This window comes from Trichosurus vulpecula, chromosome 1 (assembly GCF_011100635.1).
Source record: "Trichosurus vulpecula isolate mTriVul1 chromosome 1, mTriVul1.pri, whole genome shotgun sequence".
Lineage (NCBI taxonomy): Eukaryota > Metazoa > Chordata > Mammalia > Diprotodontia > Phalangeridae > Trichosurus > Trichosurus vulpecula.
The window spans coordinates 16,435,401-16,495,963 of NC_050573.1; the positions used below are offsets into that span (position 1 = coordinate 16,435,401).

General features: G+C 46.5%; 2 protein-coding genes across 2 annotated transcripts; one reads left to right on the forward strand and one right to left on the reverse strand.

The window, feature by feature from the left end:
• Positions 1 to 27,432: 27,432 nt before the first annotated feature.
• On the forward strand, positions 27,433 to 32,693 carry XBP1 (X-box binding protein 1). Its single transcript, XM_036738232.1, is given in 6 exon segments — positions 27,433 to 27,778; positions 29,337 to 29,433; positions 30,658 to 30,786; positions 31,073 to 31,108; positions 31,111 to 31,218; positions 31,629 to 32,693. Coding segments are annotated over 6 exon segments (1,161 nt in total). The 5' UTR covers positions 27,433 to 27,533; the 3' UTR covers positions 32,175 to 32,693.
• Positions 32,694 to 38,743: 6,050 nt separating this feature from the next.
• CCDC117 (coiled-coil domain containing 117) lies at positions 38,744 to 54,743 on the reverse strand. The gene is made up of 5 exons (XM_036742169.1): positions 54,285 to 54,743; positions 50,020 to 50,070; positions 47,013 to 47,237; positions 46,196 to 46,333; positions 38,744 to 41,414 (listed from the first exon to the last, which is right to left on the reverse strand). The coding sequence occupies exons 1-5, from the start codon at positions 54,452 to 54,454 to the stop codon at positions 41,168 to 41,170; spliced, it is 831 nt and encodes a 276-aa protein (XP_036598064.1). The 5' UTR covers positions 54,455 to 54,743; the 3' UTR covers positions 38,744 to 41,167.
• Between the last annotated feature and the right edge of the window lie 5,820 nt (positions 54,744 to 60,563).

Below are 60,563 nucleotides of genomic sequence, written 5' to 3' on the forward strand. Positions count from 1 at the left end.
GGGCAGGGAAGAGTTGCCTCACTATTGGTGTGAAATAAATGGGATAGGCAAAAATGACAGAATCTATAGATCAGTCAGGTAGCATTTAATAATGGCCTGCTATGTGCCCGGCAATGTGCCAGGTCCTAGGGATGTAAAGGAACGTGTGCGTGTACATATACACACACACATATATACATAACCATACATGTATGCACACATACAAATACATACGTATATATGACAAAAAGGAGAAGAGAGAGAAAGAGGAGGGAGGGAGAGAGAAAGAGGGAGGGGGCTAGTATATACATCCCCAGGGTGGGGAGGGCACAAGCATCTGGGGAAAGACCAAGAAAGACTTCGTGGTGAGCTGCATCTCTTAAAGGTCTTGGACTATGTTGCAGTAAAAGGACCATAATTCACAAGCGTGAGCTATAGATCCTGAATCCATTAATCAATTAATTGACTTGTGTTGCTATGTTGCCTGTTTCCTATTTCCCTCCTCTTCCCCCTCTCAGAGAGCTATCTCATATAACAAAGAATGTATTTTAAATGGAAAAGAGGAAGAAATGAAAAAAATGTTTAGCAAAACCAATCAATACATGGAAAAACCCTGACAATCTAGGCAGTGTTCCACGCTCAGGAACCTCTCACCTCTGCAGAGGAGTCAGGGGAGGGGTCTTCCTCACGTCTCTTCTTTGGGGCCATGTTCGTTCTTGGTAATTTTGTAACATTCTCTTCCAATTGTTTGTTGTTGTTTCTGTTAACATTGTTAACGTGTCCGATGTCACTGTATACATTGTTTTCTTGGCTCTGGCAACCCTCTGTATAAGATCACAGAAGTCTTTCCATGCTTTTCTATAGTCAACATATTTGTCATTTCCTATAACATAGTAATGGGGCAGCTGGGTGGCTCCATAGTGCAAAGAGTGCTGGACCTAGAGTCAGACAGACATCTTCCTGAGTTCAAATCTGGTCTCAGACACTTACTGTGTGACCCTGAGCAAGTCACCTCAATCTGTTTGCCTCAGTTTCCTCATTTGTAAAATGGGCTGGAGAAGGAAATGACAAACACTCCAGTGTCTCTGCCAAGAAAACCCCAAATGGGGTCAGGGAGAGTTGGACACGACTGAAACAACTATAACATAGTAATAAATATTCCATGACATTCACATGCCACAGTTCAGCCCTTCTTCAGTTGATAGGCATCTACTTTGTTTCCAATTCTTTTAAAACAAACTTTGTTGTTATTGCAAGCCATGGCACGAAGAGATTGATAATAATGATAGCTACCGTTTATATAGCACTTCACTGGGTGTCAGGCACTGTGCTAAGTCCTTTATAGATGTTATCTCTTTTTATCCTTACAACAAGCCTATGAGGTAGGTACTGTTATCATCTCCTTTTTACAGATGAGGAAACTGAGGCAAACGGAGATTTTTTTTTTAAGTGACTTGCTCAGGGTCACACAGCTCATAAGTGTCTGAGACTGGGTTTGAAGTCAGGTCTGACTCCAGGCCCAGCACTTCATCTACTCTGCCACCTAGACACCACATTTGCAACAATAGCATTTACTCTGTCAACAGAGGGAGCTTGGAATACAAAAGATTTCCTATTGATACACATACAAACATACCACTGAGATATACGTGTGTATGTGTATACATATATATATATACATACATACATACATATATCTGCACATACATACACACGGATATGTATATATGGATATTATTACATATACCGATTTCCTATTGATCTATGTGGGTCTATATATTATTATATATGTATGTGATATATACACACATGAATATATATACATATATGCCATATACAAATATATCTATCTATCTCAGGAAATCAGTAAATATACTATATGTGTATGTATGCACACATAGATCGATAAGAAATCAGCATCACATGTGTGTGTGCATACATAGTGTAGGAAGCAGCCAAAATGGAAGGCACTTAGTTCAGTCTACCACAAGCATCCTTGGAGGCTGGGCAGAGGCTTACCAATCTGTCACTGGCCTCAGCGGAGCAGAGCAAGGCAAATCTGTTTTGTCCCACGGCTGCATAGCTGGGGAACAAGGGAAGCGTAAGAACCATGGTTGGGGGCGTGGCTTTGTTTCACACTGAAATTGAGGCTAAGTTTGTAGATGGAGTCACTCACATCAGGACAGGGAAGGTACAGAACCTCCCTTTCTCTTTGCTTCCACAGCTGTTACTGATGATCCCAAGGGCCTTTCCCTCCCAGGGACTCCAAAGAAGCACGGTAACACGGCCCCCAGGCCGAGGGATCATTGGATTTGAGGAGGAAGGAACTTTAATGGCTAAGGGTGTATCTGGTACAATGGAAAGACCATTGGCCCAGGTGTCAGAAGATGTATCAGGTTCAAACCTTGGTCCTTCTCAGTTCTAACCTTTTTTGACCTCTCCGATGGTCTTTTCTCACGCCCCTTTTTCCCCAATTTATCTGCTGCATTTGCCACTGTTAGAAAACTACCTGGGGTGGGGGGTGGGGGGCAGCTAGGTGGAGCAGTGAGTACAGCACCAGCCCTGGAGTCAGGAGGACCTGAGTTCAAATCCAGCCTCAGACATTTGACATACTAGCTATATGACATTGGGCAAGTCACTTAACCCCAATTGCCCTGCCTTCCCCCCTCGAAAGAAAAAAATAGAAAACTACCTGGGAAAACTCTATCCATTAGCTCTCAGCATTGGGAAGTCCTTTATTCGTGGAGAGCTCAGTCTACCACAAGCTTTAAATTTATCAATTTATCTGCTGCATTTGCCACTGTGGACCACCCTCTCATCCTGACTACTCTCTCCTCTCTGGGTTTTCATGACACTCCTCTCTCCTAGTTCTCTAACCTGTCTGACCACTCCTTCTAAGTCTATTTTGCTGGTTCATCATCATATCCTTGCCCTAACCTCGAGGGTTCCCAAGGCTCCACCCTGGGCCCTTTTCTCTTCTCCCTGTTTACTTTCTCTAGGTAACCTCATCAACAACATGGTTTTAACTGTCACCTATATGCAGATGACTCCCAGATCTGTATATGGTACGTTGTGTTGTGCTGCATTGTGTTGTGTTGTATATCCCCAATCTCTCACCTGAACTTCACTCCTGAATCACCAGTAGCCTGAATGTCTTGGAAACATCTTAAACATAATCTCTCTAAAGCTGAACACATTATTTCCACCCCTCCCCAACCCTCCCTTCTTCCAAGCTTTCCAAATGCTGTAGAAGGCACCTACCATCCTCCCAATGTTCCACACTTGCACCTCAGGATTATTCTCGATTTCTCCCTCTTCCTCCTCCCACACATCCAGTCACTTGCAAATCTTGCTCTCTCTGCCTTTGTAACAGCTTTCACAATGCACTCCTGTGCCCACTCTCCACTAAGTCACTGCCTTGATTCAGATGCTCCTCACCTCTCACCTAGATTATTTTAACAGCTTCCTAATTGATCTCTCAGTCTCAAGTCTCTCCCCACTCCAGTCCAGCCCACACACTGTTGCCAAACTCAACTTACATACAAATCTGACACTGTGACTCTCCCACTCAATCAATTGTCATGGCTTCTTATTGCCTTTAGCATGAAATAATAAATTCTTCTGCTTAGCTTTCAAAGGCTTACACATCCTGGCTCCAACCTAGCTTTCCAGCCTTACTGGACATTATTCCCCTTCCTGCGATCTGTGATCCAGCCAAACTGTCCTTCTCTCTGTCTCTCACATTAGACACCCTATCTCCCATCTCTGAGCCTTTGCACTGGCCATCGCCAAGGCCTGGCATGCCCTCCCTCCTTATGATTGCTCTGGAGAGTGTCCCTCTTCCTTTAAGATGCTCGAGCACCATCTTCTACTAGAAGCCTTCCTTGACGGCAGCCCCCGTCCCCCCATTAATGCCTTCCCACCCAAACTACCCAGGATTTAATTATTTTTAGTTCACTATTTCAAGTCCTAGCTCAAATCCCACCTTCTCTAGAAGTCTTTCCTGACCCCCTCCCCCACTTCATTCTAATCCCTTCCTTCGATTGATTATCTCTGATGGATCCTGTCCATAGCTTGTTCGTACCTGGTTGTCTGCACACTGTTTCTCCCATTAGATGGAGCTTCTGGAGAGGAAGGACTGGCTTTTGCCTTATTTTATTTCCCCAGGATTTAGCACAGTGCCGGGCTGGCATATAGCAGGTGCTTAACAAATATTTACTGATTATTTATATTTATTCACTTTGGATTTATGCTGAACATGTATATGTATGTATGTACGTATGTATGTATGTACGTGGTAGCTAGGTGGTACAGTGAAAGGAGCACCAGGCTTAGAGTCAGGAAGAACTGAGTTCAAATCCAACCTCAGACACTTCCTAGCTGTGTGACCCTGGGCAAATCACTTCACCCTGTTTGCCTCAGTTTCCTCACCTATAGAATGAGCTGGAGAAGGAAATGGTGAACCACTCCAGTATCTCTGCTGAGAAAACCCCAATTTGGGTCATGGAGAGTTGGACACTACTGAACAACTGCTCAATGATCGAACAACAAACGTACCAGGCCCCGCACTGTATGCTAAGAAAGCCCTGCCCCCCCAACCCCTGCCCAGAAGAAGGTGCAGTCTAATGGGAAAACATCACATAAACAACGACGAACAAGCAAGATGTCAACAGGCTAATTGGAAGTAATCAGAGGAAGGAAGATACGAGCATGGAGGGTGATTGGAAACGGCTGCTTGTAGAAGATGGAATGTTTTTAAGATGACGATTCCATGATTCTGTGATCTAGGGACGCCCAGCCCCTCCCCTGAACTCTGGCCACCTTCCTACCAGGCCACAGTGAATAACCCACACACCACACACTCACATTTCCCACCCACTGGCTCTGGAAACGGTAGACCAAGCTACATGGAAAAGACATGGCAGCCAATTTCCCTGTGACTCTGAGACACTCCATCACTGTGACTTCCCACTCAAAACACCCTCCCTAGACACTGCTCCCCTCTATGTGGTGTCCAATATAATTTAATGTCCTTGAAGGGAGAGACTCTCACTTTTTGTGTCCTATTGTGTGCCTGGCACATAGTAAGGTCTTAAAAAATGCCTTTTTGCTCTTTCATTCATGGTGGGCTTCAAGAAGAGGCTGGCTAACCACCGGTCAGAGAGGCTGCAGAGGGACCTCCTATGCAGATATGGGTTAGCCTAGATAGTCCCCAAGGTCCTTCCTGCTCTGAAATCCTGCAATTAGCAAGCATTTATTGAATGTGCAAAGCATAATAATCATCAGGAAGGATTCAGCTTGGGACCACTTAGGGTATTAATTTATTGTAAAGGCTGTGGCTATGGTTACAGGTCCCTAAACGCCCTCCCAATAATGAATAGTCAGATGCAAACCATCAGGAGCAGAATTTCCCATGGTGCCCTAAGGTTGCTGTAATTGCATTCCTGCTTCCAGCTGCTATAACTGTGCTTGTTTGCTGGCCCCGCTGTCCTTCCCCCAAGGACACGGCTCTTTATATGAGGCGGTAATAGGTTCCAAGTACTGGGCGTCCTAAATGTCACTGCACACACTGTCCCCACACACTGAGGGGGCTGTCTGTGGACTATGCTTTTATTACCCATCTTCACAGATGAAGGGCCTCCCAAAGCTAGCATGCTGGGTTTCCATGGCAACGTGCCTGAGAAAGCCTTTTGTGTAATAAAGCTAGGGCTAAAATGGATAACCTTGGATCTGGAGGTTGGTGCTGTCATTCCATCATTTCTCTGTAGTGTCCAACTCTTTCTGGCCACCTTTGGGGTGGGAGGAGTACTTGGCAAGGATACTGGAGTTGTTTGCCATTTTCTTCTCCAGCTCATTTTACAGATGAAGAAACTGAGGCAAACAGGGTGAAGTGACTTGACCAGGGTTACACAGCTAGTAAGTGTCTGAGGCCAGATTTGAACTCAAGAAGAAGAGTCTTCCCTACTCCAAGCTGGCACTCTATTCACTGTGCCACCTAGCTGCCCAGGATTTGAAGGTAGATCTTAATAAATATTTGTTAACCCAACAAACATTCATTAAACACTACATGGCTCCAATGCCTGTGCTAAGTGCCAAAATGTGCTTAAATATTTTAATGGGTCTGTGACCTCATAGGCTTGGTGCAGATCACTACCCATTCTGTGACCATTGTCCCTAACCTCTCAAAAGTCCATCACATCACAGGATGTCCACCCAGGGTGCCAGTGGGAGGCCTTCCTTGAGTTCTCTTGAAGTCTTGAGGGAGTCAATGAAGCACTCTGACTGTCTCTCTTTATCTGTTTTTTTTTTTTTTCAGGGAGGAAGGCAGGGCAATTGGGCTTAAGTGATTTGCCCAAGGTCACACAGCTAAGAAGAGTGTCAAGTGTCTGAGGCCGGATTTGAACTCAGGTCCTCCTGTCTCCAGGGCTGGTGCTCTACTCACTGGGCCACCTAGCTGTCCCTGTCTCTCTTTGCCACATAGCCAGACCATCTTCTCTTCTCATTATATATTTCCTGATGACATGGTTGATCCTGTTCTTCAAAGTTTCTGTTTGGTTATAATGGACTATAGGATCCTAGATCTAGAACAGGAAAGAAGCTCAAAGGCTATCTAGGCCAACCCCTTCATTTTATAGAGGGGGAAACTGAAGCCCAGAGAAATTAAGTGACTTGCCCAAGGTCACACAGGAAGTAAATAGCAGAGCTGGGATTTGAACCCAGATCTTTTGACTCCAAACCCCATCCTCTTTATATAGTACATAGTACATGAGGCTATAAAGAGAAATCATAACAATCTCTTGTCATCAAGGACTTTACATTCTACTCTAATGGAGTCTAACAGAGTCAAGTAACTAGTAACAGTAGTCAAAAGTAACAGAGTCAAAGGAGAGAAGGGAAAATTTGAAGCAGAAGGGAAGGATCAAGGAAGGCTTCACAGGGGAGGTGGCCCTGGAGCTGAGCCTTGAACAAGAGAAGGGCAGGTGTGGGAGCACATGACTATCATTCCTGCTATGAGGGGTGGCCGTGGCTGGTCAAGTGCTTGAGTTCAGGAGTTCTGAGCTAGCATGAGGTTGAAGCCCATGATGTGTCCACACCAAGGCTGGCACAAGTACAGCGATCCCATGGGAATGGAGGGGAGGGCTACTACAGAAACGGAGGAGATCAAAGCCTAGGTGCTGATCATCGTCCACAGGGTCAGGCCCATCGGTAGCTGTTGTATTTCCAGTGTAGGGAAAATAGGGAGAGCCAGACTCAAAAAAAAAGGGAGGTGGGGGATAGGAGAAGGTTTCTGAAAGGCAGAGGTGGGGGCGGGGAAGTATCTGTAAGAAAAGGGGGAAGAGAATAAGCATTTATATAGCACCTACTATGTGCTAGGCACTGTGCTAAGCATTTTACAAGTATTGTCTAATTTGATCCTCACAATAATCCTGTGAGGTAGGCACTTTTATTGTCCCCACTTTACAGTTAAGGAAACTGAGGCAACCAGAGGTGAAGTTACTTGCTCAGGGTCACACGAAGAGTAAATGTTTGAGGCTGGATTTGAACTCAGGTCTTCCTGACCCCAGGCCCAGCACTCTACCCACTGTACTGCCAACTGTTGGTTCAGTGCTAGAAGGGTTAGAAGTCCTATGTGGCTAGGGTTTAGAGTGCTTAAAGAGGAATAACTTGAAAATGAGGCTGAAAGGGAAGCTTGGAGCTTGATTGTGTGGAGAGCCTGTGAGTTCAATGGCATGGAGAACTTCTGGTGTGGAAATTCACCCCCTGGTAATTTGGTGGAGTGGAAAGGGTGATGGATTCTGAGTTATCAGAGAACCTGAGTGCAAAAATCCTGCTCCTGCAACTCACTGACAGCACAATTCTGGGCAAGGCCCCTGAGCCTCCACTTCCTCTTCTATAAAATGAAGGGGCTGGACTTGATGCCTTGAAGGCTCCTTCCATCCCTAAAACTCTGGTCCTAACTTATTTCTCCTCTCTGGTTAAGTGTAACTTCTGTCTTTCTAATCCCAGAGTCTAGAATAATGCCTGGCATATACCGGATGCTTACTAAATGCTTGATTAATTGACATGGGAAGTAGTGAGGAAGAGGAAAGGAATTAAAGGCCTCAGGTCATGATGAGTATTTTTGGAAATACACAACAGGTCCTAAAAGGATCTAAGCGCCATCTCTGGACTCCTTCCCTAACTCCTACCTGCATTGCAGGCCAGATCCCCAGAGGATGACTGACTAGCTCTTCCCATCAGGGCTGGATGGGTCACCCTGAGAGACTGGGGTTCATAGAACTATTGTTCAAAAGCCCCCATCTGGTGTGCTCTTCATTATTAATCAAGCAGTAGAGCTCTATTATCTTTTAGAAAAGGGTTTGCTGAGAAAGTATACCAAGATCAAAGTTACAAAACAATTACCTACCCACCCACCTAGGGCCACACTCTCTCATTATACACTCAAGTTCCCTCAGGAGATAGTGGGCTGAAACTTATAGTATGAGGGCATATGTGTGCAGAACAAATGGGGTCAACAGGTGCCTCCTCGCTCCTGATCCCAAAGATCTTTCCTCCCTTTGTGACGTCCTCATGAAAAACTTTGTGAAGTTATGGATAAATCTTTACTGGGCTTGGTGGATTACTTCCCTTCCTCATAATGATATTCACGGAAGCTGCTGCTTTCCTTAGGAGACATCCTCTCACATTGGAGATTGGAAAATCACCCGTACAGAACCACAACAAAAGTCCACAGCAGGTCCAAAAGGACATAACCAATACTGCAAGTCTAACATAGTAGAGAATGTGGCTTGTTTCCCTATGGCACGAAGTCGTGTTAAATAAGCAACCAGGGTTATATTTTAATCATAAGCTCACAGGGATGAGAGAATCCTAGATCTAGAGCTGGATAGGACCTCTAGGGCAACCCCTGGACTTTACAGATGAGGAAACTGAGGCCCAAACAGGTGGAGTGACTTGTCCCAGGTCATGTTAGTTGTAAGTGGCTGAGCCCAGATTTTACCTCAGATCCTCTACCTCCAAAGCCAGCACCCTCATTAGTCAACAATCAACAACCAACCAACAATTATTAAACACCAACTATATGCCAGGCTTGGTGCTGGCACTGAGAAAGAAAAAGAAACCTAAATAGTCCTTGCCCTCAAGGAGCTTACAATCAATCATCTTACATAGGGGTAAACTGAGGCCCAGAAACATGATGAGACTTTCCCAAAATCACACTGCTAGTAAGTAGCAAAGCAAAGATTTGAACCCTGGTCCTCTGATGCCAAATCCAGCATTGCTTCTCCCTGGCACTCAATCAGTCAACTAGCATTAATTAAGAACTTACTGTGTTATATTCTAGGCACCATTCTAGACACTGAAGATGAAAAGACAAAGATGGAGATTATCTCTCTTCTCAAAGGCCTCACATTCTAGGTATTTCCCCCCATACCTGCCAATCCCCCAAATCTTTGTATATGAACCACAGCTTCAGCCAAGTCTCTTGCCCCATATGATGGGGTAATGTGAACTCTGTCCTTGGAACCATCCATGGGTCGTGGGTTTGTGTACATAGCAAATATTTGTAGTCCTCTTCTAGGATTATGCCAGGTTACCTGAGGAGTATAGATCATTGGGAGATGACCAGTTCATCAATCCATTAATATTTTGATGTCAGAGGGACTGCCAGAATGGCCTATCACACCTGGAACCCTACCTAGAATTCTGCCTTGTGTCTTGCAAATTTCCCTATGGGATTACAGGTCTATAGTTGAAACAGACCTTAGATATCATTTAGTCCAACCACTTCATTTTACAGATGGGGAAATTAAGACCCAGGGAGCTTTCCTGAAGTCATACAGGTAGTAACCATTAGAGGTGGGATTTCAGACCAGATCCTTGCACCCCAGACCCAGTGTTCTTTCTACTGTGACATGCTGAATCCCTGTTTGTAGCAAGATGCCATGTAGCAAGAGGAAAGTATAACTGATGAACTGTCCTGTCACCCATTGGTATCAGTGCCAAATAATCTTGGCTCTTGATACCAATGGAAGACAAGGACAATTCAGGCACTTATTAGCTGTGTGACCCTGGGCAAGTCACTTCACCCTGTTTGCCTCAGTTTCCTTATCTGTAAAATGAGCTTGAGAAGGAAATGGAGAAATGACTCCAGTATCTTTGCCAAGAAAACCCCAAATGGGGTCACAGAGAGTCAGACATGACCGAAACAACAGAACAGCAACAGCTGAGAGAACTAAAATAACACCAAGAACTTGTTGGGTGGAAAGATCTAAGGGAAGACTTGGACAGGAGTTGAACAGGTTTGGTAGGCACAGACGGGCTGCTGTCTGTTTGGTAGAGTAGCCCTATCTCTGAGATCCCAAAGTCACTGAAGTCTTCAAGTAACCCAATGAGGGTCTGGAAACCTTACCAAACTGAGCATCTACTTCCACACAATTCAGAGAAGCCTGCTGGCCATTCCCTAGACATTTCATCTCCTGTCTCCCACCTTTGCAAAGGCTCTTCTTCCATGCCTGAGATATTCTCCTTTCTGCCCCTCCCTACCCCCTTGAACTCTGTGAGCTCAGCTCATGGACCAACAATCTGGCTAGCAGCTACTGTGGTTATGTAAAACCAGCAACAACCAGCACACAGAACGATGCAAGCCCAGGTCCTTTTGATCTGCTTTACTAAGGAAAGCAACGTTAAGAGGTCAACAATCTTACTTTAATCCAACATACAAATATCATTCACTTAGTTCGGGGGAAAAAGCCAGCACCCTGAACTTCAGGGCAAAAACAAGCAAATTACAAACATCGACAGACAGACCTTGTCTGATTCAAGTCTCAATTCATGGTTACCAGAGAAGCATCAACATAATATATAACATAATAACAATGGCTGGCCTAGAGTCACGCATCACTCTTGCTGCACCTCAGAGCTCCAAAAAAAGAAAGCCGTCCTCTGGTTTTATATATCTTATTCAGGGTCGAAGGTGAGTCACACATGCGACTCGCCCACGTGACCTAAGATCGTCACGAAAATGCGACTTAAGCCCACATGGTCTAAAAGCCTCTGATGTCACAAACATGTCACTCAAACCCATGTAAACTAGGCTTTCCCTTGAGGCAAGGACTCCTAATTTAATCAAGGAAACCAAGACCAAACTCTTCAAGGGCACTTGGTTCAATAAGTGCTAAGAGCCCATCTTGATCGCCAATACAACCACCTGCCATAGGATACCTCCCCTGACTTACTAGTGCCTCCTCCCTCCTCATCTATCTGTGTTTAATTTTCTAGGCACAGGTTGTGTCCCCTCCCCCATTGGAATGGAAGCTCCTTGAGGGTAGGAATGGTCTTTTGCCTTTATTTGTACCCCCAGAACCTAATACAATGCCTGACCCATTTGTTGCTGACTAGTTGTTTCAGTGGTGTCTTACTCTTTGTGCCACCATTTGGGGTTTCCTTAGCAAAGATACTGGAGTGGTTTTGCCATTTCCTTCTCTAGCTCATTTCACAGGTGAGGAAACTGAAGGAAACAGAGTGAAGTGACTTGCCCAGGGTCACACAGCTAGGAAGTGTCTGAGGCCAGATTTGAACTCAGGAAGATGAGTCTTTCTGACTCCAGGCCCAGTCCACTGAACCACCTAGTTGCGCCTATGTGCCCCTACTATGCCTGTCCCATAGTAAGCACTTAATAAAGGCTTGAGGACTGACTGGTACATGAATATAATGGACTATTCCTGCATCATAAAAAATGGTGAATTAGAAGCTTGGGGAAATGTCTGTGAATAGATGCAGAGTGAATTAAGCAGAAACAAACACAATTCATATAATGATCACAATGTGAATAGATAATACTTAAGCAAGACAACTCAACTGATGCCATGAAGTGACAACAACCAAGCTTGGTCCCTGAGAAGACATAGGAGAAGGCATCTCCCCAGAATCTTTGCAGAGGTGGGGGACAATGGATGTGAATCATTAAATATAATGCCAGACTTTGGGGGGGATATGTTGGTTAGTTTTACTGAATTGTTTTATTTTTCCTTCTTTTTTTATTTTTTATTATAAGGGATGTCTCACTGGATAGAAGAAGGGGGAGGGATACATTGGGGAATATCAGTGATGTTAAAGAAAAGCTCTCAATAACATGTATTTTTAAAAATGAAAATAATTTTTAAAAGAAGGATATAGTGAGATACTACCAATAAGATTAATCATTCACATTTCTGCAGCATGGTGAGAATTACAAAGCTCTTTTCCCATAACATTGCTGTGAACTATGTTAATGCAAGGTTCTCATTCCCATTTTGCAGATAAGAAAACGAGGCTCAGAGATGCTCGCACAGCTAAGGAGTATCAGAGCTGGAATTCAAACTAAGTGCCAGGCCTTGGGAAAGGCTCTGATGATACAAAGACAAAAATGGAACAGCCCATCCTACAAGAGATTATATTTTGGGGGCAGCTGGGTGGTGCAGTGAGTAGAGCACCAGCCTTGGGGTCAGAAGGACCTGAGTTCAGATCCGGCCTCAGATACTTGACACACTTACTAGCTGTGTGACCTTGGGCAAGTTACTTAACCCCAATTACCCTGCCTTCCCCCCCTCAAAAAAAAATAAGAGATTATATTTTTGCATGCTTTTCTGTATCAGAGATAGAGGGGATAGAATTTGTAATGGCGGGAGCCCCTCCCCTTCCAATCTGTCAGTATTCTTTCCATCGTCATCCACCCAAGGCAGGTTTGGTTCCCATTCTGTCCAGGTGGCCGTTTGGAACAAAGCAAATACAGGATGTTTATGGAAGAACGATCGTGAGAAGCCGGGAGGTCTGGCTCCTTGCCCTGTTCCCTAGCAGTTCCAGACTTAACGGGAAACTCAAGGAAAGTCCTAACCGGAGAGGGCCCCCAGATGGTCCCCAGCCAGCCCACATCACCGCCTCCAACTGTCGTGGGATGCTGAGGGGTCAGTTTTCAGAAACCTCTTGTACAAGCCGGGTCAGGCAAAAAGAAAGAACAAACAAACCAAAAACTCGGTGTAGATTCTGGAGGAGGAGGTACCAGACTGGGGAAGGGGCACACTAGCCAGGAGGGAGTTAAGCTCCAAGCTACAGGTCATCGGGGTGGGGGTGGGGGCACCTGAGCAGGAGAAATGAAGGAAAGAGAAGAGGGCCCTGCTGACAAGAGATAGCAAAGGACAAAAGTCAGCCCCGCTCCTTTGCAACCTTAGGGGCCGCCCCAGACGCCACAGGATGGAAACAAACACGGTCCTGCCAAATCCCCCATCCCCCCAGGGCTGATGAGTGGGGCCAGCAGCCAGGAGCAGCCATCCTCCGGAAAGCAAGCTCAGCGCTGCCTCCCCTCCTCCTTCTGAAGCGGATAGATTTAAATGCACAAAGCGGTGGGCCCTGATGAGATGTCACTGGGCTGGGGCTCTTGGCCGGAACGAATCCCAGGAGATCCCTGTATCTGAACAAACCCACAAGCCACCGGAGGTGGGGCGGCGCGGGGCGGACAGCTCCGAGCCTGCCAGGGAAACCGAGAAGGGCGAGGGAGGGCCCAGATAATTTCCAAGCTAATCTTCTCTTGCTGTCCCGCCCTCCTCCACGCCCTGATCGCACCTCCTCTCTGCGCCCCTGATCGGAGGAGCGAGAGATTTCTTAGTGTCTGAGCGCACAGTCAGGACTCCAGGCTCCGGAGTCTAGAAACACTCATCCCCACCCCTGCCTCTTGAAGGAACAGCCTTCAAAATCCCCAGCGTTTCCTCACACACCAACCATCAGCCCACTTACAAAATCCATCCTGAAAGAAAGCCCTGTCTAAGGAAAATGACTTGGTCTATTTAGGCAGCCAGTGAATGGAGCCCCGAATTTGGCATCAGGAAAGACTTGAGTTCGAATCCAGCCTCAGACACCTACTAGCTGTGTGACCCTGGGCAAGTCATTTAATAAATAATCTGTCTGGCTCAGTTTCCTCATCTGTAAAATCAGGGGGTTGGACTAGATGATGTCTAAGGTTCTTTCTAGATCTAAGTCTGTGATCCATAGATCAAATTGTGACCTCAAGTAATTTTTAAGAAAATTAATTTAATTTAAATTAAAAATTTAATTTAAAATTAATTTAATTTTCTCACCTCAAGGGCATCTTCCAGCTCTAACTCATCTGGTATACAGAATAGAGCTAGACGCATGATGGGTGCTATTCCTTTCAAAATGATTTAAATAAGTCAGCCTTCCAACTCTATATGTTTTGGTCCTGTCCTCAACACCTAAGTAAATGGTGCTAAGTTGCTTAATTGACTGATCTGAGTATTAAAGATCATTTTAGAATAATAGATTTAAGACTGGAAAGGACTTGAGAGGCCATCTAATACCCCGTCCCCCATCTTTATGGATGAGAAACTGAGGCCCAGAGAAATTAAGGGTCCAAGGTTACACAGGTAGTAAATGTCAGAGGTGGGATTTAAACCCAGCTCCTCTGACTCCAGTTCTTACACTGTCTCCTTGTCCTTCATTTCCAGAGGACAAACAGCAAAAGTTTAGAAATAGAACGTTGGCGTATGGCCTGTGAGATTCCATTTCGGTGAGTTGAATGAGACTCGGGACACCGCCCTTGGCTCCTCACTCTCCCCAGGACATTTTCAGAGCCTCCAATTCAGGGCTTCCCCTGAGAACCATGTGGATAAACAGTTTACTTTTTGAGTTTTAAAAAAATACTTGAACAGACTTGTGACCTCATGGTTGTGAGTATTCCTTCCCTCACATAGATTTGTAAGCCTTCTATACTTTCTCTACAAGTACATAGGGTGCTGAAGTTGGACTCTGGAAGACCTGGGTTCAGATCCTCCCTATGACACTTACCAGCTGTGTGACTTTCGGCAAGTCAGTCACTTTACCTTTGTCTATCTCGGTTTTCCCATCTGTAGAATGGGGCCAATAGCATAGTGTATAAAACACTCTACAAGCCTTAAAAGCTACATTGGAGTTAGATTTAAGTTTAGTTTTAGTTTTAAGTTAAGTTTAGTTTTAGAAAGGCTGTCTAGTTCAACCTCCTCATTTTACAGAGAAGGGAAACCGAGGATTAGTAGGGATTGTGGGATCATAAAGCTAGAGCTAGAAAAGACTTTCAAGGTCATCTAGTCCAACCACCTCTTTTTACAGATAAGGAAACTGAGACCCAGGGAGTCCAAATTACTTGCCTAAGGCCATGCAAAAAGAAGAAGAAGAAGAAGAAGAAGAAGAGAAGAAGAAGAAGAAGAAGAAGAAGAAGAAGAAGAAGAAGAAGAAGAAGAAGAAGAAGAAGAAGAAGAAGGAAAAGGATGAGAGAGGCAGGATTTGAACCCATGTTCTCTAACTCCAGAACCAGGGCTCTCTCCACTGCACTGTATTATCTTAATAAATGTTAGCTATTCTTAGTCTTCCCATTCTGGGTGATTGCTGTTACTGTCTTTCAAAAATAATAAATAAATAAACCCTTCCTAGAGGCTCTGCCCAACAAGCCAAGTTCAAGGCTTTGGCCCTTTTTGCATTTCGGGGGTAGGTCTCAATGGAGCCTTCCGGTCGTCCATATGTTATCACGCTCTACACAACAGGCCCCTTGCTTTGTCGTACATTCATATGATGACCCAGATTCCTGGCTAGGTCTTTTGACTCTTCTTCATGAGAGCAAGTGACCATTGGGAATGTGCTGTAGGCTATGAGTCATTTGTGTCTTACCCATTTCTTTTGTGACAGGGAAAACAAATAGCTGTCCTATACTTGATTATCCTTGATAGACAGGGTGTCCCAAAAGCCTTAGTGCTATTTTAAGCTATTGCTTAAAAACTTTTGGGACACCCTGTCTGGATGCTAGCCTACTATAGAGGGGCTGGCTCACTGTGTTGGTAAGCAAAATGGGCTCCTTAGCACTTAGTTCAACCAAGCTCCCTGAAGAGTTTGGCCTTTGTTTCCTTTGATTAATTCAGTGTCTTTCACTGAGCCTTACTAGGTGCTAAGCCCCAGGCCCAAACCCCTATTAGGTGTAAAACCTTAGTGGGTGTGGATTGGCAACTAAGGTGGGGCCCAAGGTGGGGCTATCTCCAGGGAGGGCCTAGTTTACACATCTGGAACAGCAGAGGCTCTTAGACCGTGTGGGTTTAAGTCGCCTCTTTGTGATGATTCTAGGTCACGTGGGTGAGTCGAATGTGTGACTCACCCCTGATGCTGAAAAAGATATAAAACCAGGGGTTGGCCTCCTCTTCCTTGGAGCTCTTCCCCGCAGCAGTGGTGGCTCGAGTGACTCTGGGCCAGCCCTTTTTCTGAGCTCCCAGCTGAGCCTAGATGTTGGTAACTATGAATCTGTATTTGGTCTGTCCGTTGATGTTTGTAATTTGTTTGTAATTTGCTCTGAAGTTCAGTGTGCTGGTCTCTTTCCCGGAACTGAGTGAATGACATTTGTATGCTGAATTAAAGTAAGCTTGTCAACACCTTCACCTTGCTTTCCTTAGTTAAGCAGATCAAAAGAACCTGTGCTCTTGGCAGCTTTCTGGGTGCTGGCTGTGGGTGGATCTTACACCCCCACAGAAGCTGTTAGCCGGATTGTGGAAACACTCACTTATGTCCACCAGGGTTCCTCACTCTTCCATAGCCTGATACCAGGCATTTCTACTGGCTGTCCTCCATTCCTGGAATTCTCTCCTCTTCATCTCCATCCCCTGGTTTCTTTGGCTTTCAAGTCTCAGCTAAAATCCCACCTGCTACAGAAAGCCTCTCCTGGTCCTGCTTAATGTTAATGCCTTTCCTGAGTGATTATCTCTAGTTTATCTTGTATATCTCATTTGTACTTAGATGTTTGCATGTTATCTCCTCTGTTAGACTGTGAGTTTCTTGAAAAGAGATACCTGGGGTTTTGGTTTTTGGTTTTTGCCTTTCATTGTATCCCCAGAACTTAGCACAATGCCTTGCCTAGGGTAGGTCATTAACAAATGCTTGTTGGCTTGACTCAGGGGCTAAGACCAGGCATTTATCAGAGCCCAGGGAGGTCCCAGGAGCAGAATCCAAAGTTCCATGGTGTGGGGGGGGGAAGGGGAGTTGAGGAGAATGAGAATGATAGTGAGGTTTGGAATGCAGATGGCATAGTTTGGACTGACCTGGAAAGGATTTGGAGACCAGATTCTAGACAGGAGAAGTTGAAAAGTATCTCATCAGAGTCCAGGGACCTAGGGCCTGAGTCCAGGTTCAGGTGGGAGGAAGATGAGGAAAATGACTGGAATTAAAAATGAGTATTGCATGGAAGTCATTGGAAAAGCACGTAGTGGGCAAGATCAGGCTGCAATGCACAACTGACATCAGGACTTTCCAAGAATCTAATCCAATAAAAATGTATCAAGGGCCTATGTGCCAGGCACTGTGCTAACCACTGGGGATACCATTAATAAAAATAAAGCAGTACCTACCCTCAAGGGGCTTAAAATCTAATGGGGGAGACAACACACAAAAGGAAGCAGGAAGAAGGGAACTGGAGACCAGGCTATAGTCTGCCAGGGGGCATCTTGTTCCACAGAGCTATCCTATACTTGATAGACAGGCTGTCTATAGGCAGGGCAGCAGATGCAGAGGAAAGTGAGCTGGGTTTAGTTTCTGCCCTCTATAAAGGAAGGTATTGGGAAGAGTTTGGTAGTCAGCCCTCCAATCAGATGGAAGAGAAACCTGAGGGAAGCGGAGTCAGTCAAGGCTTGAGTGAATCGCATGGTGGTGATGATGATAGAGTTGGCCCCTTGGCAAGAGCAAGAGGTGACAGCCTATGTGCCCCACTGGTATGCTCTTCATGTCAGGAGAAAGCAAGGAAGGCCCCTAGCACATTGGGTGGGTGGGTCCTTGGGTGAATGCCCTGGGAGGAAAAAGACAAGAATTGTACAACAAGTGTGGATAGGTTGTGTGGAAGTGCATTAAAAAAATCTCCTTTTTAGCTCAACAGAAACTATTTCTCTAGTCTAAAAAGCCTTTCCAGGCTTTCCTCTGAAAATATGTAAAAGGTGGTAAAGCACAGAAAGAAAATCCCAGGAAACAGATCAAGGGTGGAAACCAAGCTTAATTCTTATCTAGTTAAGATCAGGTCCTGATCCCCAGCCCCAGATGGGACTGAGCTGTGACCCACCTAAGGGCGACATTCCCTTTTCACTTCAGAAGGGATTAAGATATTGATCTAGGGAAGGAGTTCTGGATGACTCCAGAAGAATCTTGGCAGCAGCTGAGTGGTGGCTATTATTTGAGAGTTAACCCCAAACTATAACATATTATCTAGATTCCTGTAAATGTTGCTTCAGACTGTCTTGGGCTGGGGAAATGCCTGAGAGCTTGGGAGAATTATGCCATTGTGAACATTTCTCTCTTCAGGCCAGAAACGCCACTTGGATTTAGAAAAGTGATGTTAAATCAGTAACAATTATTTCTGGCAGATGTGCCTAAAGTGGGGAGGTGTAATAACAATAATAACATGTACATAGCACCTACTGTGTGCCAGACACTGTGCTAACTGCTTTGCAAGTGTTAGCTAATTTTCTCTTCACAACAGCCTGCAAAGTAGCTGCCGTTATTATCCCCATATTACAGTTGGGGAAACTGAGGCAAACAGATGAAGTGATTTGCCCAGGGTCACACAGCTAGTGTCTGAAGCTGAATTTGAACTCAGGTCTTCCTGACTCCAGGCTTTGTACCCTGCAGTATGAATATTTTTTCTTTGCTGGTTGCAATCTGAATAGTGGGATGGAACATCCTCCTGGGCAAGATCACAGATCCACTCGCCCCTCTAAGTGTCCGATTTTACATTTATTTATTTTTCTCAAATTTCACCTCATGAGATTTTCCTTGACTTTCCAGTATGACAATTTCATTTTGCATGCAGAGCTGCCATGGACACATTAGCTATCCCTCCAGGCTTTTGTAGGCTGGTAAATGTGATTTGCATGCCAATGATATCTTTAACCATGACCAGCCTCCAGGGCACTTCCCTGGAGACCTCCTTCCAAGTCCTCATGCATGACATGTGACCACTCTTTGGCTCTGGCCATTCACCCAGTTTCCCATCCACCTAACCCTACCATCATTTAGCCCAGGGCTTGGCAGGGGCCCTAGTTTGCCAACCCTGGATCCAAATCTCTCAATATTTCCTACAAGACTAATATTAGGAATTTTGTCAAATACTTCACCAAAAATATAGACTATAACTATAGCTGTCCCCTAGTCTAGTAACAATGGCAAAAAAAAAAGAAGTGGGGGGAAATGAAGTTAGCTTGTTCTTAATAAAACCATCCTGACTCTTTGTGATCAGCGCTTCTTTTCTTGTAGGTGTTTCAAGAATTTCATCCGTCCAGTTGGGCATGTGCAACACTGACCTGTTTCTGACTGACCACTTGTGGCTGACTTAGTGTCAAGGGGCTGACCACTTGCAGAGGATGAGGAAGCCCCCTTATTGGCTGATGAGCAGGAATAGCTGTTGACTCAGTAGATATATAAAAGGGAAGGGCACCACCCTCAATGACATTCTTGATCCCTCTCTCCTCCTTGATACTCTCTTCTTTCTTTGTTTCTGTGATACTCCATCCCTCTTCTGGTTCTCCTCTTCCCTCTCTTACCGCTCCTTCTCTGACTCCTTTACTGGATCCTCCTCCAGATCACACCCTCTCACTATCCCTCTGGGTTCTGTCCTGGGACCTCTTCTCTTCTCCATCTCTGCCTTCTGGCTTTCCTGGCTTCCTTTAAGTTCCAACTAAAATCTCATCTTCTATGAGAAGCCTTTCCCAACTCCTCTTAATTCTAGTACCTTTCCTCTTAATTATTCCCTATTTATCCTGTACATAGCTTGTTTGTACATATTTGTTTGCTTGTTGTCTCCCCCATTAGATTGAGAACAGGGACTGTCTTTTACATCTTTTTGTACCCCTAGTGCTTAGCACAGTGCCTGACACATAGTAGGTGCTTAACAAATATTTATTGACTGACGGACTGATCTCTTCTCTGCCAGCTGAGGGTCTTGTCAGGTCTATTTTGAGTCATTTCCTATAATGGGTGGGGGAGGGTGGCTTTCTCCACCCACCATCCTGGCTCCCACTGAGCCACCAGTCGTCCTGACCTATGTCTTGCCACTGGACTGTGGAGGAGACAGTGAGGCTGGTGACTGCACAGTTCTGCCTCACTTAAATCCAATTCACTTGCAAGTCAAGACATCACCCTTCTGATGTCATTGGTCCTCTTCAAGAACAAAGGACAAATGACACCTTGGCTTCCATGCGGCCATAAGTGTGCGGTAGGCACATTTACTGCCTAGGCAAGCCTGAACCTTAACTTCAGGCCACCTCCTTTGTGTTTGTGCTTTTCTGATCTTAGATGGGTGAGTTTGGATTCTGAGATTGACTTGTCCAAGCTTTGAGGTGACCTTAAGAGTTTGAGAGATCTAAAAGCCCTGAGTCCCTTTGGTTGGACCTGACTGGTAGCCTGAGGAGAAGTCCTCAGAAGCTATTCCAGCACTTGGGGGAAAAAGTTCTACCAGCAAGAGGGTTCAAACTTGGTCAGTTTTGCCAGAAGGTGTGTATCAGAACCTATTTAGACAGTGCAGAAGCAAGGTGAAATGTAACCATTCCTCTTCAAGAATCCCCAAAACTGCCTTATCTTCATTTAAGGTTTAATTACAAATTTTCCAGGAGAGAGTAACCATAGTTATAAATTAAAATACTGCATACTATTTTGAGTTATATTAATGTCCACTGTGAATACGTACCCTTTAGCAGTGTGTGTGTGTGTGTGTGTGTAGGAAATATTTGTTCCAAACTTGATTTACATTATACACTGAGTACCTTTCTATATCCTAGAGATGACCCACAAGCTAAGCTATAAGGCATTTTTCTCCAGAGAACCAGACTAGGCCACACAATGAGTTGAAGCCATGTGAGAATAGATAGCTTAGACTTTGTCTCATTAGAGGTTAGGTTTTCCCCATATTGAACTCAGTAAGGAACACAAGTATAAATCTAGAGCAAAGCTGCCCCTTACAGAAAGAGACTGGGTACAGCATCCTGGGGCTTAGAACCAAGAACAGCTCTTTATTGGTAGAATCAGAATTACAGTCTTGCTCACCGACCCATAATTTTCAATCCACCCTCTTCCTGGTGTGATCCTAGGTGACTCAGGGCCATGGTCTTTGGGTGCTGCTAAGGCCAATTTGGGGATAAGACTCTAAGGGTGTGCTCCTCAATCCTCAGTGATTCTTGGCCTCCATCTCCCTTATCTCTGAAGTCTTTGTGTGTCAGAAACAGAGGTTGGAAACAGACTCTTTGGCTTGTCTCTTTCTCTGAGAGGGTCTAGCATTTCTATAGGCCATGGGGTCCTTATCTCTCTGGTCTTTCTAGGACTCTTGCTTATTCTTCCATGTGGTTACCAGTCTCCACCTTTCATCTTTTTCTTTGCCTTTTGGGCCTATGTCTCTCTTATCTCTGGGTTTGTGGAGGAGGGGAACCTTCCCTGTTCAGCAGGGTGGGGGGAGAAAGCATCTTCTTTATCTCTCTGGTCCTTGTGACTTCTCCCTTCCCTTGGCTTCTTTTCTCCTCCTCCTCCTGTCTCTCTCTCTCTCTCTCTCTCTCTCTCTCTCTCTCTCTCTCTCTCTCTCTCCCTCTCTCAATTTGTACTATGAAGTAAATGGTGGCTCCCCTGACAGAATGTAACCTCCTTGAGGGCAAGGACTATCTCACTTCTGTTTTTGTAACCCACAGTGCCTAGTGCACCACCTAGCACATTGTAGATGCTTAATAAATGCCTTTAGATTGGTTTTAGAGCACCTACAGAAAAAAAAGGATCCATGTTTGCCCATGGGCACTCATTTCAGGGGTATCCAGTGACATTGGCATTTAGAATGTGAGTTCCTTGAGAGAAAAGACCATCTGACTTTTCTATTTGTATCCCCAGTGCTTTGCACACAGTTGTTAGTCATTTTCAGTTGTGGATGACTCTTTGTGACCCCATTTGGCCATTTGGGGTTATCTTGGCAAAGATACTGGAGTGGTTTGCCATTTCCTTCTCCAGCTCATTTTATAGATGAGGAAACTGAGGCAGACAGGATGAAGTGACTTGCCCAGGGTCATACAGCTAGTAAGTATCTGAGGCAGGATTTGAACTCAGGAAGATGAATCTTCCTGACTCCAGGCCTGGCGCTCTATCCACTAGGGCACCACCTAGCTGCCCATAGTAAGTGCTCAATAAATGCTTTGTTCATTCATTCACTGGCCTCCTTTTTCCTTTCAGCAGCTCTGGCCCTGACTCTGTACCTTTTAGTTGGATCTCTCCCATGCCTGGAACTCTCCCCTGCCTCCTCTCTGCCTCCTGGCTTTCCTGGTTTGCTCTGGTCTCAGCTGAATTGCCAGCTTCTACAGGAAGCCTTCCCCAAACTCCCTCATTGCTAGGGCCCTCCCTCTGTTGATTATACCCAGTTTAACTTGCTTGTTGTCTCCTACTATTAAACCATGAGCTCCCTGAGAGCAGGGATTTGGGCTGGGGTTTGGGTTTTGGGGGTTTTTTTTAGCCTTGCTTTCTATCCCCAGAATTTAGCACAGTACCTGACGCATAGTAGGCACCAAAGAAATGCTTGTTGACCATCTAGCAGGAAGTTTGGCTGTTACTGTTTCATTTCTTCCCCTCATGCCAAAGCTGAACACATTTTGAATTATCAGTACTTTTTCTAGCCTGGCTGGAAGAAAGAGTGAGTTTCCAGTCCTCGTGTCCAAAGGGTAACATTACCATGGCTTACGCGTATTTGTGTCCACTGATAACTTACTCAAATTTTTTCTCCTTCCCAAGGCATTTACCAAGGCTTTCTTTTGAAACTGTACAGGGCTGAAACTGAGAATCCTGGCTTGTACGTGAACAGTTCCTTATTCTTCGTACTCAGGCATGTTTTTTTTTTAAATCACCATCTGATGCAAGAATTATCTGGGGCCCCTGGAATGGCCTCTGAAAGAGGACCTGAAACAGCTCGAGCTTGGGGAGGGAAGTGCCCTTTCAGAAGGGCAAGAAAAACAGTCAAATTACACCTTGTTAATGGGACAAAAATTGTTTTGTCGAAAAGGGAAGAAAAGCCTCGAGCATGAATAGAAAGGATTCTCCTGTGGACCTTCCCAGAGCCAGAGGCAGAATTCCTGGTCCTTTGCTCCTGTCACCTGCCACCGTCCCTCCAGTGGGGATGTGTGCCTCCTCCACTCCCCCTCCCCGCCCACTTACAAAATTCCTACTTCACTGCTTTTCTTCTGCCCTCATTCCTCTGCGTCCTTCTTAGATTTCCTGGCTACCTACTATTCTCTTGGAAAGGCACGACAAGGATAAAGAATTGAAGTTGGAAGACCAGGGTTCAAGTCCAGCTTTTGACATATACTGTTGTAGGGGTGGCTTAAACAATCTCAGCGCCCCGGGCAGCTCCCTGAGGCTCTAGGTTATAGCTAATCTGTGTTGGGGGAGGGAGTTTCCACAACAGGAGTCCCCTACTCCAGTAAAACCACTGGAATTACAGGCTTATAGATTTAGGGCTGGAAGGGATTTTAGAGGCCACTTAGCTCAACCTTCTCATTTCAAAATAAGGAAATGGAGGCCCAGAGCAGTCTTGATGACCTAAGTGGGTTATCACAGGTGCCTAAATAACAGATCCAGGATTCAAACCTAGGGATTTGAAGTGTCCTCTGCTTGTATAGTGGCTAGCACAGTTCCTTGGCTATCGGAGATGCTTTGCAGCTATTTCTGGGAATGAATGTGCTCCTCTGTAACATGGGGAATAGAGGTGTTAGACTATGGGAATTCCAAGCTCCCCTTTCCAGACCATAAACTCTGTCCCTGTGGTTGTTCAGTCTCTGTCTCACTCTCTGTGACCCCATTTGGGGTTTTCTTGGCAAAGATTCTGGAGGGGTTTGTCATTTCCTTCTCCAACTTATTTTATAGATCAGGAAACTGAGGTAAACAGGGGTAAGTGAGTTGCCCAGGATCACACAACTAGTAAGTGTCTGAGGCTGCATTTGAACTCAGATCTTCCTGACTCCAGACTGGGAGCTCTCCCTGTGCCACCACCTAGCTGCCTTAAAACTCTATGCCTAGAAGAATATTAATTGAACAAAATGATGATGTCATGACATTTCTTTCTCCTCCAGATGCCCTCTGTGACAAAGCTGAAGACAGGGATCCTACTGAGACAGTCTGTGGGTCAATAAGCATCTACTCAAGGCACTTCCATGCCTGGGGCCTCTCTGGTGTTGTCCAGAAGGCCATGGGAGGGAACAGCTTTAAGATTCTTAGCATCAGCAAGTCAGGAGGAATGGGCAGGTTCTCAGCAGCTTGCTCCTGGGCTGGCATTACCTGGGGAGCCTGGTTCCTCACCATATGGAGATGCCCATCATGGATGATCGACTTCAGTCAGGCATCATGTGCCTGGATGAAAAACACCCAGGAACCGAGTGCAGGAGGCCCTGTCCAAATTAAGCAGTGAATTGTCTCTACCCTGGGCCACTGTCCAGCTCTTAGCTAGCCTGTGGCCTAGAACACAGGGTATCACAGAGCTAGGGGTCAAGAGACCCGTGAGCATCTAGTCCAAAGCCTCTATTTCTTTTGGTGGGGGGAGAATCTAGAAATATTTATCCCTGTTCCAAAGCACTTTTCGGGACTGGGGGAGTCGGGAGGCCACAGAAAGAGAGAGGAGCCAAGCGCTGATACCTGAGAGCATGATGGACACCCACTACACTAGCCTTGTCTCTAGGTACAAGGAGTTGCTGTTGACTTTACTCTGTCTTGTCCTGAATTGTCACCTCAATACCCTGCTCCCTTCCCCAAATCCACCTAAAGCCATGTCCAGGAATACCCTCTTCCATGCCTTGTATCCATCTTGATGCTTAGGAACAATAGGGAATCCTGATTGTCTTGGCACTCCCAGCCCATCTCCCATAATTCCCTTCTGCGATGCTCTCCTAGAGAAAAAAAAATCAGAGTTCAGCAGTTTTCAGGTCAGAAGGAAGAGAACCCAGAATCCTAGTGGCCTCAGTCCCCATTCCCTCCTCTGTCATCATAACCCTGTTGGCTTTGGGTTGGTAGGGCTTTTAGCCCCTCCAGACAACAGGGACGTATAAAATTCCAGTGTGTTTAGAAACCTCATTACCTTTTTCTGGAAGCTGGATACAGGGGAGCCTGTAGCCATAAAAGCTGTTCCAAACAAGTGGAAAACCAAGAAAATCAGAGGGTGATAAGAGAGCTAGCTGGGGAAAAACAGAGACATCATCGAGTTGGGGAGGAAGGCAGAGAACAAATGAAGATGGGGAAATGAGGCATGGTCCCTTTAAACATCCAGGAGATTAGAGGCTGTACGCTGGACGAAGGCAGGGAGGTAATGTGCCCAGGGTCTTGAAGGGAGAGAGTGTGACAAATCTGTGATCCTCTCAACAATACAGACTGACCCTCTCACCCAACCACGACTCCCTATTCTGCATTACTCCTGCTCATCTTCATCTTCACTTTGACCTTCCTCAAGGGCGACCTACTGGGTGTCAGGGGTCTTCCTCCTCCCGACAATGCAGGGAGACCCTCATCCATCCACATTTCTTGTCCATCTGTATCTTCCCTTCGAGCTTCCACAGAGGAAACACACTGTGTTTCAGGGGCCTTCCTCTAGAATGCTTGACATTACAGGGGATATTGATGGGCCCCCATTGGGCTTAATCCCACAATAGGATAAAGAGACAGGCATGCCTTGTTTACAAGTCATTCAGCTTTCCTGAACATTTAATTCATAACCATAAAATAAATGCGTATAGCTAGGTAGCTTTTAAATAAAACTTTAAGGTTTCCAAAACACTTTACACATATTTCTGTATCTCATTTGTGTCTCACAACAACCCTATGAGGGAAATGTTATCAGAATCCCCATTTTATAGATGTGGAAACTGAGATTGAGAGACGCCAAGTATTAGAAGCAGAATTTAAGCTCTGGTCTTCTGGATTCCTAGTCCAACACTCCTCAAATTAAACACTCTATCCATCTGGTTTCTGGTAGCAAAAGGATTTGAAAAGCTTAAATCACTAGAAAAATGAAAGTAATTATGACTCCTGTTACTAGCAAAGATCAAGTGAGTGAAAAGAACAGAAAGTTAAAGAGAAAAGGACTTGAGTGGCCCTCTAATTCCATGACCTCCACTGCCGCAGGTGGCCATGTCACTATGTGTCCCCATCCTGTGACCCTCCTGTCTGAAAATCCTCCTGAGTAGGTCCCCATCACTGGAGGTCTTCAAGCACCATCAGGATGGACATTTTGAGGGGAAATTGCAGAAGGGATTGTAATTCATAAATGTATTAGACCAGAATTCTGGGGTCCCTTCCACCTCTGAGAATCAGTAATTCTCCATGGATCAGGATTTAGAGACAGAGGGGACCTTAGGACAGACCATTCGGTTTAAAGCCCTCATTTTACAAATGGGCAGACCGAAGACACTTCACATTTTAAAAATGAAAACAAGCTGCAGAGGAAGATGGATTTAGGATCAGGAGCGCCTGGGACATAGTAGGTGTGTAGTAGCTGCGACTGATTAACCTGGACCTGAATCCAGCTTTACTCACCAGCTGTGTCACTTGGGCAAAGCATCCAGCCTCTCTCTGGTCTGTTTATCGACTGACTGACTCTCTGAGCTCTAGCTTCCTAATCGGTAACAGAACCTACAAGTTTGCATCTCATAGGGGTGCTAGCTGTGTGACCTTCACCCTGTCTGCCTCAGTTTCCTCATCTGTCAAATGACCTGGAGAAGGAAATGGCAAACAAGTCCAGTATCTCTGCCAAGAAAACCCTAAAAAGGGGTTAAGAAGAGTCGGACACGACTGGGTTGTTGCGAGGATCGTATGAGATGATGTACCTAAAGCATTCTGCACTCATGGATCTCCAGCTGCTAATTAGGGAAATCATTTTCATTGTGTGAGTGTAGCCCCTAGGACAGAGCACCTCCTTCGGTAAAGCGAGAGGGGCTGACTGGAGCTCTCCTAGGTCCCGTCCAGCTCGGAATCCTGTGACTCCTCTGGGTCTCAGTTTCCCGATGTGTAACATGAGAGGGGCTGGACTAAATGATCCTTATGATCTCCAATTAGCTCTCTGATGACATCTTAGGTTTTGTTTCCTGCTCTGTAAAAAGGCTTGGTCTCCTGGGGGAGGAAGCCGGACTTCTAAGGATGCTTCCCAGCCTAATACACCTTCTCCGCTCTGACATTCCCAGGGCTCTAGGGGCTTCCCCCCTCCCCCCTCGTGCGCGCGGCCGTCAGGTTCTCCTACAGTTGACAGCGCTCGCCCCCGCCTCCCTCTCCTACCTCCCGCCCCCGCGTCGAGCGGAGCCAATCGGCGGCGCGCCCCGCCGTGCGTCACTCGCCTCGGGCCAATGGGCGGCGGCCACGACGGTTATACGGACGGGCGGGCGCGGCCGGCCCGGCAGTCGGCGCGGCGGCGGTGACGGGGCAGGGCCGGCTCGGGGCCGGGTCCGCGCGGGAGGCGTCAGTTCCTGAGGCTCGCACTCTCTCCCACAGTCGCGCGCCGAGTCCGCACGGCCATGGTTGTGGTGGCCCAGACCCCGGCCCCGGCTCCGGCCGCGCCCAAGGTGCTGCTCCTGTCGTCCGGGAAGCCCCCCGGGCCCGGCGCTGCCCCAGCTCCCGGCCGCGCCCTGCCCCTCGTGCTGCCCCCGAGCCCGGAGGCGACGAGTGGGGCCCCCGGCGCCGGCTCCGGCTCCGGCCAGAGCCCGGCCCGCAAGCGGCAGCGCCTCACGCACCTGAGCCCGGAGGAGAAGGCGCTGCGCAGGTGAGCCCGGGGCCGTGCCTGCGTGGCGCCCGGCGGGGAGGGAGGAGGAGGGAAAAGGAGGAAGGGGTGCCCCTCCCCCTCACGGCCCGCCACGTCCTCAGCCCCCACCGTGTGTGTGCCCCGGCCCCCGGAGCGCCTCGGTGCCCAGAAGCCGCGATTGCCCCTCCTCCGGGGACCCCAGATCTCGGAGGGGGGGTACTTAGGTGATGACGGCTTTAGGGTGTCCGTCCACGGGAGTTATCGTTGTCATCAGTGGCCAGAAGGCCCCGGGCTCGTAGCCTAGGAAGGTGCTTTGGACCCCCGAGCCTCAGTTTACCTTTCCGTCTCAAGGGCCTGGTGTAGAATGTGCCTGAGCGATGGAGGGGGTGGCGGGGCTGAGGCCCTCAGGACAGAGCGCTGGTGGGTGAGAGAGGGGCTGGCACCTCCGGGAAGGTGACTTTTCAGGCCAAGCTCCCCTCATTTCTAAAGAGCCAGCGTCAGAAAGCTGGAGACTGAGGCTTTGGAAGGAGGGGAAGGCTTTGGGGGGCACGCCCCCCTCCTCCCCAGCCCTTAGGCCTTCACAATGACCAGTCTTTGCCTCGTGGAACTGAATCCTCTGAGTCATCCGGAGCTCCAGATTAGCTAATACCGGCCCGACCTCTGGACATCTCTACGTGCCGGAATAATGCCTGCTGCTCCCTCCCAGACCTAGAGGGGCAGAGGGCTAGAACGATCCTCCTACCAGCGGGAACAGCTGGCACTTGAAAAATTCCAAGGCTTTGTAACCTAAGCAACTTTTCCCAATTCCCTCCACTCCCATCCAAATGTACCACAAAACACTACCTTCCCCCCCACTCTCTTTTGACCTTTAATTTGCACATATATGCGTTTTACCAAGGTTCTAATTAATTTGTAACATTTCATGCTCCCAAATTTCTGTTTAATTCACTTAAGCATTTCCACATTGACACAGTTCACATTCTTGGGGTGGAATAATTTCATTGTGTTAACAGGCTGCTAGTTTGCTTTGCAGTGCCCCAGTTGTTGGGCTGTTTCTAATTTTTCCCTTGAATAAGTGAATTATGAGTGTTCTGGTTACTGTGTCACAGTGGGGGATAATGAAATCCTGAATGAGGAGGACATTTTTTTTTCTGATGCAAGAAATAGTCAGTGTGTGTCTAGCCTGGTCCCTGAATGATGCAACATAGGAGAAACTTGAAGGCTTTGTGTGAGTAAGCTGACAGTGAGCACAGAGATGGATGCTGAGAAATTCAGTTGAATTTACTCTTAAACTTTGGGAGCTGACTCGGAAATAATCTTTGAAGTAGAAAGTTTCCAGTCTTTTTGTTAGCTTACCTGTAGCTCACATGGTTCAGCAAGTGCCACAGTCTGTCTCTCTGGGATCTACTCTAAAAAGGGACAATGCCAGCCGCGCTCCCTGACTATATGAGGACAAAGAGCAGGAGATAGATTTCTAAGTAGAAGGAATATTTGAAAACCAGATATGATAACTTTGCACCTCAGAGCCACAAGAGTGGAATGATCTGTGGGTGTTAAAGATACATTTTTCCATTCCCAGGAAATTGAAAAACAGAGTAGCAGCACAAACGGCTCGAGACAGGAAGAAAGCCCGAATGAGTGAATTGGAGCAACAAGTTGTGGACTTGGAAGAAGAGGTGAGAGACTGAGCCGTAGTAGTGAGGTCCACCTTGGCTCTCTGGCTCCACGTGGATACACACACACACACACACACACTCACTCACATACACCCTGCCCTCCCCCCCCAAAAAACCCCCACACGCAATGTTGCTACTTCCTGAATCAGTTGCCTTGAAACACATTTAATTTAGTTGGTCACAGTGTATGCCCCATGGGTTCCGAAGTGCTTCTGTGTTATCAGCACCTGTTTGACAGGTGCCATAACCAGGAGACATGAGAATGGTGCCGATGACTGAAAATGCTTTAGTAAAAGGTTCAACCAAACCTGTGGCCTTTTCCTGAAGTTGTTAAGGAGCTTGCCAGCCTCAGGTTTGGTCCACCCAAACATTCCACTATGCAAACCAAGTCTCACCAGTGGTAGCTCACCATCCTCTCTGGTGAAGTAGGCAGGTGAGCCTTAGGGACAGGGACGGGACAGTCCCTGTGGGTGACTCATGTGACACATACCTTCTCTTTGAGTCATGGAGCAGGCCCTTAATTGAAACACCTGGTTATGAGCACAGTGGAGTGCAGCAGCTTCCAAGACCAAGTTTCTGCTTGGACCTTGGCACGTTGGCCCAAGCAAGAGGCATCTCAATTTGAGAAGCCCGCTGGCAAATGCTTTACTTCTCCATCTTTGGGGGAATCCAACCTTAAAAGTAACTGTCAGCTTCCCCTTTCTGTTTATGAAAAGACTCTCTACCTAAGATGTGTACACACCTCCTAAATTTAAGAGTTGATATGAGTTTTTCCAAGCCTGCTTTCCCTAAGAATACACATGATGAAGTTCAGGACCACTGTTTTCTTTGGTATGTGATTGTGCCATATGGGGCAGCCCCTCCAAAAACCAAAGGCCCCAAGTGTGTCACTTATGACCAGTCAATATCTAGAATTAAGTCTAGGATCCTTTAGACTTGGAATTTTTCTCTTGACAGCACCTATTTGGAGCCCTGTTCTGTTGGTCAGTGGCTACTGAGGGCTTTTAGGAAGAAACAGGCTTTAAAAATATTCCTGCACAGTAACTCAAAGTTTTTAATTATTTGTGCATGATTTTCCCAAAAGCTCAAGAATTAAGGAAGGAAAGGTCCCTAGGAGCCCAAGTATATATTAATTTCTAAATTAATAAATTAATTATTAATTTCTCTGGGATAGAGTTCCAGGTACTTTGGCAATCTCTAATCAGATAGTCATTTCTTTTCCAGAACCAAAAACTTTTGATTGAAAATCAACTTTTGCGTGAGAGAACCCATGGGCTCGTGATTGAAAATCAAGAGTTAAGACAGCGCTTGGGGATAGATGCCCTAATAACTGAGGAGGAAACAGAGTCCAAGGTAAGTACCATCTGGGCGTAATAGAGCTGGTTCTGGGCGGTGTGCAATTTAGGGGTGCAAGTTTAAATTCAGGGCCATTGAGCAAAATTGCGAGGAAGTGCATGCTCCCGCTATCCTGGCACTGTGAGTGAGTTCCCCTTGGCCACAAGAAGAGAATCCTTCTCACAGTCAAGTTAGCTTGCCCAAACCATCCCTGACCACCAACTTCCTGCCTGCTCCAGGGGAAGGACCCCTTCTCCCATAATTCCAGCTGTCAGTCATTACCTTGTTCTGTGTCTCTTCCCAGGCGAATGATGTCCGGTTGGTGGCCGGGTCTGCTGAGTCCGCAGCACTCAGACTACGTGCGCCTCTGCAGCAGGTGCAGGCCCAGTTGTCACCCTTCCTGAACACGTCCCTGTGGACTCTGACAGCACTGACTCTTCAGATGCTGAGGTAAGGCTTTGTCCCTCCTTGTTGTCCAGTTGCTGTTGGTTTGTGCTTCCCTATTGAGGTTTGCTGTACCTAACAGAGAGATGTCAACCAAGTGACTGATGGAAGAGTACACACACACACACACACACACACACACACACACCCTCTCAGTAGGCAAAAGAAACTCCCCATTTCAGTGAGAGTACAGCATTAAACAGTCCCCTCCAGTCTGTTCCCATAACTTCAGTGATTTGGATGTAAGGGCTGAGTTCTCCAGGATTAATCTGCCTGTGAGCAGAGACTTTCAATTCCATTCCCTTTATGGTTCCTGGCCTGGCTCCACTAAAGGGTGCTCTGAGTCCCATCATAGTTTATACAGCCTAGAATGCCTGTCACCTCTGAGGTTCCATTAATGATTTTGTCTCTTCCAGTCTGATATCTTGTTGGGCATTCTGGACAACCTGGACCCAGACACGTTCTTCAGGTATGTTGTCCCAGAGTACTGCCTGGAGGAGTTCAAAGAAGTGGGTGCAGAAGAGCCCGACTCCATACCAGCCTCCCCGTCTCCTTTGGTGGGGCCCCCATCAGCCAAGCTGGAAGCCATTAATGAACTGATACGGTTTGACCACGTGTATACCAAGCCGCTCATCTTGGAGATTCCCTCGGAAACAGATGGTCAAGGCAGCATGGTAGTGAAAGTTGAGGAAGCTCCCCCTAGCCCCCCACCTGAGCCACTCACGGTATCGGTAAAGGAAGAACTCCTCGAGAATGACTTCATCCCAGAGCTTGGCATCGAAAACCTGCTCTCCTCCAGCCACTGCCTCAAGTCTTCTCCCTGCCTGCTGGATGTTTGTAGTGACTCTGGCTATGAGGGTTCTCCTTCCCCTTTCACTGAGATGTCCTCCCCACTCGGCACAGGTCACTCGTGGGAGGACACTTTTGCCAATGAACTCTTTCCTCAGTTGATCAGTGTCTAAGATAGTATTGTTCACTTGTCCAAATCATCATAGCACACCCATAGTCTGAAGGCAGTGAATGGCCCCAGTGGCAGTGAAGGGGGCCATTTATCTCTGGGGCATTGTGGTCTATTGGCCAGGCTTTGCTAGAGCCCCTGAGTACTGGCCTTAGCTAACTCTTGCAGCCTGAAGCAGGGTTGGACTCACCTTGTCACTGTTTCTGTCCCACCACCTCAATAAGAGGTGTTAAGGTCTGATTCCTTGGCTTTTTTCTCCCCTTCTTGTTTTGCTACATTTTGACTCTTTATTTAGTAAAGTTCTTTATTTTGCTTGTATGAGCAGAGGAAATCGCTGTTGGAGGGGCTTGCTTTTCCATTCTGTACAGTCGGATAAATGTGAACATTAGAAGAAATCCTTTGTAAAGTTATAGAAATTTACTGTGTAAATGCTTGATATGAACTCCTTCATGTGAGCTTGGCTTTGGGGAGGTGCTTTCTCCATTATTTAAAACTACCTGTGCAATTAAAAAGTGCAATGCCACTCTCTGGCTGATGTTTCCCTGGCAGTCTGGGTTTCAGTCCCAGCCATTTTTCATCTTTTCATATAGTCTGACACTTGAGGAAAAACTGTGCCTTCAGTAAGGATTGTTTGCAGTCTGGACCCACCATAACTCACTGGCATAGAGAGCTCTGGGGAAGGAATCCCCCTAGCTAGGTCTCCACGGTGTTAAGGAGCTCGCTCAAGGTCTGTCCACTATGTAAGAAACGGGGTGGTAGATTAGGGCTTCCTGACTCTCAATGCCCAGGCTGCCTCTTTGAAGGAAAAAAAAATCTCTTTTTAGTTAATTCCTGTTAGGGCAAAAGTGATCCCTTGATCGGGACAAGTCAACAAAGGCTGCGTAAGTTCTGACTGCTGGGCACTGTATGAGTGCTGGGGTTACAGAGAAAGGGAAAAACACTCAAGCTGTTGGTGTTCCAATGGGGGAGATGCCTTTCAAATAATTATGTACATACATACAAAATACGTGTAGGGTAAATGGGGGGGGGCGCACAGTGAAATCAGAAAAGCCTTTTGCAAAAGCTAGGGTTTGAAGGAAGGCAGGACCAAAGAGGCAAGAAGGGATGGGGGAGGAAAGGCCGAAGATTTAGGAGATGGGAGTGTCATGTTTCCGGATCAGAGGACACGCTGGGGGGGGGGGGGAGGATAAAGTGTCTGTCAGAATTTTACATCTGATCCTAGAGGTAATTCTGTGAGGAGCAGCCACTGGGGTTTAATTTTGGGAGTAAGAGTGATACATGGTCAGCATCATGGTCTTTTAGGAAGATCACTTTGGCAGCTGAGTTGGGGAGAGACTGGCATGGACAATGATCAATGAGGAGGCAATGTTAGCCTAGGCAGGAAGTGATGAGGGACCTAGACAAACAAGTCAAATCAAGTCATTTTATTAAGAGCCTCCTATGTGCCAGACTGGGCTAAGGGTAGCAACTGTGTGAGTGGACAGAGAGGGACACAGAAGAAAGATGTGCAGCAGTTAGAAAAGACAGAATACATCGGCTATGTCAAGGATGGCACCATAGTTGTGGGCCTGGGTGTGACTAAGGATGGTTGCCTCAATGGTAACCATGAGGTTGGGTAGAGAGGAAGGAGAGTGTGGGCAAGGATCTGTGGAGGATGTAATCAAGGCAAAGTGAGTCTAGAGAGGTTAGAGCTAAATAGAATTGTCTGCTTAAAGCTAATTGGATCCTTGGGAGCTGACGAGATCGCCGAGCATCATAGTATAGAGAAGAGGGTCAAACACCACCCTTGAGGGACTTTCCCAGGATGGCTGATTTGGATGAAAGTCCAGTAAAGGAGACTGGGGAAAGGTCAGATAAAGAAGTGCCCTCCCCTGGGTTCTTCTATTACTTGACTTGTTACCTCTCTCTACCTTACTGACATCAGCTTTAACAAACAGATACCAGATCGTTTCTCGAGAATGGTAGCTATGGGGATGTAAGTTATTCTTTACTTAAATCTACTTTTCACTGGGCTAAAAGATCAACAGCATGAGAAGGCTGCATCGTTACTGGAGTACACAGGACATTGGGCTAGAATCAAGTCCTAGCCTAGACCTTGAGCTGTGTGACTCCTCAGGCAAGGCACTGACATTGAAATATGTAAAATGGAGGAGGTTGATCTCTTCTGTATCCTCGAAAGAAACTTAGGATCTAGAAATGAGTCTGTAGTCCTGTAAGGAAAATGAATTATTGGTCCAGATCGGCCTTGAGTAAAGATTTCAAACAGCTTTCGAGAAAGGGGTAAATACAGCTCTTCTCAAAATGGCATTTTTCTTTTCCAAGAGATCAAATTTGAGGGTTGTAGGTTCTGTTCTGGGGCAGCCGATAGAGAGTGCCGGATCTGAAGCCAGGAAGTCTCAGACACCTGGGTGACCCTGTTTACTTCAGTTCCCTCATCTGTAAAAAGACAAAATGAGCTGGAGAGGATACTCCAGAATCTTTGCCAAGAAAATCCCAAAAGGTCACAAAGAGGCAGACACAACTGAGAAATGACTAAACAACAGAAAAGTTCCATTCATACTTCCCAATCCTAGAGAGCCTTCAAGCAAAGGGGAAAATAAGCACCTTTAATGCAGTCTGCCTCATAGGCAATTTTTTTTAAAGAGTTACAAACATCAATAAGGAACTAAAATTAATAAAAGAAGTGGCCATTTGTGCCTGAGGCCCAGGTGATGGTTGCCCCAAATTCAATTGCGTCTGGTATTCCACAATCTAAAACTTCAGTGCTGTTGCCAAAACGTAGGAGGGGTTGAGGCTGCCCAGGGCTTAGAGGCTGCATCTCTTTGGTCTCTGAATTTCTCACAATGACAAAAATGGGCTTGTTATTGGTTTTCAGATGTTTGTCTGAAATCTTGAACCCTGAGTTCCAGTGTCAAAGGGAAAAAGAAAATCATCAAAGATGATGTAATTTTGAGCCAACATTCAAAAAGAAACGATACCGCCACAGGACCAATTTACACTTGAAACTGTGCAGCTGTGAAGCAGGGCCCATCTGCCTCCTGACATGCTAACTCCAGCCACACCATGGGTTCTATTTCCTGCACAGGTGTGTGAGAATCAGTATTTTACTAAGTCGGCTAAAGGTTTAAGCATTAGGACACCTGGTTATTTCAAAGCATGTCTGAAATAGAAATACGCAACATTCAAACTGAACGTTACAATCAACTTACCACATGGTGTTAAATAAATGCTTATTATACTAATTAACAGAGGGAGGGACCACTGGAGGGTTTTTCCTCCCCTTAAGTGAGGGGCTTCCTAAAGGTGTTTTTTATTGGGTGGGGGAGAATAAAGATGACTGGTGAGCGGGATGATGTGATCACAGCCCAAAGAAGGAGCAGACTTGCACCTCAATTTCAGAAGCGGGAGCAATGGGTGGGAGGGTCCAAGGGGTTTCTCAGCAAGAGTGCTACCTGAAAGTGGGATGGGCAGGAGGTGGTGGGCTCAGGGTCCCCCTCCCTCGGGGTGTTCGAGCTAAGGCTGGATGACCACCTTCCTGTTAGGCTGCATAGGGAACTGGGCTTCAGGTCTGGGTTAGACTAGGGGGCTTCTTAGGTCTGTTTCAACTATAATAGCATTTCCATAGCACTTTAAGCTTAGTATTTTACAGATAGGTTCTCATTTGATCCCCACAGCCCTGGGAGGATGGTGCTATTATTATCGCCCCCATTTTACAGAGAGGGAAACTGAGGTAGGCAGAGATTAAAGTGACTTGCCCAGGGTCACACAGCTAGGAAGTGTTTGAGGCTAGGTTTGGACTTGGGTCTTCCTGACCCTCTCTATCCACTGTGCCACCACCTAGCTACTCCTAATAATGACAGAAATGAAGTCTCTGCCCTCGACAATCATGCCTTCTACCGGGAAGTACATAGCTTCACCAAAGACCCTGGGAAAGGGAATAGGAGGCAGCGGCTGAGCCTTGGATGAAGCTAAGGGTTCTGTGAGGCAGAGATGAGGAGGGCCGCACCTTTGTATGTCTTTGCCTGGAACCCGGGACCAAAGGGAATCATAGGAAACATCAGCCTGGGGCTGGCCAAGGCATCGGACCTTTGTGGGCCTCTGCTTCACCCAGGGAGTGATGGATTTAAGGGGCCGGTCTTATATTTGGACAGAATGCACATTCCGCCTCAAGGTGGGCTCAATTTTGTCTTCCAAAGTTAGAAGCATCTGTTACCTTTTACAAAGGCCTCCTGAAAAGGCTGACCACACTGCCCCCTGGTGTCCTGATCCATTAAAAAAACCTGTACCATCTCTGGTGGTTATTGCAAGGTCTCCCTATAATCTGGGGTCTGTGAACCTTTTTTTCAAATTTAATTACTTCAGTGTAATTGGCTTATCTTGTAATTGTACATTTTTTATTTTGCTCATGTATAAAAGCATGATTCTGAGAAGGGGTCCATTCAGGCTGACTACCCAACAGGATTCAGGATATAAAAAAAAGACCAAGCCTCCCTGCATTGAGTTACTCGAGATCCTTGACCCTCAGGGAGACCCTCCCCAACTTGCATATTACAAATATCATCTCACTGGATCCTCATAACAACCCCAGATAGGTGCTGTTATAATCCTCCTTTCACAGACAAGGCATCTGAGGCAGAGAGGTTCAGTGAATTGCCTGAGGTCACAGAGGTAGGAAGTGAGGCAGGGTTTGAAAAGGGCCAGCCACCCCTGCCGTATCACAACCAAAGGCCAGAGCAGGTAAGGCAGTTTAGCTGAGGCAGCAGGGCACCCGAGGGAGAGACAGGAGGGAGCATCATCCTCCCTCAGCCTCTGATGGGGAGAGCGCAGGCCCTTCAACCCCCCACACCTGCTGCTGCACCAGCCCCTGCAGCAGAAATCGTTGGTGACAAGGGACCCATTCTCCTCATCACCACCACCAACTGCTGACCAACTGCCACTAGAGGCAGGGGCCCAGGAGCCCTGGGAGTGGCGGCCCCTCCCAGACCACCAGTCCTGCTTCCAACCCAGGCCTCACAACACACCATGCAGGGAAGCAACAAGTATGGAGGAAGGGCCAGCCATCCCTACCAACTGCCACGCACTGGTGAGACAACCTGGCTGAATTCAGCAGCAAGGCCCCCTGGAAGGGGAGACAGGAACAAGCCACTATGCTACCTCGATCACCATCTGCCCTCTGCACCCTGAAACTAAGAGCCCTGGGAATAGCGGCATTAAGAAAAGCTTCCACTCCGCCTTTGTGGTTGCCCCTCGGCACCGTGGGACCTCCCAACCACGTCCCTTTAGAATGGGAGCTTGTCAGTAAGGTGGATTTTAATGTGTGTAAAGTGTTTGTCAGTTTCCCAGGATCTGTGGCCGTAACAATCTGTTTCCCAGGTATTAGATATGAGTTCTCAGGCTCATGGTTCAAAACATCGCCACCACGCTCGTGTAGCATTACATAAGGATAAATAATATAAATGTATGCCAAAACTGTAAACATCCACTGCGACTGCGCGGTGAGATACAGGGATGAGGTGACGTGAACTCGTGAAGCTACTGCTGGCAATACACCTTCTATCTGATGCCTGTAAAACAGGTGGCCATTGGTGTCAGTGAGCTGGGATACTGTGTGCCTTGACCGGCCCCCATCAAGGCTTGGGAGAGGAGAATCTGTGCTTGCCTCAACCGGCCCCCATTGAGACTTGAGGGGATTTAAGGGAACCCTTTAGGGTTGAATGCGCAAGTTGTGCCTGTCTCGATTGGCCCCATCGAGATGTAGTGGTAGTTGCCCCCTCTTCTGGCCAGCCCCTGCAAGGATGATTAGGGAATGCTGTAGGAGTGTGTAGTGCTTCCGTTATCAGCAGTACTGTGTTAGAGAAGACTAGACTAATATAAAGCTTATTATTAAGCCCTTTGAAGCTGTCTTTCCCACCTGACCAGATCAAGAGTGAACTTATTAGAGGCTGGAGTCCAAGCCTCCAGTGCCTCCTGTGTGTTATCTAACAGAGCTCCTTGAGGAGGAACTGTCTTACTTTCCTATTTGTATACCCAGCGCTTACCACCTCCATCAACACTTCATCCATTCATTCACAAGCTCAGGCGTTCCTGACCTCAAGGCCCGCACTCTCCACTGTACCATGTAGAGACTCCCCTGAAGAGATCAATTCTACCCGAAGATTAGGGAGATGGGAAAATGAGCAAAGGAAGAAGATAAAGGGGATTATTTTAATTTAGTAAGAAAAAAATTCCTACAAGTATGTATTGAGTGGATAAGATTGGAAAAATTCCCCTCTCTTGCTCCATGAGGCTTTTACAAGTTTTCTATGCATACATACATTTTTAAAGGGATCTTTTAGCCTTTATGGACAGTTATCTTAAATCTGTTTTTAAAGCAATAGAACTTTTAAAAAATCAATGTGCATCCTTCAGAAATATTTTCCCAGGAACATAAAGTTTACCACCAACCCAAAAGGAAATTTAAGAACGTCCCTTTGTCTAGCGATGGCAATGTTAGAATCTGAAAGATTCATAAAAGGCCAAGTTTTTCTGAGCTGAAACCAACCACAGGGCTTAGAGAAATGGGACACAGTCACCTTAAAGAATCCAAAACACATAAGATTTATTGAAAACTATGACATATAGACAGACCAGATTTTCGTTTGAAATAAAACGGCCAACAACTTCCAGTATTTCCCTGGTAGTATATTGTTCTTGTCACCAGTTATTAACAAAGCCCTAGGTTCCAGAACCAAATGAACAAATGAAGCTTGTGCATCAACATTCATCTGCAATACCTCTCACTTTTCACCCCCCTTTTTAAGGATGGAAAGCAATTCTTTCTTGTCATCAACCAAGTTTGTGAGAATTGGCCTCACTTGTTTCGTAGTAATCAAAACCCCTTCACCTTATGTCAGAACTGGCAGAAAATCTACATTTGCTTCGTAGAGATCCCTTTTTCAGGTAAAAGTCCCCTCTTCACAATTCCAACATTCACCGACTCCTGGTCCATGCTGCAGGATCCAGATGAAGTAAAATATACAAGGAACCTCAAAGGCCTTTCAAAAAGCAGAAGCCTGATGCTACAAAAGGAAAAAAAAAGCCAAGGCAGAATGAGGGCTGAGGGGATGGCCCAGAGGAGTCAGCACCAAAGGGGATGAAGAAGGAACAATGTCTGCTACCAATATAAGCAAGAGGATGAGAGCCCAAAGAGGAACATGAAATACTTACTTTTCTGCAGAAATAAACAGGTCTGAGAGTCACAACCGCCCTTGCTCCCAGTACCCTGAGGTGAGCCTCGCCAGGACTGTGACACTGTCCTCTGCAAGCACACTCTTACCTTGACTAGGAGGAGCCATTACCGCATGTTCTGCCCTCTCTCACGCCAGAAGCAACCCTGACTTCTGGGGAACCCCGTTAGTGGTCTTGCTACCCCCTAGACTACTCTGCACTCCACCCATCTTTTCGGCTACATCACTTACAAGTTGGTCCCAGGAAAGAATGACATTGAGGCTGGAGCTGGCCAGTTCCCGTGACTGAGAAATGTCAACCAGCCTCTGAGAGAGGAACGAGAAGGGGCACATTTCTAAGGACACTTTACATTCAGCTCCAAGTCCAAGAATAAGAAATGATTAGCTGGTTTCCATCTGGCTTCAATACTGGTTTGAAATGTGAATAGCTTTTTCCTGTATAGACATTAAACAGTTTAAATATTAAACATTACATTTATTTTTCCTGACTATACAGGCAGAAATTGTGAAAGCCAAAGCAACAGAGACAAGAGCAGAAGCAGACCCAGTGGCAGGCAGGCCTTCCCAAGGCCAGGGACTTCAGCAAAAGCTTCAACAGGGCCAGGGAACTGAGTTCTAGAATGCACTCTACCGGACACAAAGCGGTTTTTTCCTATCTGAATGATCAGGCTGCTAAAAGGGAGAACCCGGAAGAGCGTTCTGCCCAGTCAGTCCCAACCCATGGCATGGAAAGACCCCCGCACGGGATTTTTTGGTAGCCAAGGGACTGAAGACCTAATCCATATGGCATCTCAAGTTAACTGCTACCTGGGCCAGCTCCTCCTGAGAGAACCAGACCCTCGATTTCAATGTCTCCAGATGCAGAAGCTCAGATGGTTCCCTAATTGCAGGAGAATTATCAAGTGTGAGGTTGTTGTAATAGGCAGAGCACCAAGCCAATGGGCTAGTTCTATACATCCCAACAAACACCCTTTGCCAACTGAGAACATCAATAAACACCTCTGGCTAAAGCAACTGTACTTTTTCAGATGCCATCAACTCTGGATTTAGTGGAATGAAAACACTTTCTCAGGACTGCCTAAAGGTTATCGTTCTATGGCCAAATTCACACGAGCGATACTCTCAACCATCAAAGTTCAACTCAAAGCACCATCCAACACCAAGTAGGCTGGAAATATCACTGAAACACCAAGCTTTATCAATTAGGTACAGCAAACTGAGGCAGAATGGCAGCACAAAGTGTCAGGCCCCTTTAGAACGGCAGAGCACTCCAGTGAGTGGACCTGAGCAGCGTGCACAAGCTCCCAACCCCCCCACACTCTTCTTCACCAAGAGGCTCACACAAAACATTTTACCTTCTTTCCACTAATAGAAACGGATGTAAACTGAACTCCTTTCTGCCAAAACTGAATCTGTGTCTTAACAGACAAACCCTCCTCTCCTGATTTGTTTTCTGAACATCCTCCCAAAGTCTTTTAACATTCAGAAGATGATACAGTGGGTGACTCCGACACCCTGACATCCAACTCCTCTAACTCTTTCCCACAGGCAGTGATCTGACATTCCCAATTAGCCTCCTAGAAGACTGAAGCTTCCTTGGTAAGATGCTGAATCCGGTAAGAAGCTGCCCAAATCAAGATTTTTTTTATAAATCACAGGTAGAGATATTATACCCCACATTTGATACAACTTTCAAGTCCTTAGGCTAAGAGGGTTATACAACCAACAAAAGAGCCTTCAAGAATTTGACCCAAGTTGTAAAAGTGGTTTTCTAAAGTTCCATCTCTTCCTCTGTGCAGCCAGCTGTGTCCAGGCTACTGTAGAGAGGGACGCCTATTTGTCGGGGCTCAGAAAAGAGCTCAGTCTGTTGGCGGAAGGCAGGGCCAGCTCCCGTGTGCTTTCTCTGGTCCCTTCCAGGATGTTCTTCATAGTTCTTAGCACAAGGTGAAGGCTTTGGCTTATCAGGAAGGAGTTCTGGGAGAGGTTTCCAGAGCACCAACTCCATGGAAGGACGGCTCCTAAGAAATGAAATGTAGTTTTTAATTAAAGCTCATGACAAATGGAGTCACAGGACATGTGCTAATGTTTGCTACCTGTGCCTTAAGCCTGAAGATTGAACTGCTTTGAAAGAGGGAATGGCTGGCTACGATAATCTATTGAGAAGCATTTATTAAGTATACCTGTGTGCCAGCCACAACGGGGGCTGGGAATACAAAGACAAAAACGAAAGAGTCTCTGCCTTCGAGGAGCTGACTTTCTATCAGGGAAGACAACACATATGAGTATCCAGAGAATAAATACAAAATAAAAACAAGGTGGTCAACTATGAGATGGTCTTGGGGGGTTTGGAGGGTTCAGGAGAGGCTGCACATATGAAGTACCTGGGGAGAGACAGCTCACAAAGGGAAGGAGGATGATAACGTGAGTTGTGGAAAGAGACCAATAGAGAGGCCTAGTACTTGCCCACTTAGATTTTTAAAAGGCACATCAAAGAAGATGGAGGAAAAGGAAGCAAATAGAGAACAAATACAACAGAGAAGCACAATCCTGTAGGAATAAGCAAGGGGCTAAGAATGAGCTGAATCTGGGCAAGTAAAGCCAATGAAGGACCAGTTTTAAAATTTCATTTATCTTTAATTTATAGAAATTATTTTAATATTACATATATTTTATATATTGGAGGCAATGAAGACTGACAACAGATAGAAGACTGCTGCTGTTTGTTGTTGTTAAGTCTTGGCTGACTCTCCATGACCCCATTTGGGGTTTTCTTGGCAAACATACTGAAGTGGTTTGCCATTTCCTTCTCTAGCTCATTTTACAGATGAGGAAAGTAATGTAAACAGGGTGAAGTGACTTGCCTAGGATCACACAGCTAGTAAGTGTCTGAGGCTAGATTTGAACTCGGAAGATGAGCCTTCTGGACTCGAGGCCTAGTGCTCTGTGCGCTATGGCACCACCTAGTGGCCCAAGATAGAAGGCCGAGCTACACAATTCCTCCTTTACCCTGGAAAGAACAAATCAAGACGCTAACAGGGTACTCCTATCCTACTTGGGTAAGAGAGCCCTTAGCCAGCCCTGTCATAAACAAGTGACTGGCCCAATGAAGGAACTAGCAGAAGGGAGGACCCAGCCAGGTTCACTGATGTTCAAACAAAGGTACTATATCACCACAGAAGGGTAACCCTCCCCCCAAAGGGAAGAGAATTCAGTAAACTTGACTTCGAACCCTGGCCAAATTCTAGAATGGAATATTAAAGAGATGTTTTAGTGACCATTGAGAAGGAGACAGCAGTGATCATGATGAACCATCCACTGATGGTCATGCCTTATCGTCTGTTTATTTTGACATGGTTCCTAAAGAGGCACAGCAGGGCCCTGGGTGAAACAATTAATAGTTTATTTTAGGAATGTGTTTGATAAACTACTATTTTTATAGAAAAGATGGAGAAACGTAGGCTACATAATTCAGAGAAAGGCTCACACCCCCAACGTAGCTATTAATGTTCCAGGGTTACCTTCACTGGAGATCTCCGGCAGAGTACCCAGGACTGTTAGGTCCTGCACTGCACTTACAACAATGACTGAGAATAAAGGTTCAGACAACCTGCACATCAAATTATAGGAGGGACACCAATGGAAGATCTCAGCTCTCCAGCTCTAAACCACAATAAATATAACCAGATTAGCACTTGGATTTAAGCAATCAACAAGATGGCAGAAGAGGCAGCTGTCTGTCTAAAGATCTGGGGCTCAATGAGTCAACCGTGTGTTACCACAAAGGAGCTAATGAGACTTTGAATGTAGGAGAAACCTCGGATCCTGGAAGAAGGCCTGGTTGGGTCTGGTGCTGTGCTTTTCTACCATGAGAATAAAGATTTATGGGATGCTAGGGTTAGGCAAGGCCAAAGGGACAGAGAAAGGGAACCACAAAATTCTCTGCTCCCAACTGGAGTGGACCAACCTGACATTAAAATGAAAAGGGGAATTCACAGTGAGTTGAGGTGACCTGCCTGGGTTGCCCAGCCAGGGCTCAGAGTCCAAGCTGTCCTAACTCTGAGGGTGAGGCTGGCTTTCTAGCCACAATACTGGGCTTCCTCTTGAGGGACCATTACAAACATCGATTACGCTACTACGGAGTGTGTCTCCAAATCCTTAGGTTTTTCCAGCTAGGAGTGGGCAGCTGCTGGCCCCTGTACTCCAGACACCCAGACTGCTGGACGGTTTGTGTGGTCTGTCTAGGTGTCTGTGCTGTCAGTGTGTGCCTCTAGCAGCTCCTTAATATTCCCCCCCCCCCCCCGCCCCTGCCCCCTTCTTTATCTGGAGAAGGTCACCCAAGCCTGTTAGAAGTGTGAGCCAAGATGATGGAGAAGACTACAGTGAGCTCCACCCAAAAAAGTCTCTTCCAAACATATCTAAACACAACAGGCCAAATTCTCATCAGGAAATACAAGGGAAAAAAATAAAATCACAGCAGGCTATTTTCCCAGCTAAGGTCAGCAGAGGGAGACAGAGGGGTCTGTGGACACCTGTACAGGATTTAGCCAGGAAAATACTTGAAGAAGGCATTCCAGCACCAGGAGGGTGAGAAGCGTCTCAGATACAGCACAAAGGGACTTAGATGTCTGCAGAAATGGGTCCCGCCAGGTGGTCTGCTACTCACTACCAAGTTCCAAGCGACAGGCCTGGGGTGGACTCAAGATAGGACCTGGAGCTAGGGAGGTGCTTCCAGGGTGGAGAGGTCAGTCACTAGTGCTAGACTGTGTATTGAACAAGAAGCTAGCTCCAAAGTAAGACCAGGAGCAGAGTGGGGTCTCAGTTCAGCCTCCAGCCCAGTCAGAAGCCTGCAGTGTAATAACCAGGACAGGAATCCCAAACCAAGGGGGAAGCCTGCAGTTTTGTCCCTCTAAAGGAGCAGAGCTTCCCAGCTGGCTGACGGTGGCAGAGGCCAACAGGAATCTACTGAAATTCTGGAGCGAGCCCACAGGCCTGATGCTCAGACCCAAACCCAGATCAGTAACTTGTAGAGCTCAGACCAGGGTGCTGTGATAAGACTGCCCTGGATCAGCCCACTTTGAGAGCACGGAAAGCTTGCAGGTCCCCAACTTGAGCTGTCCCTGACAGTCTGAAATAGCATAACCCCATGAAAGTAAGAGCAGGATCAGGCCAGACCTTCCCTCCAGAACTGTGCAGACTTGGCTCTAAAGTCTTAAGTCAGGAAATAGGCTGGAAGAATAAGCAAACAAACAAAAGAATCTTGCCATAAAAAGCTACTATGGTGACAGGGATGCTTAAGAAACAAAATGACTCCAAAACATCTATAAAGCCTCAAAGAAAAACACAGGGGGGAAAATGGACCTTAATGAACTTCCAATCATTCCTGATAAAAACACCAGAGCTGTGCAGACACTATGAAGTTCAAACACAAGAATCAAGAGAAACATAAAAAGGTAAACTTGAACAATTAAGAGACTAAACCAGGATAAAGTGCTTACATTCTCACATAAGCAGGTGATACATGTGTTCCTTCTGAAATATCAGAGGTCATATAGGGTCTATTTAGACAGAAGACCTCCGAGTGGCTCTGTTAGACTTTAGAAGAAGGGAAAAGGAGAAGAGGAGAACACTGGGGGAAAAGGGAAGAAGTGGAAAATTACCTTGAATAATTGGATTGCAAATAGTCTATACAAACAAGGAAGAAGGGCTGGGGGAGTGGAAGACACTTGAACCTCACTTTTACCTAACCTGGTCGTATAGTATATGATAAGTGTGATGTATAGGGATAATTTCAGAGAAACCTGGGAAGACTTGTATGAACTGATGCAGAGAAGCAAGCAGAATTAGAATGTATACAATGACAATAGAATTGTAAAGACAAGCAACTATGAAAGACTTAAGATTTCTGATCAATGTAATTACTCATGATTCTAGAGACCTAATCATGACACACAGCACCCACCTCCTTACAGAGAAGTCAGATACTCAGAGAACAAAATGAGACATATTTTGGGGGACATGGCCAATGCCAAAATTTGTTTTGCTTGACTAGTATTTGGTTGCAACAAGGGTTTTATTTTTCATTCTTTTTCAATGATAGTGAAGGGAGAGAGGGTACATTTTTGCTGATTGAAAAAAAAATTTAATTTTAAAAATTATCTTTGCAGAAGGCACAAAGGAGGTAAGGACAAATTTCATCCTTGTCAGAACTATTTTATCTATAAAGTAACATAAATAAAATTCTATGAAAAGTGTAAGAAACTGACAGAGACAGTTTATTTTGGAAATAATGTTTCCTGCTATTACTGAAGGACGAAAGTACACTGAATCAATCACTCAATCGATAAGCACTTATCAAGGACCTACTACTGGCAGGTGTTGTACTGTATGTTCGAAATACTAACAGGGACCAACTCAGGAGAGCTGTTCTCTTCTAATGGGAGGAGAAGTTACCATGTGCATGCAATACATGCTAGAACGCATCGTGTTTTGGTTTTTGACCTGGGCGTAGGATAGCTTTTATATTGGGATTATGTGTACACAGTAACTTCCAAGTAACTAGAAGTAGAAAAGCTGCCAAAAGGACAAGAGAGACAACAGCTCTCCTGAACAGCATCTGCCACCCAAAAGGGAATACTTACTAACAACCAAGAGGCAAACTGAGTAACTGTTACTCAGGCCCAGGTACTGGGCTCAACAAGGCTACAGTGAAATCTCTGAAAGCTGAAGGCCATTCTGACAGCCAGCCCAGGCTGCAAGACCCAGACTGAGAGGCAAATGGAAGCCTGGAAAGTGAACTTACATGGACTCAATTATTTTCTTCGTAAGGACTTCATCAAACCCACTCTTCAGGCCCGTCTTCAGAGTATCTGATAGAACAAGACTGGGCAGGTCACTGATGCGTCTGTCAGCTTCAACTTCTTCATCTTCATCGATTATCCTGAATAAATCAAGGAAACAGAAGAGAAAAAGAAACGGCTATTTCATTACCACTGAGAATCGGCAACACCAGGAAAAGGGTTAGGAAAAGCAATAAATGGGAGCAGCTAGGTGGTACAGTGGATAGAGCCCTGGAGGCAGGGGAATCTGAGTCCAAATCCAGCCTCAGATACTTACTAGCTGTGTGACCCTGGGCAAGTCACTTAACTCTGATTGCCTCAAAAGAAAGAAAATAAATAAATAAATGATATAGCCTATAGCTATTATGATGTACAAGAAAGACCCATGGGAGGGAAAAGGTGGCATACACACAAAAACATTAGGGAGAGAGAATTTGGAACTCAAAATTCTAAAATCGAATGTTAAAAACTGTATTTACAAGTAATTGGGGGAAAAATAAAATATTAATTTTTTAAATTAATGTTTTAGAAAGTTTAGTAAAAAAAAATGCTATTTGACTGCAAACTCTGTGTACCCCTCAGAGTTCCTTATATATTGTAGGGATAAAACACTTTTTGCTGATTAAATGCAGAAAGTAAACAGCAAGTCACAGCATCTTAGCTTAGCTTTAAAGAATGAAAGTGTACTTCCTATTTCTTAAGCTCTTAGAAGTCTGCAAAGTAGGAACAAGCCCCCACGACTCAGCAGAGCCTGGGCCAGGCCAGACCAGACCTCTTTACCTGTCTTCAATCTCCTGAAGCTTCCTTCGGGCAGCCTCGCACTGCTGCTCTCCTGTGGTCTGATCCATTTCCTCACAGAGAATATCGAACATGCCTGATGAAGAGAGGCCACCACGGCACTCATTTGCCCCAGGACCTTCTGTGCCCTGATGGGCGCACAGGAGCCAATCACCAGGACTGGCACAGAGCACAGCTTCTGTCAGCCTTTTCTTCCTTAGGGGACAACTAGAAAAACAAATAAATACCATGACATTTTAAAGCTTGTTACAAATAAAAGAGAAACTCCTCAGATTTGAAACAAACAGGAGAAATCCCTTGTCAACATTAGGACGAGGTGAAAAACAGTACAACATCTTCTGTTATTCTGACACCCTTTGTATGATGCTTCATTCTACAAGGCCAGGCAAGAGCACCTGCCTTTTTAATCACGGGGCCACTTTTGCCAAGCGGCCACAAAAAAACACATTTGGCATCAAGAATCCCAGGCAGGCTGGGCCCCAGGCTGGCCCGGAGTGTTGACCTATGCTTACGATTTTCCCACTCTAGACAGGGCCTCTGCTGGTGAACCCGGATGACTGACCCTCACCTTCTCCTGAAGCTGTCTCTGGGCAGCTCTCAGAGGCAGGAGCTTTTTCTGATATCAAGCCTCAAAGTTCCCCCGATGCTCTGGTCTCTGCCTTGTCAGCTTTGTAGAATAAGTCTTGCATGTGAGAGCCTTTCAATTATTTGAAAACAGTCACCATGCTCTCCTGACACTTCTCCAGACTGCAAAGCCCCGATTCCTTCAACTGACTGTCCTATGGCATGGACTGAAGGCCTCTCTCATTCTAGGCACCCTCCTCTCTGGACACATTCCATCTTATACACACAATATCCTTAGACTATGGTGTCCCAAACAGGATGCACTATTTGAGAGATTAGTCTGGCCAGGACAGAGTACAGATGGACCATAGCCTCTGCCTCATTCCTAGAAACCCTGCCCTTCTTAATGCAGCCCAAGATTACATCAGATTGGCTTTTTGGGCTGCCACCTCATACCATGGACTCTGTAGTTACGTACTCCAGTGTAAGTTGGTATATTTCCCTCTACTGAATTTCATTTTATTAGATTCAGCCCCATGTTCGTGTCCCTGCTAACGTGACAAGCATGCCATCTCTACCTTTGTCCTAGGGCCCAGCACAGCCCCTGGGGTTCTCCACCTGAGAAGCCTTCCCCATGGGAGGAGCCACTCTACCAGCTCTGAATACATCACCCCTATTGTCCTCTAGCCCAGAGCTCTCGTTTTCTCCACAACGATAGTAGAGAATACTTTGTCAGACACTTAAGTAAAAGCTAGGAAAATTCTATCTACAGCAATCCCCTCACTGACCAAGTTGGTAACCCTATCACAAAGGAAATAAGGCTTGTGTCTTACTGACGTGGCTTAAGGCAAGCATCCAAGTGGGGTGTGCTAATTTGGGACAAGGGCATGCACCTGCACACAGTTAGCTAACAAGGCTCTCTTTGCCCTGTCCCGTTGTCGTCGTCGTCGTCGTCCCCCTCCCTCACCCTCTCATAGAAGTAGAGTACAGTACGAAAGCCTGTGCCCACCCTGCTGAAAAGGAAGACAAAAGATTACCATTTGGGCTTATACGGTGGGCACCTAATTTTGGAGGGGTCACATTTTTTCTGCCTTAGGGCCCATTTCCTTTACAACCTAAAAGAATCCTCCTGTCTCTGTCTTGGGCCAAGACATCCCAGGGTGGGACACGATGTCCTGTTAGTAGAGCTCCCTACTCTAGGGGCTTCCTATCTCACAGTCCGTCACCTAGGCACAGACCAGCACGGCTAGTGCCCATTCTTAAAAGACCCAGGGTCAGCCCTCTGGCCAGGCACACACGTTCTTGGCTTGTATCACTGCCCTGGTCCTAGGCCTAATGATACTGACAAATAGCATCGTCTTTCTAGGGAAAATTCCTGCTTTTTAACCAAGACTGAGCAGGCTGGCAGAAAAGACAATGGCAAGCACCACTCAGGGCCTGAGCACATCTGGCAGGGAAGACTTTCTTACCTAGATCATCAAGGTGGCTCTAGATCAAAATCTGGAAGTGCTGAGTTCAGGTCCTAGCATGAGGCCTTACTAGCTGAGTGACTGGAGAGGAGGGCAAGAGGGTACTAACCCTCTCTCGAGCTCAGGAGCCTCACTGGTGCCATAAAGATAACAATAGCTCCTCTCTTCCAAGGCTGTCTTTGCAAAGCCTAATACTATTTTGCTCCTAGCCTAGTTACTGGGTCATCAGGGCCAGCAGCACCTTTATTTTAGAGATGAAGAAACCAAAGCAGAGAACTGTTAAGTGACTCACCCAGGGGCACATAACTAGTAAGGGTCTGAGGCAGAATTTGAATCCATTCTCCTGATTCCTGTCCAGTTATCTGTCACTACACCCCACCGCCTGGTTTGGGAAAGGAATATAGGTTTATTTTTCATGCCTAGCTGCAACCTAACAGGAAGCTGACCACTAGGCTTAAAGCCTGTCTAGGCAGCATGAGGAAGTGGCTAGACTGCTGGGCCTGGCATCAGGAAAACCCTGGTTAGTCCTTCACCTTCTCAGCTGTGCTGTGGGGTTAAGTCAGAGAGGTGAATACAGCCTGATGCTAAACAGAGCCCCTCACAACATGGCTTTGAACTGTACTCCTGCAATTTTGTGATCCCTCTAAATCAGAAAAGCTACAATGATCTTTTTCACAAAGATGATACAAGGCTGAGAAATTCTTATGAAGCTAGCACAAAGAGCAAAGACTAGAGGTCCGCCTGAGTTCCAGGGGCCATTACTTTAGTTCTATGACTCAGTTTCTTCACCTGTAAAATGAGGGGGTTAGGCTATTTAGAAAGGACATCACAACTCTTTCCAGCTGTAAAGTTCTCTGACCAAGAATCTCAAGTAGAGGCCTATCTATCAATGCAGTAAGCCAGGGAAAAAGCCAATTTAAATAAACGTTCAGTTGCAGAAATGAAGAGAGACTCACCTGTCATCTTCCTCTTCTCGCTTGTGTTTCTTTCTGTATCGGACTGAAAGTCTGGCAATAGAAGAAAAGTTCGTGAATTGGGAAAAATTCTCTTAGTTAAATAATCTTTCATATATTGCAGCTTTTCACTGAATATTTGGACTCTTTCAGGAAAGAGGGCATCTACATACAAGGTTAAAAAAGGTTTCAAACATCCTACGTTGTTTTCTATTTGGGACTGCTCATGTTCCTTCCCTTCCTGTGGCCTGAGACATGCATTTACTCCATCTGTCTCTGCATTATTGTGAAGATCACCATGGGTCACCAGGGGCTGTGGGTCAACCCACAAGCATTTATCCAGGTCCCAGTCTGAGGAAGGCGCTAATGAGGGGCTCTGCCCTCAAAGAACTTACAGTCTAATGGGGGGATAGGAGGAGGTTAGAAAAAGCTAAATCAAATAGCTCCAAGTGCTCCTTCCTCCTCCACTGCCCTCATCCCAGTCAGCCTGTTTCAACAATCCTGCTAGCAGCTTCTGTGGGGGTGTAAGATCCACCCACAGCCAGCACCCAGAAAGCTGCCGACAGCACAGGTTCTTTTGATCTGCTTAACTAAGGAAAGCAAGGTGAAGGGGTTGACAAACCTACTTTAATTCAGCATACAAATATCATTCATTTAGTTCAGAGGAAAAAGCCAGCACCCTGAACTTCAGAACAAAATACAAACAAGTTACAAACATCAACAGACAGACCTTGTCTGAGTCAAATCCCAATACATAGTTTACCAGGGTTCAACAAAGTCTCAGCATCCGGGTTTACAAGCTGGAGGGCTCCTTAGCTACAGCTGCCTGGAGTCTCCTCATCAACACCATCTCAAGGGCCCTGCACAAATGGCTCTGTCCTCCCTTCTTATAGGGCTTCAGACGTCATCAAACATTGTCTGAATGACCAGAGCTTAGGTTGCTATGATTGGCTCTTGAGTTAGCCCCTCCCCTTAGGACCCTGGGAGGTTCACATCCACATATATTAGGTTAATACCTAGTAGGGCATGGCTCTGGAGTTAGCACCTCTCCTTAGCCAGCCCCACCTTGGGCCCCACCTTAGTTGACTAAGGTTTTACACCTAATAGCGGTTTGGGCCTGGGGCTTAGCACCTAGTAAGACTCAATCAAAGACACTGAATTAATCAAAGGCCAAAACTCTTCAAGGGCACTTCTTGAACTAAGTGCTAAGGAGCCCATTTTGCTTACCTACACACAGCCCTGGATTGTACTTATCTAATCAACCAACGCACAGTGAACATATGAGTATATGTGGGATGCAAAGGCAGCAAGGTGGTGCAGTAGATAGAGAGCTGGGCCTGGAGTCAGGAAGACCCAAGTTCAAATCTACCCTCAGATGCTCACTAGCTGTGTGATCCTGGGCAAAAATAGTAGGTTTGCTAAATGCTTTATAACTAGTAGCTCATTTTATCATCACAACAACCCTGGGAGGTAATCCACATTTCATAGAATAGGAAACTGACGACCTCTACCTCAGCGCGCTCATCTGTAAAATGGGGGATAATCACGGCACCTACCTCCCAGGGTTGCTGTAATGATAAAATGAGATATTTATAAAAAGCACTTTGCAAACCTTAGGGCACTCTGTAAATGCTAGGTACTCTTATTATCTCTTCCCCAATAAATTCTGAGGGCAGTAACTATCACTTTCCACCTTTGTATCTGTCCATCTGCCTAATACTTAGTGTCTTACATGGCAGATGCTTCATCACTATTTGCTGATTATCAGAATTCTGAGAGATCCCAGGAGGGCCAGAGGACTTCTAGGGGAGGAAAAGATGCAGTGGGACATCAAGGAAGATGTTCTGGAAGGAGAACCAGACCTGGGCTTGGAAGAAAACCACACCCAGGAGGAAGGTCCATTCCAGGAATGAGAAGGAGCGAGGTCGAAGGCAGGAGCAAAGGTCTGGAAACAATGAATGGTCCAGTTTGACTGAAGCAGGGGAAGTCAAGTATTGTGAAATGGGCCTTGAATGCCAGGCCAGGCCAAGAAGCTTATATTCTCTGTATAAGTAGGAGGAAACCACTGAAAATTTTGATTAGGGGAGTGACCCAGTCAGTCCTAAGAAACAATTCCCACTTTGAGCAGAATAGAACACTCTGATCCTTACTACCTGACCCCCTGGGACCTCAGACAAGTCACTGTCCTTGTCTGTCACATACGGAGGCGGCACTAGGTGACTTCGAAAGTCCCTGGTCACTTTAAAGCTCATGGCCTTCTAATCCCAAGGGAGACCAGATACAGAAAAGAGACAGGAAGAGACCTATATAAAAGGGAACAAGAAGAGAGTTGAAGGAGAGTCCAGCAGAGAGTGGCTGCCCCAGTGAGAAAGGACGGGAGCAGGATGAGAGAAATAATGTCAGGCCACAACCCTAGGGAGGAGGTGAGAGTGAAGGGAAGACAAAGACGGAGCAGCTCAGAAGAGCATCACAGGCATCACCCGGTCGTGGGTGGCTCAGTGGAGAGAGGGCAAGGCCTGGAGTCAGGAAGACCCGAGTTCAAATGTGACCTCAGACACTTACTCGATGAGTGACTGTGGGCAAGTCACTTAAGCTCAGTCAGTCTCATCTGTAAGAGAGGGACAATACATCACTTACCTCCCTGGGCTACTGGGAGGGTCAAGTGAGATCACATCATTTGTAAAGTGTTTTACAAATGTTAAAATACTATAGAACTACTGAATAGTGTGAGGAAGGGAATTCAGGAATATCAATGTTATTCAGGTGAAGTATGTTATTTTTCCAACCCAGGTGCTAGGACTCCAATTCCAGGCCCTGAGAAGCTGTAGTATCAAGTGTGTCAGGGTGGGGGATCAGGGGTCTCCCACGGGTACAAGTCTGATGCACAGCCCATCTGTCCTCTAGGATCAAGCAAAAACAGCTCAGCCTGTGCCCTGACCCCCATCTTACACACACTAAGGTGGTACCAGTGGCCTCAGGGTCCCTGAGAGGCTGAAGAGAAGGTGAGAAATGAGGACCCCTCAAGCCAATGAAGGTGGGAGACTGGAGTCCTGAAACCCGGCCCCCACGGCCACAACAGAGTGAGGTGAGAGACCCTGGAAACTGAACCCCTTTTCCTTCCGCTGTGGGGGGATGCAGGGGGGGACAGCCTGTAAGAGTGGCTCAAGGTGAGGAGCCTGCACATAAGAGGCATGAAGGCCCTCATGCAGGGGTTAGGTGCAAGGCCACCCTTGAGTTAGGACCAAGGGGGCGAGCGGATGACAGGGGGACCTTAGGGAGAGGTACAAGAGGCAGGGCAGCGGGAATTCCATGTGGTAGAAAAGCTCCTTGTGGGCAGGGCCATTTTCTGGGCTTGATGGGCTTTCAATTCTGCCCGCCCAGGGCACTGGGCCTGGTCCACACAGAGCTCACAGCTGGATCCATTCAAATGGAGTTGAAGAGGCTGACTCTGGAAGCTCCCAGAGGGGGGCCCAGCCACAGGGGGCCCCTGCTGCTACCTCAGGGAGTGAAGGGGGAGTCTGTGCAGGAGGCAGAAGGGGAGCGGGTTAATACAAGAAAGGGTGGAGTAAAGGTGGGAGGCCAACAGGGTGGGAGGGGACGCGAGGTGGGGAGAGAACAATCTCCACCTCCCCCAGGGGATGTTAGGGGGAGGAGACAGACAGATCTTAGTGAATTTTAGCAAAACGGCGAGGGAGGCAGAGGGGGAGGGGGAACAGTCAGTGAACGAGCACTTATTAAGCGCCTACTATGCACCAGATGCCCGGTTAAAGGCGAAAGACAGTCCTGGCTCTCAAGGAACTCAGTCTAATGGGGAGGGGGGGCGACAACTCGCCAACAACTGTATACACACAAGACACAGACAGTGTAGACGGGGGATGATTGGCAGAAGGGAGGCACTAGCCGGGTGACAGACCCAGCCGGGGGTGGGGGCGGGCGGGCGCAGGAAGACCCTCGGAGACAGACAGACCACCTCTGGGGAAAGGAGGGGGGAGACCCCCAGGGCTGAAGCAAGGGGGGGACAGGAAGACTCTGGGGAGTGAGGATGGGGGCGACCCCTGGGGGCGCGAGTAAAGGCGGGGTCAGGGAGAGTCTCTAGGACATGGGAATGGGGGGACCCCCGGGGCCGGAGGATGAGAGGCAGACCACCGCTCCCAGGGGCCAAGGGGAGGGTGGAGGGGCGAGGAGACCCCCGGGACGCGGGCAGGAGGGGGCGTGAGGAAGGGGAGGGGCAGGCAGAGCTGGACCCCCCGCCGGGCCCCCCTACTCACCGGCCTCGGGGTACGGGGCTCCTCAGGCCGCCCAGGCTGGGGGCGGCGAGGCCAGAGGCGGCGGGGCCGGGGGCCCCCGGGCCCGGGAAGGGGCGACCGTGGAAGGAGGGCTGCGGCGGCGCCTGCAGGCTGAGGGGCAGCCCCGGGAAGGGCCGGCCCAGTGCGGCCATGGCGGGCGGACAGGCCGCGGCAAGAAGCGGCTCCTGCTCCTTCTCCTTCTCCTCGTCTCCCTCCTCCTCCCGGTCCTAGTCTTCCTCCGCCTCCGCCTCCACCTCCTCCTCCTTCTTTTCCTCCTCACGGGCGCGCTCCCGGCTCCGGCCCCGGCCCGACCCCGACCCCTCTGAGGCGCGCAGCGGGCACGAGCGCAGGCGCGGGCACGAGCGTAGGCGCGGCCCCGCCTCCCCCCCGCGCGCGCGTCACGACTTCTAGAAGCCTCCGCTTGGGGCTCTCCCGGGGCACGCCGGGACGCGTCGTCTCCGCAGCCGGAGCCCCGGAGGATGCTGGGAAATGTAGTCGGGACCCCGGAGCCCGAGAGGAGGTCCAGCAAGATGACCGCCGCGCACGCGCCCTGCGGCACCGGTATTAGGCTTTTCGGGCAAAGGCCGCCATAATAAAGGGAAGAACCGGAGAGTCTTCGGTCGGTGATTTCATTGGCGGAGGAGACTTCCCGACTCCGGGGAGAGCCGCGAACGAATAGTCCGGGGTCACTAAGAGGTCAAGGGATTTGGCCCCGTCACCCAGCCTGGATGGCCGGGGGCGGGTCTTGGACAAGGGGGCTGCCCGATTGTTGGCATAATAATAATAAATAATCTCGTTATCCTCTTCCCCTGTGAAAGGAGGGGACTGGACTCCGTGGCCCCTCGACCCCCCTCCAGCCTTAGGCCCATGATCTCCTGAGCCTATTAACCCTGCCAGTCTATGGGTCAGTAAGCATTTATTAGGCACCTACTATGAGAGCCAGCCAATAAGCATCTATTAAGCTCCTACCATGTGCCAGCCCCTCACTAAGCATCTGTTAAGCACCTATCATGTGCTAACATCTCTTCTTGTTCAGCTGTTTCAGTCTTTTCTGACTCCACATGACCCCCTTTTGGGGTTTTCTGGGCAAAGATACCAGAGCGGTGCCAGCCCCTCACTAAACATTTATTAAGCACCTACTGCATGACAGGTACTATGCTAAGCACCAGGGATACAAAGAAAGGCAAAAGACAGTCTCTGCTCCCAGGAAGCTCAGAGTCAAATGACATGGGGAAGGTCTGGGTTTGACCCATTACTACCTGTGATCTGGACAAGTCACTAAACTGCTCGGTGCCTCCGTTTCCTCATCTGTAAACTGGGGCTAGCAACAGCACCCACCTCACCTGGGAGAATCAAAGGAGACACCCCATGAGGCTCTGGAAATTTAAAAACATACAATTCATCAAGCTTTTTACACTCATGATCTCATTCGTTGGGGAGGGAGGAAAGGTACTATCACTGAAGTTTCTCCCACATCTCATTCCCACTCTTACAACAGCCCTGGGAGCTAGGTGTTACCATTATCCCCACTTCACAGTTGAGCAAACTGAGGCAAGCAAAGGCAAGTGATTCGCCCAAGGTCTCACTCCTCTATTAAGTGTCTGAGGCAGGATTGGAACTCAGGTCTTCCTGACCCAAGCCTTGCACCCTGAAGACGAGAACCATAATGGCCTCAAAGAAAGGGTGCTAGTCCGTTGTCATGAAGGACTACCAACATTTAACTCCTTCTCCCTTTCTCCTTGTACATGGCCTATCCTATTTCTTTTGAATATTTCTAATTCCTAGTTTTGTATTTTTTATCTCCTATGAACCGTGACCAGCCATGGTAGCTCTGGCACTCATATATTAACCGCACACAGAGGAACTTCAAGGGAGAAGCCAGAGAAATGAAGGAACCAAGAGGATGAACGTTTCCTGTCTGACTTGGGCGGAATGGGAGGTCTCAGGGAAAGGCACCCTTTTCTTCCCCACCCCAACCCTAGTGGAGGCTAAGACAAGGGAAAGAGGATAATGTGAGATAACTGAGGAGCAATGTGAGAGCCACCTGGCTGGGGGCGGGGAGAACATTTCTCCCTGAATTATGAGTTAGCAAGATTCAAGGATCCAGGTGGCTGAATTACTGGGGGGAGGAGAGAGAGATACTTCACACCTTGTCACTAGACTTGCTACCTGGTTATACAGGTTACACAGTTAGAATTTTGATCCCAAATCTATGGGTCACAATTAGGATTAACCCTAGTTCTTTAACTCCTCCACCTTTGAATTGGAATCTCCTTGAGGGCAGCGACAGTTTTACTTTTGTATTTATTTGCCTAGCTATGAGCACAATGCCTGGTATAGTATATAGTAGGTGATTAATAAATACCTGTTGATTGATTGGTACTACACCTACTTCTCATTATAATAAATGTGGGTCTGTGGGAGCCCACCTGCTTGAGTACCAGCTAAGTACCTTTTTTCCTATTGCAGGGAGATATCATGATACACCTCACAGACTCAGAACCATCCCACTTTGAGAGAACCAAGGGCTGGGTACATAATATTGTAAGTAAGATATGGAGCTGGAAGGGTCCATAAAGATCATTTTCTAATTCCCTCATTGTATAGAGGAACAAACTAAAATTCTGAGAAGTAGTGGCTCAGGGTGGCAGTCAGGATTTGTACTAAGGTCTCTGACGGTAAATCCACTTCACTTTCTGTTTCTTTAAATATTTTATTTTAATCAGCCAAGTTTCACTTTCTCTCCATCCCACCATAACCCTACCCCTTCCTTTGAGAATATAAGAAAAACAAAACCTATTACATACATGTACAGTCAATCAAAACAGATTTTCACATTGGCCATGGCCAAATAAATGTCTCATTCTGTATTCTGAGTCCTTCATTTTTCTATCAGGAGGCAGGCAGCATGTTTCATCATTCATTCTCTGGAATCCTGGTTGGTCATTATGCTGATAAGAATTCAACCCAATAGCATTCCATCCCATTTATATACCATTACTTGTTCATCCATTCCCCAATTTATGGGCATCCCCTATGGGCATCCTGTTTTCTTTGCCACCTCCCAAAGAGCTGTAAATATTCTTGTACCTCCTTAGAGTTTGTTTTGTTTAGGACTAATCTCTCCCTTAATTGAATTCCCCTTCTCCATTTCCCCTTCTCCCTTCTATTCTCTGATAAATGAAATATATTTTTGTACCCAACTCTCTGTGAGTGTATTCTTCCCTTTTTTTGACCAGTTTGGGTGAGAATGAGGTTTCTGTGTCAGCTGCTCCCCTCATCTGCTCCATCTTGTTTGTATGGATATCTACATATGTACCCTAATTACATGACATAATTTTCTGTAACCTTCCTTTCCCTTCTCCCTCCACCATGTATTTCTCTTCTTTTCTCTTTCCCTTTTTAAAATCATCAAGACATAACAGAACCAGTGTCAGGTCTTGTCTAGTTGGACTCCCTCTATGAAACCTGATGATAATAGGGTTCAGAGGGGATCCAGCCTCTATATTTGAATATAAACAGTTTATCCTTGTTTAGTTACTTATCATTATTCATTCATGTTTACCTTTTCATATTTCTATTCATTCCTGTATTTTAACTTCAAAGTTTTTCTGCAGCTCTGTTCCTTTCACCAGGAATGCTTGGAATTCCTCTATTTCATTAAAGATCCATTTCCCGCCCCCTGTGGAATCATTCCCATTTTTGCTGGGTAGTTATTCTTGGCTTTAAGCCTATTAACACACTATTAGGAGACACCCTATTTTCCAGAACTAAGGCCTAGCAAGCAAACTGGGCCCTGAGCTTGGCATAACAACAATCCTTTGTACTCACTTTCTAGATGAACACTGCTGAAACAAATGAACACAGACTTCATGGTCTCCAAGCTGGGCCAATAGGCCCAGACACGAAGTCCTGCTATGAATGGAGTTTTTGTCACTAGACAACCTTCTCTCACTTTTGATGTTGCTACACTACACTTTTGGACTCTTTATCTAGCCACAAGTATATAATTCAAGGTTTGGCCACACTAGGATGGGTTCCCACTAGGAGCAGGGCCTCGGCATATGTATCTAATTTCCCTTCTTGCTTATAAGCCAGTTCCTTCACTTTGAAATTAAACTTTTCTTTGATTCCTGACTCTCCTGTCTCTAGTTTGCCCTGTTCAGCTCTGGCCATCCGCAGGTTAGAGGCCAGTTCGGTCCAATTGACAAGCCTATATCCTTTGCCTTCTGGAATATTGTATTTCAAGCTCTCTGCTCCTTTATTGTGGTGGTTGCTAAACCATGTGTGATTCTGACTGTGACTCCTCAGTGCTTGAGTTCTTTCTGGATGTTTGAAGTATTTTTTCTTTAACTTGGAAGCTTTGAATTTTGGCTATAATTTTCTTAGGACTTGTAAGGATTTCTTTCTGTAGATGACCAGTAGATTCTTTCCATTTCTACTTTGCCCTCTCCTTCTAAGGGATCCAGGCAGTTCTCTTTTAAGATTTCTTGACATATTATATCTAGGTTCCTTTTTTTTTCCTTTTTGGCCATAGCGTTCAGATAATCTAACAAATCTTACATTTTTCCTCCTTGGCCCATTTTCCAAGTCAGTTGTTTTTACTATGAGATAATTTATATATTTTTTCAGTCTTTTGACTTTGTTTTAATATTTCTTGTTGTCTCATGAAGTCATTGGCTTCCATTTGGTCCATTCTAATTTTCAAGGCATTTGTTCTTTGGGCAAGATTTTGCATCTCTTGTGCCAAGCTATTAATTCCTTTTCTAATTCTTTCTTTATAGTCTCATTTCTACTCCAATTTTTCCAAATTTTGTTATTCCATTTATATAAGCATTTTTAAGTCTTAAAAAACAAAACCCTCTTACTTCATCTCTTCCAGGAATTCTAGTTGAGTTTGTGGCCAAGTTGTGTTTTTCTCTGAAGAATTGCACGTAGATGTTTTGAAGTCATTCTCTTCTGTGTTTGCGTTTTGAGCATTCCTACCACCATAATAGCTCTTTATGGTGGGTTCTTTTTTTTTTTAATTGTTGTTGTTTGCCTATGCTTCCAGCCTACTTCCTGACTTTAGACTCGATTGTAGGGCTGGGCTCTGTGCACTTCTGGAAGGAAGGTCTGGATTGATCCTGTTGCTGCTTGCTTGGAATATTGAATCTTTTGTTCTTTTAGGATCTCAGGGACAGGCTGGAGACCTGCAAGCTTTCAGTACTCCTGAAGTGATCTGATCTAGGGCAAAGTCTGATTGCTACCTTCTTGTCTGAGCTCTGCAAATTCCTCACCTGGGTTTGAGTCCGAGCAAGAGTGGACACTACTGGATTCCATGTTATCAGCCAGCTGGAAAGCTCTGTTGGTTCAAAGTGACAGAATTGTAAGTTCTTCTTTGGTCTTGGATTAATGCATTGCTTATTTTTCTGTAGGCTGGGATAGATTCTGGAAGTGAGACCCTGTTCCCAACTTGAGTTCTGAGGCACAAGGCTGCTGCCACTATGCCCTTCTAAACTTCCTCATTTCCTGGTTCACTGCCCAGAACCTCTAGCCTCCCTACCTGGGAATGTCACCCCTAGGTTCAGGTCCTCTTCTCTCTTGGCCTTGAATCTACAACTGTGTAATGGGTGACAAAGCTGCCAGTTCCCAAATGTCCCTGTAGCATGCTCCAGAATGAGTCTGAGGGAACTCTGGTCTGTGTCTGGGAAGTCTTCTTGCCCAACCACACAGTCTCTCCTTGGGCACTGGCATTGCTCCTGTTTTTTCCCTGTCTCCGGTATCTGCAGACCTCACTATCTGTCTCCCCATTGTGAGCAGGGCTGGACAACTTTGACTTTTTCTGGATTTTCCCATCAGGATTTGGTCTGCTGTATATTTTAGATTCATTTGGAGAAATTTGTGAAGGGGAGCTTACAGCTTTGCTTCTGTTGCAGTCTAGGGCATGCTGAGAACCCTGAAATTCAAGGACAAAAGGCATGGGTCTGCCTCCAAAGAATTTGACTCAAGCTTTCTTTCATTCAGAGATGAAATTTATTAAAAGACCATTTGTTTGGGGTAGGCAAGATTTTAAGAATCCATACTCTTGGCCAGATTTTAAGGATCTAAGCAATTTAATGGAGACTGAAAGACTATGAGAAGATCTGCATGTGATCTAGGCGTGGCCAATAGCCTGGGCTGAAGAACAGGTCTAGATGGGATTAAGAGTGGGAAATAGCCTGGGGTGTTTGTGGGGTGGCGAGACCACCAGGTACCCCAACAATTCACAGTGGCTTCTCA

Excerpts from the sequence above, each read along its gene's own strand:
- CCDC117 (XM_036742169.1), bottom strand. The coding sequence starts at position 54,454 with ATGGCCGCACTGGGCCGGCCCTTCCCGGGGCTGCCCCTCAGCCTGCAG. Across the intron at positions 47,238-50,019 it reads CGAGAAGAGGAAGATGACAG|TTGTCCCCTAAGGAAGAAAA; the intron begins GTGAGTCTCTCT and ends TTGTTTTTCTAG. Across the intron at positions 41,415-46,195 it reads AAGAAAATAATTGAGTCCAT|GAGCCGTCCTTCCATGGAGT; the intron begins GTAAGTTCACTT and ends TTCATTTCTTAG.